The sequence below is a fragment of the Oncorhynchus nerka genome, linkage group LG10 (assembly GCF_034236695.1).
Source record: "Oncorhynchus nerka isolate Pitt River linkage group LG10, Oner_Uvic_2.0, whole genome shotgun sequence".
NCBI classification, from domain to species: Eukaryota; Metazoa; Chordata; class Actinopteri; order Salmoniformes; family Salmonidae; genus Oncorhynchus; species Oncorhynchus nerka.
Genome location: NC_088405.1, coordinates 36366945 through 36439033, shown reverse-complemented (window position 1 = coordinate 36439033; position 72089 = coordinate 36366945). Strand labels below are relative to the sequence as shown.

Here is a 72089-nt window from a genome sequence, read left to right as displayed (position 1 = left end):
GAAAGATTCTGTATGGAGGAATGGTCTCAGATCCCTCCCAATGTGTTCAACTCATAAAACATTTTAGAAACAGGCTCAGTAATGTTATCCTCTCAAGGGGAGGGTATTCAACACAGGTATTGAAAACAGGGGGTGTCAATCATTTTGACAAAAATAGATTACTTCTCTGAGCAATTGTATTTGTATTATTTATCGAGGGTTTCATTCATTTTGGAGGTGAATGAACACTGGAAAGGATTGTACTGGGAAAATGTACACATTTTATATATAAAAAAAAAACATCCTAAATTGAGAGCATGAAGGTGTATCCAATGCATCTCTGGGACACAATAGTATACAAGTACTCAAGTATCGCACGTATTTGCTGAAGACGTTGTGGGCCTTATGAGTCATAACGCTACCTATGTATTAGAACACACAAGGTTTGCTTTTGTGAAAAACAACCACACCCTACCCTTTGATACCGGACTTAGTAATGCTATTCAAAGCAGCTACTTCACAGTCCTGTTGATTTAGCCATTAAAGGCTAGAACGGGTTTAAAATGAAAACCAGGGGGATTATTTGTCTTGGATTGGATGTGCCCTTTAAAGTATACACTTCAATTGGGTTAAACACTTTTCCCTGGGCACGTGAACACCCAGCTACAGGTTATCGGTTGCCTCATGGAGGGTCCATGTGGATGAGAATATACTGAAGCACACATACATACATACACACTTGCAGGTAGAGCGGGGTGTGTGAGCGCGAGCGCCCCAAGCCATGGAGCATGTCGGCGCAGGAGAGCTCGCCTCAGGCCTTTGAGAGCGAGTGCGCACAACAGAGAGAAAAAGAGAGAGAGAGAGAGAGAGAGTGCGGAGCATATATCCCACTGGGCACGGACGTCAATTCAACGTCTATTGTAATTTCATTGAAATGACGTGGAAACAAACACTGGATTCAACCAGTGTGCACAGTGGGATGTGTTTAATTGCATTCACTGATAACTATAAATATGGCAAAGCTTGGGCCTGCCGGGTCCCTTTTCTGTCATGTCATTTCCCCCATGATTTCAACATTCCCTAATCTTCTTCTTTTCTCCAGGTTGTTATTTCAAGCCTGAAGTCTGTTAAGGTATATCATTTGATTTTGGGACAGATCGATACTGCTAAGTGGACACCAGTAGAGGCGTGTGGGTAAAATCACTGAGGAAGCCAAGCCAGAAAACAAGCCACATTACAACCAGGTAATTGTGTTGTTTGCTCTATAACCTGTTAGTTCATATGCCTTAACACCGTGATAATGTATACAGGCCTAAAGGCAGAGACAATAAGGAGACACAGTGGCAGAATAAATTCAACCACACCTTTGTTTCATCACAAAACCGGAGAGCAACCTCTGTCCTGTGAAGTCCACAAAGCATATTGCGTGTAACAAACAGTTACATGACCTACAGCATGGTCAAGCAAGTTAATGTTTCTGACATTTTCAGACCACGCAACAGCTATTGATTTAGAACCACGGAGAGTTACCGCAAGTCAGAAAGAAAACAGGAGCTGCCTCCACTATTCCAGCACCATTTCAACATCATCAAATCACCGATGCTTAGTCTAATAGTGACAACTAAAAGATACCAAAAACGACTATAATTAGTCCAATCAACGTAAGCTAAATATGATGTGGCTGTCCATGGTCCTGATTTGTGGGCGTGTGCGTTCATTCACACAAGTAGAAATGTTGATTCACCCTATGCCAATGCCATCTTCCTCTCTTTCAAATCAAATCAAATCACATTTTATTAGTCACATGCGCCGAATACAACCTTACAGTGAAATGCTTACTTACGAGCCCCTAATCAACAATGCAGTTAAAAAAATACGAATAAGAATAAGAAATAAAAGGAACATGTAATTAAAGAGCAGCAGTAAAATAACAATAGCGAGACTGTACAGGGAGTACTGGTACAAAGTCAATGTGCGGGGGCACCGGTTTCATGTTGGCTAAAGGGTCTATCACTCTGTCATACAGTGCACACTTTTATTTTTTGTTGTCCTAGGCTACCTGGCTAAAAATGCTTGCTCGCTAGGCTAACTTCCTTTCATGGGCAACAATGAGCCAGCTAGTTAACACTGGCCCACTATATCTGCAAAGCTGTAAATTGATCTTCCATCCTTTCAGGCCAGGGGCACAATGCATGAATTATGGTTGGATCAGAATTGGTGTTATAATCATTGGCCAGTACAGAGTATTAAGTAAAAACAGAAGTCTAAATCCATATCTCCATCCATGGCTGATTTAGGAAAGGGACGATTTTAGCCAGCTAGCCACTGGAGGACAATGACACAATGAGATGCAGCAATTCATTTTTTTCTATCAATAACAGTTTGCTTTTGATTTGATGTGATTGGTATGAAGCCAAACCCAAACTGGCTTCCCTTAACACTTTCTTTTGGTGCGCCTGGACAATTCACAGTTGAGCTCACTCAGTTTAGCTCAACGTAGATTGTTTAATAAAAAATTTAAAAAAAATAGCCAAAGGAGGTGAAATGCTCACTGGCTTCCCTTGTGTTCAATGGTAGGGGTGGCAACAATGTCATACTCTTTTTAACCAGACAGCATCAGGTAGATAGGCTACACATACGGAGACAGGGGGGCGCTGTTTCGCTGAATGCTGTCTTCGGTGAGACATTCAGCCTCTTGTGAATTCAAGGAAAATTATGAAACACAGAGAGACAAAGGATGCATTATTTATTTATTTATTATTATTTATTACTTGGCATCCATGAATACACGACACTGGTACAAACACAAACACACACACACACACACACACACACACACAGGCAAACACACAAGCACGCACACATAAAACACACACACACACACACACACACACACACACACTGATTGCTACACCCTATTACATCCAGTCATTTTTTTTCTCAACGGTATAAAGACATCTTGGCAGATTGTTGGAACGGTGTTTAAAGTTCTTCCAGATGGACTGTTGACGTTCCTTGAAAATAACTCCTTGTTTTATTTGAGGACTGCAGACTGCAGTCAGCTCCAGTAAGGGCCTAGTGGCTGAGCTGAGGGAGTCGGTGGAGGAACAGGAAAGTGAACCTATGTCTTTCCCCAACCCCTTTTCCAACATACTGGTTTAAGGCTGTACTGTATATACTGAATGAATTGGCTATGTTGTTGTTATTGTGTTTCCCGGCACTAACGTTCTGAGACACATTTTGAAAGTCGCAATGAAGAGTTGTTCTGTAAAGTGAGCTCAGACCCAAGTAGCCGTCTGTAGTTTTCTGTCATATCATTTGGCGCTGAAGATGGGGAAAGGGGTCTGCCTCTGGTTGCCTAACCAGGGGAGTGGAAACTAATGGAGCAGGATGGTGGACGTTACGGTAACTGGTAGTCTTATCAACCATCTAGTCCTCCAGTCCATCCACATCCAGTTCACCTCTCCTCCTCCACTGCTGGTCTCCGCTATCTTGACAGAGCGATCATTAGCGTTCTCTCCGAGCCTGTTCTCCAGTGGGGCGGGGGGTGATGAATTGTCTATTTACCTGAGCACAAAATGTAAAATAAGTACAGAATGAGTCAGAATGAGATATTCATCCATGTTTCTCAAATGTCAAATTTCTAAGTTGTTCCAGAGTTGTTCCAGACGTCAAATTCCTATGATTTTTAAGGTTAAGTTTGGGCATTAACCCCCCATCCCCTAGTTGCCCCTAGTGGCCGGTTTCCACGTCGTCCTCAGACATGGATGGACGACAAATACTGACTTGTATCACGGGTGACCTGGCTGAGGGTCCCATCGGCCATAACTCAGGGCTGATTTAAACAGCTTGTCCAGGCCGGGCCCCTGTGCCCTCAGACTGGGTCACATTGGACAGAACATGCACATGGAGAGAAACAAGCAATGGAAGGTGTTTTATCTTACAATAGCGTCGTATCCAGGGAGGCATTACAGGATCCTCCTACACACACACACACACACACACACACACACACACACACGCACACGCACACGCACACGCACTCACACACACACACTCACACACACACACACACACACACACAGTCACTCGGAACATAGGCACTCTCATCAGCTATTCACAGGAAGATACATAAACACAGGGAAAACAACGCTTAAACCCTCCAGAGAATAAAGATTCCTCTGCTAATAGTTATGATGTTTACACTGTCTCTCCGAGTGCAGGGTAGTGATCAGAGGCGGATGTAGGATTCTCACACATGGGTAATGTTAGTGTGTGTGCGGAGAGAGGGGAGGAAATGGTAAGGGTCAACCTACTTAATAACGTGTATCTGGTTCACAGCTTTAGTACTACCAAAATAAATCGTTTTCATAAACTTACCTACAAGTCAGCTTCACCTTAACTGTTTATTTTCAACATCATTCACACCCTGATGAATGCTATTTGCTGCTGTCTTTATTATCATTCCAGATGGGGGCAATTTGGGGATTTGAATAGAAATAACAGCACAGCTCACTGAGTTCATAGCTTTAAAAAAAAATGGAGAGACAAACAATCTGAAAAATAATATTTATTTTCAGTATCATGATTGTAGACCATAGCGAAGGTCTCTATTGAGCTTTTAAAACACAACAAAACCACAAATCAAACATAGACAGTAGGACAAGCACACACGCGCACACAGGGACACAGAAAACACACTCACAGAGAATGCGTCAGACTGCAGTAGTTGTTTAAAGCCGCTGGAGTGTAAACAGGAAATGGCTCTACTAAAGAGCCATAGATTCGTCATCAGGTTCTCCAACAGCCTCTAGTACTGCTATGGAGAACAGTATAGCTGGGCACTAAGCCACAACAAATACACACAGCCGTTTGTCAGCATGTCAAGGCTATTACCTGTCCTCTAAGTGCGTGTATGTGTTTGTTCGCACAGCCGCGTGTGTGTGCCGGTGGTGATGGCTCTGCGGGCTGTTGTGTACGTCTGTGGTTTTCCAGTGTCTGTAAGGTGGACGGCAACAAACAAACTTGTGGTTTCTCCCTAAGAATGGAGCAATTTCCTGGTACACAGCAGGACAAACTCCTGAACAAGTTTGGACAGGGGGGAGACCCAGCCTTGTTCCACACAGCAAGGACATCTCCTTTGGCCTTACAGGAAATGACAGACACTGTGGTATTGTGAACTCTGTGACTTCTGGCCCTGGCTGCCACTCCCTGGCACTCTGAACAGTGAAACCACACTTGAAATAGAGAGTGACTAAAAGGCCTTGGCAGTCTTTGAATGGCAAAGCCTGATGGCAACAATATGATTCATATTATTTTGGCGGAGCAAGGGGAAACGAACACAGAATACTGTTTGTGTTTTGACTGGCTGTGAGTCGTGTCTGTTAAAACAGCAGTCAATCTGGATGTTTTAGAACCTTAGGGCATAGGTGACTCAGACAAGGATATGCATACATTCTGGCAAAAACAAACTACAGTACTTAATGTGCCAAATGATTTATTTATTTATTTTAATTTTAAGTACTCTTGACCTTGTACACTTCATTTTCAATGGATTTGTAGTCCGGTTTTTGTTGGTTTAGGAGTAAAGAGTCCTTTTTCCAGTGTATGAACCCTCCTACTATGGTCTATCCTCATTTTCCCCTTGGCGGGGAGTCAGACAACACAGGGATTTGAACTGGAGATCAACTCTTCATGTTCACACACACAGTGCATTGGGAAAGTTTTCAGAGCCCTTGACTTTTTCCACATTTTGTTATGTTACAGCCTTATTCTAAAATGGATTAAATAAAAAACAAAATCCTCATCAATCTACAACAACACCCCATAATGACAAGCGAAAACAGATTTTTTTGCTCGTTTATGAAACAGAAAAACAGAAATACCTTAATTTACATAAGTATTCCCCCCTTTTGCTATGAGACAAAAAAATGAGCATAGGTGCATCCTGTTTCCATTGATCATCAGAGAAAAAAGCAAGCCATGAGGACAAAGGGATTGTCCGTAGAGCTCCGAGACAGGATTTTGTCAAGGCACAGATCTGGCAAAGGGCACCAAAAAATGTCTGCAGCATTGAAGGTTCCCAAGAACACAGTGGCCTTGATCATTCTTAAATGAAAGATGTTTGGAACCACCAGACTCTTCCTAGAGCTGGCCGCACGGCCAAACTGAGCAATCGGGGGAGAAGGTATATAGCCCATCTGTAAATAGCCCATCCAAATACCTCATTCCCATACTGTATTTATTTATTTATCTTGCTCCTTTGCACCACAGCATCTCTACTTGCACATTCATCTTCTGCACATCTTTCCAGTGTTTAATTGCTATATCGTAATTACCTTTCCACTATGGCCTATTTTATTGCCTTGCCTCCCTTATCTTACCTCATTTGCACACACTGTATATATACATTTTTCTACTGTATTATTGACGGTATGTTTGTTTATTCCATGTGTAACTCTATGTTGTTGTATGTGTCCAACTGCTTTGCTTTATCTTGGCCAGGTCGCAGTTGTAAATGAGAACTTGTTCTCAACTAGCCTCCCTGGTTAAATATATGTGAAATATATATATATATTTTTTAAAGGGCCTTGGTCAGGGAGGTGACCAAGAACCTGATGGTCACTCTGACAGAGCTCTAGAGTTCCTGTGTGGAGATGGGAGAACCTTCCAGAAGGACAAACATTTCTGCAGCACTCCACCAATCAGGCCTTTATGGTCGAGTGGCCAGACAGAAGCCACTCCTCAGTAAAAGGCACATGACAGCCCGCTTGGAGTTTGCCAAAAGGCACCTAAAAACTCTCAAACAATGAGAAACAAGATTCTGTGGTCTGACAAAACCAAGATTGAACTCTTTGGCCTGAATGCCAAGCGTCACGTGTGGAGAAACCTGGTGAAGCATGGTGGTGGCAGCATCCTGGTTTGGGTATTTTTCAGTGGCAGGGACTGTGAGACTAGTTAGTATCGAGGCAAAGATGAACAGAGCAAAGTACAGAGAGAACCTAGATGAAATCCTACTCCAGAGCACTCAGGACCTCAGACTGGGGCGAAGGTTCACCTTCCAAAAAAACAACGACTCTAAGCACACAGCCAAGACAACTCAGGAGTGGCTTCGGGACAAGTCTCTGAATGTCCATGAATGGTCCAGTCAGAGCCCAGACTTGAACCTGATCTAACATCTCTGGAGAGACCTGAAAGTAGCTGTGCAGTATCACTCCCCATCCAACCTGACAGCTTGAGAGGATCTGCAGAGAAGAATGGGAGAAACTCCCCAAATACAGGTGTGCCAAGCTTGTAGCGTCATACCCAAGAAGACTCGATGCTGTAATCACTGCCAGAGGTGCTTCAACAAAGTACTGATTAAAGGGTCCGAATACTTATGCATATGCGAAATTTCAGGTTTTATTTTTAATAAATTAGCAAACATTTCTAAAATTCCCTGTTTTTGCTTTGTCATTATGGGGTATTGTTTGTCGATTGATGAGGGGGGAAAAAACAATTTCATCAATTTTACAATAAGGCCGTAACGTAACAAAATCTTAAAACGTTAAGGGGACTGAATACTTTCCGAAGGCACTGTACAGTATAACACACATAAATCACTCATGAACCAAGGCCCCCATCCACACACCACCTTCATATCACCTAATCCATTACAGATCACTTCAGAGTAAACTCTCAGAACATTTCATTTGAAGTGCGGCTAACTCGTTTCAAAACAGCAAATCAAAAATATTTTTTTACAGCTTATTTGACCACAGTCATGATTTAAGTCTTTCTTCTTTTCAAGACTTTATCTGTGAAAAAAATAACTTTTTCTGCCCAGTGAAACAAAGAGCCCCTGTGTGTCTAAGGACTCTGGCAATTAGGATGAACCCTTTTATTGCTGAGTAGTTATCAGGAGAGAGCGTTTGGATAGAAAGCAGAGGAAAGGGAGAAAACATTCCCTTACTTCTAGCTATGTCCTGGTGATGTAAACACAAGGTTTAATAGGTATGGAAACCCTTCTGAACTGTCAACAATACAATAGCTAATACCATGTGTGTGTGGGGCAGTGTTTGTGTTTGTGTGTGTGTGTGTGTGTGTGTGTGTGTGTGTGTGTGTGTGTGTGTGTGTGTGTGTGTGTGTGTGTGTGTGTGTGTGTGTGTGTGTGTAACAAGTAATCTAACAATTCCCCAACAACTACCTAATACACACAAATCTAAAGGGGCGAATAAGAATATGTACATGTAAGTGTATGGATGTGCGACGGCAAAGGTGCAGTAGATGGTATAAAATACAGTATATACATGTGGTATGAGTAATGTAAGATATGTAAACATTATTAAAGTGGCATTATTTAGAGTGCATTGTATAAGGTGACTAGTGATCCATTTATTAAAGTGGCCAGTGATTGGGCCTCAATGTAGGCAGCAGCCTCTCTGAGTTAGTGATGGCTGTTTAATTAACAGTCTGATGGCCTTGAGATAGAAGCTGTTTTTCAGTCTCTTGGTCCCAGCTTTGATGCACCTGTACTGACCTCGCCTTCTGGATCGTAACGGGGTGAACAGGCAGCGGCTCGGGTGGTTATTGTCCTTGATGATCTTTTTGGTGTTCCTGTGAAATCGGGTGCAGTAGGTGTCCTGGAGGGCAGGTAGTTTGTCCCTGGTGATGCGTTGTGCAGACCTCACTACCCTCTGGAGTGCCTTACGGTTGTGGGCGGAGCAGTTGTCGTACCAGGCGGTGATACAGCCCGACAGGATGCTCTCGATTGTGTATCTGTAAAAGTTTGTCAGGGTTTTGGGTGACAAGACAAATTTCTTCAGACTCCTGAGGTTGAAGAGGCGCTGTTGCGCCTTCTTCACCACACTGTCTGTGTGGGTGGACCATTTCAGTTTGTCCGTGATGTGTACGCCGAGGAACTTAAAACTTTCCACCTTATCCACTGCTGTCCCTTCGATGTGCATAGGGGGGTGCTCCCTCTGCTGTTTCCTGAAGTGTGTGTGTGTGTGTGTGTGTGTGTGTGTGTGTGTGTGTGTGTGTGTGTGTGTGTGTGTGCGCGTGCCTGTGCGTTGCACCACTCCATGACTTGGCCTCAAGTTCAGCAGAGAACAGAACACCAATTTCTCCCCCGTTATCTTTGTCTCTACAAGACAGTGTGTGGGTGTTTGTGTGTGGGTGGGTGTGCATGCACTATGTGTACTTATCAAGACTCCTGTAACTCTGTAACCTGACTACTCTGTATCTTGTGTATGTCTGTGTTATGTTTTTTTTGTTTTTTTACCTTTATTTATCCAGGTAGGCTAGTTGAGAACAAGTTCTCATTTTCGACTGCGACCTGACCAAGATAAAGCAAAGCAGTTCGACACATACAACAACACAGAGTTACACATGAAATAAACAGATGTACAGTCAATAATACAGTCAATAATACATAATACAGACATACAGTAAAAAAGGTCTATATACAGTCTGTACAAATCAGGTAGGATAAGGGAGGTAAAGGCAATAAATAGGCCATGGTGGCGAAGTAATTACAATATAGCAATTAAACACTGAGTGACCAGTGAGCTGAGATAAGGCGGGGCTTTACCTTGCAGAGACTTGTAGATGACCTGATGACCTGACCTGTGTTTGGCGATGAGTATGAAGCGAGGGCCAGCCAACGAGAGCGTACAGGTCGCAGAGGTGGGTAGTATATGGGGCTTTGGTGACAAAACAAATGGCACTGTGATAGACTGCATACAATTTGTTGAGTAGAGTTGAGTAGAGTGTTATGTGCTAGTGGCTCTAGGTGCAGGTTGCACACTAAAAAGTCTCGGGAGTGACAAAAAGAAAACACATATCTGTCGTATCCATCCACATACAGTAGAGTTATGCCTTCAATATTGTCCTGGCTGTCAATGCTTTCCATGCCACACTTTACATTGGTTACACTGTGATGAGTAGAAAATGAGTGGAGAACTGGTTCTATCAGAGTTCCTGTAAAACTTTGCCGTGTTCCTGAGGGGGAGACCCAGGTTGATTTATGAGCTCATACTGTGATTGCTCTGCTGGGGTATAAGGGAATTCAGAGCAGCAGTGATGTATGCTCCGAGATGGATTCCAGTCTAATAAATGTACAGATTTGTATGATTCTTTTTTTTGCTTTCCTTTGAACGGACTCGGTTGTAATAAACTCCAAATTCCACTGCAATTTCCTGTCTCTCTGGTTCTGACGCACCCGTAGGAGCAACCAGCCAGGGAAAGGTTCTATGACTGGGAGATGTTATCGGGATGGCTTACACATACACACACACGCACACGCATGTACAGATACACTACTGGTCAAAAGCTTTAGAACACCTACTCATTCAAGTGTTTTCTTTATTTTTTTAAACTATTTATTACATTGTAAAATAATAGTGAAGACACCAAAACAATGAAATAACACATATGGAATCATGTAGTAACCAAAAAAGTGTTACTCAAATCAAAATAAACGTTATATTTGAGATTCTTCAAAATGGCCACCCTTCGCCTTGATGACAGCTTTGCACACTCTTGGCATTCTCTCAAGCAGCTTCATGAGGTAGTCATCTGGAATGCAATTTCAATTAACAGGTGTGCCTTGTTAAAAGTTAATTTGTGGAATTTATTTTCTTCTTAATGCATTCGATCCAATCATTTGTGTTGTGACAAGGTAGGGGTGGTATACAGAAGATATCCCTATTTGGTAGACCCAGAGTTACCTCTGCTCATTAGGGTTACCAGCCTCAGAAAATGCTTCACAGAGTTCAAGTAATAGAAACATCTCAACATCAACTGTTCAGAGGAGACTGTGTGAATCAGGCCTTCATGGTTGAATTGCTGCAAAGAAACCACTACTAAAGGACAACAATAATAAGAAGAGACTTGCTTGGGCCAAGAAACATGAGCGATGGACATTAGACCGATGGAAACTTGTCCTTTAGTCTTGAGTCCAAATTGGAGATTTGCGTTATAATTTTAAATCCAACCGCCGTGTCTTTGTGAGACAAGGTGTGGGTGAACGGATGATCTGAGTATGTGTATTTCCCACCGTAGAACATGGAGGAGGAAGTGTTATGGTGTGGTGGTGCTTTGCTGGTGACACTATCTGTGAATTATTTAGAATTCAAGGCACACTTAACCAGCATGGCTACCACAGCATTCTGCAGCGATACGCCATCCCATCTGGTTTGGGTTTAGTGGGACTATCATTTGTTTTTCAACAGGACAATGACCCAAAACACCTCCAGGCTGTGTAAGGAGAGTGATGGAGTGCTGCATCAGATGACTTGGCCTCCAAAATACCCCGACCTCAACCAAATTGAGATGGTTTGGGATGAGTCGGACCGCAGAGTGAAGGACAAGCCGCCAACAAGTGCTCAGCATATGCGGGAACTCCTTCAAGTCTGTTGGAAAAGCATTCCAGATGAAACTGGTTGAGAGAATGCCAAGAGTGTGCAAAGCTGTCATCAAGGCAAAGGTTGGCTATTTGAAGAGACTCAAATATAACATATATTTTGATTTGTTTAACACTTTTTTGTTTACTAAATGATTCCATGCATGTCATTTCATAGTTTTATTCTACAATGTAGAAAATAGTAAAAAGAAAGAAAAACCCTTCAATGTGTAGGTGTTCTAAAACTTTTAACTGGTAGTGTACAGACACACTATTACTTGAGCATGCCCCACAGAATGGGTTGAGTGCACTTGGCCTGATGTGACCTATTGTTCCAGCCCTGAGGAAATACAGGATAAGGTTGACCAGTGTGGCATTAAGCACCCATGAAGACTATGCCTAAAACCTGCTTCTTTGACAATACTGTTCATAGAGGCCAAGGCCTGCATTTATAAAGCTTCTCAGAGTAGGAACGGTGCTGATCAAGGATCAGTTCCTCTTGTCCATATAATCTTATTCATTGTTGTCTAAAAGGCACAATGCGGTCAGAGTAAATATACATACATCATCCTCATGCAGTAGACGTGATATGATACCACTGTACTGATACTGGCTGTGTTGATGTGCTCCTTTTAATTTAAATAACTCGAAACGACAACGCAATCGAGCAGTCCAAGAATATCCATTTTCATTTGATAAAAGACACTGAAAATGACTGATGTCGCCAAACTTACTTCGCTGGAGTTGCATTTTTTGCACTACCCAGTGTGTGTTTGTGTTTGTCTGTGTGTGTGTGTGGAAAAACCCCAGAGCAGTGTCATAGCGAGGCTGAAGAGCTTTCGAACTCCATCATTAAATCAGCATCGGACAAGAGCCAACAGGTGACTTCAGCCCAGCTGGAGCCTGAGGGACATTCCTTTCAGCTGAGTGTTGAGATCAGGCCTCGCACTGGTGCCTACTAGCTCACACACAGTCTTGGAGAAGAACACACACACAGACAGACACTGTAGAAGACACACACACCATCCCCCCCCTTCTCTGTTCCCCCCATCTCTCTATACGTCAGAGATAATCCCCCCACCCACACACACACACACACACACACACACACACACACACACACACACACACACACACACACACACACACACACACACACACACACCCACACACGCCCACACACACTTGTGCCCTGTCATGAGGATATCTGGACCACCTTTTGAAATGCGCCTTTTGTTAAGTAAATCAGGTATTAAATGAGGTGAAAAGGAGACTGGAGTATGCCTTTAAAGAGTTATCTGTAAGGGCTGGTGTTGGAATTGTTATTGAACCTAGATTAGGTTTCACTTTTGACACCTTTGGTGATGTGGAGGGGTTTTCCAGAAAAAACAGAGTGAACAGCACTGTTAGCGACCATATATATCCAAGGAACAGTATTCATTTCTCTAAAGTCTCAGCTTGCCACACTTCAGTCGCTTTTTCTTTCACCATCTCCACCTTACCTCCCTACCTAGCTCATTCCCTCATTATCATCTGCTCACACACTGTCTAACTCCGTACTGTACCTTTCTCCCACCCCATCTTTCTCTCTCCTCCACTCATCTCTCTCCTAACCCCTGGCCTCTGATAAACAGAGCTGATCCCAGGCTGCTGGGGTGAGTGTGGACTGTTTGAAGGCTTGGCCTCCTCCTTACCCAGCCTTTGTTTACACAGGCCGTTCCCTGCTGCTGATGTTTAATGTCAATGTGTGTGTGCGTGCGCGCGCGCGTGTGTGTGTGTGTGCATGCATTTGTGCATTAGTGTGCATGCCAGTGTGTGTGTGAGATCTAGGGTTGCTGATTACATCTCTGTTAGGGGTGTGAGGAAAACCAGGCACTTCAACATCTTGGCACACACGGTTTGGCATTTCAGTTGAGTTCTGAAAGACCACAACATTCCCGTTCGCCAAAGCCTGAGTGCAAACAGGCCCAGTGTGTGCAGGCAGTGTGTTTGAACAGTGGGTTTTTGTGGTGTCTGAGTAACGTGTGAATAAGGTCTCTCTCTCTCTGTGTTTGTGTGTGTGTGTTAATAAAGTGTGTGCACTTGCGTGCACAGTGTGTGTAGGGTATTAGAAGTATACCAGACTTATAATCTGAGTTCTGACAGTTTAAATCCATAGTGGGAAAAGGGCTTTGTACTCGTGAAAAAGACACATGATCTGAATTTATTTCAATACTGTACATGTCATTAAATTAAAGAATGGATCATTTAATATCATTCATTAGGCCTGAATGGAAAATGTGTAATGGAAAAACATAAGTCATGCCGAAAAAGGGCCTCTGTTACAATAACAAACTGTTATATATTCACTTAAGTCTCAGTGGTTTGGTCTCACGACAGCAATGCTGTCAGCTTGTTTCCCAAGTCGTAGCATTTCTGTAGCTCTGCACATAAAACTGAGTTTGATAAATCTTGGGATGTAGAAGCTAAGAGGTTACACTCTGGGGTTGCAGAGAAGACACACACAGATATGACCATATGCACGCTTACGTGCACGCAAACATGCAAACACGCAAACACACACACACACACACACACACACACACACACACACACACACACACACACACACACACACACACACACACACACACACACACACACACACACACACACACACACACACACACACAGCACAAACAACTCTCTAAGGTCTTCAGCAGGCCCTATCCACCCCCAGCGTCTGCTGACTTCACAAAGAATGTAATAAATAGCCAGGCCACATGTGTTAGCCATTTCAGCTGTTGTTTTGCGCCTGGTTGGGCCAGCAAGCAGGACTGGACACTCTCTCTGGGTCCCCCCACCCTCCCCCACCCCCTCAGGTCAGGATATCGTTAAGGGGGGTGGGGGGCAAGGGGGAAACCCATCCTCAATTTCACGCTCAAAGGACTTTATGGTCAACATGGTGCTAAACCTCTCAAGTGTATTACCATTTTCAACTGCTTCTACGGTCCCCTTCAGTCCCCTGTTAGAAAACAATGCCTCTCTTTTCTGAAGGATTACCGTTCAAATGGGAAACCTTGAAATGAAGCTCAGGAGGCCCTTTAGTGTTCATGTTAATGATGCGACTACATATGCATGTGGAAAACACGCGAGGGACTGAGGTGATAGATCGAGCAGATATTTGCGTGTTTTGTTAATCTCGGGGTCCGTGTCTTTGGGTGGGCTCCGTGTGCGTGCCAGTATGTTTCCACTGTGTCAGGCAGGGCCGAGAGAGATCTCTGTGGATGTGTTGAACGGAGATGGTGCATGTAACCACGGCATTTGAAATAACACTGAAGGACGAAGGAATCCAATTCAAAGGAGGAGATCCAAGATTTAGGTGTGGTGTGGCCCCTACGTAATCAGAAATGTGTGTGCGTGTTTGTGTGCGTACGTGCGTGTGGTTTGTTTATGTGTGTCTGTGACCCTATATTATTTAGAGTAGCATGAAAGTGTGTGTGGTATGTGTTGAGGCCTGAATAGTCTCAAAGCCTTTTTAATGTATACAGTATCTGGCCCCAATTGAAAAAGTGTATGTGTGTGTGGTGTGGTTCCATTATAAACCACACAGCCGGGCAATCAGGGCTGATGGATAGGCCTACCCTTGAGAGCAGGCCTGTTAATGCAGAGGCCTTCTCTCCCCAGTATGTCTGTTAGCCTGGGGATTATACAGCTCAGTCATCTCCGTACTCATCCTTTTACCCCCCCCCCAACCCCCCACTCACACACACACACAGAGAAGGCACTGTACGCTTCATGATGAATGGCGGGATGTATGTGGGTATTTCTATAAATAAAAGAGAGAGAGAGAGAGAGAGAGAGTATAGTTTGGTCTGAATGTGTGTGTCACCCCGACACACACATTCACCCCGTCACACACACACTCCCAGGTGGGAGGAGAGAGACAGAGAGAGAGAGAGATTTATTTTGTCTTTATTTTATCAGGGAGTCATGCTGAGACCGAGGTCTATTTTACAGATGAGCCCTGAATGACAGAAACTACAGAAAAGTCACACATCAAAATATAAATCCAATTCGCAAGCAGAAAGACTAGCACGGTGTAAAAAAAACAAGTACATTCATCGGTAGTAAGGCCCTCAATTAGCTTTCTGAATTGCCCTACAGGCACCAGAACATCCAATGTAAGGGAACACCCCCTGAAATGGACAAAAATGAATGGGAAGTCATTGGCACTGGACAAACCATATACACGGTGTCCAATACCACGTCATTTCGTTCAAAGTTGATTGCAAATGCCATATGGCAAATGCCAGTTGTAACACTTTAAAAATCCAACAGGTGGCGAGCGTGCTCCACCGTGGTTTTTCATATTGCAAATGCAACACAAGTCACAAAAGCAACATTTTGAAAAAGTGACATTTTTTTCAAAAACCTAGCAACCCCTTAAAAAAGTGCTTTCTGACCCGTTTTTCGAAATTCTTTCGAAATTTTTGTCAATTACACATGTGTGAGAACTGTATGAATATACGTTTGTCCAATTTTATTATCATCATTTAAAAAAAAAATCAACTTGTGCATAAGGCATATGTTTTGTCCGTTTGCAAATATGATTTCATAGGAAGTCAAAAGTCAAAAGTCAAAAATACACACCCTTAAAAAAGTGCCAATTTGTGTCAATTACACATGTATAAGAACTGTATCAACATACTTCAGTCATATTTTATTATCATTTTTTTTTACTTGTACATAAGGCATATGTTTTCTCCATTTGCAATATGACTTCATAGGAAGTCAAAAGTTAAAAGTCAAAAATAGCAAAAATTTTGAAAAAACATCACACAAAAGTGCTTTCTGGACCGTTTTCTGAAATTCTTTCGAATTTTGTGTCAATTACACACGTATAAGAACTGTATCAACATACTTTAGTCATATTTTATTATCATCATTTTTATTTTTTATTTTACTTGTGCATAAGGCATATGTTTTGTCCATTTGCAATATGATTTCATAGGAAGTAAAAAGTCAAAGTCAAAAGTAACTTTTTGGGGGGCCAAATGCCATAAGAAATTTGACATGCTCACAAATCCTGCAGAAATGCACGTGCATTTGCAATATGTTTCAATGGGCATTTACCATCACGAATTTGTCGTGCTCGAAAATCCTGCAGGAATGTGAAATTGATTGGCCCGATGAACTCGGGATGGCTGGGCAGTGATTCTGGTTCCTCTCAATCGCTCGTTAGGCTTGATTTCAGAATGTCACTTTGGTGATGGTACCTCACTGTTTAAACATATTGCAAATGGACAAGAGTCACCAGCAAGTCACCGTCCATCAGTCAATTAGATATCATTCTGACACCAAACTGATACAAACTGACACCAAACCCACTTTTTCCAACTCGTTTAGTAGCCAACTATCACATACTTCAGAGCTGGCCCAAAATTCACAACGCCTTCTGTTCAAACCATAATAAAAATGTAAAACACGTAGTTACGTTCTAGCTGCGGGTCCAGTTCTGATGTTATGTGTAGGCCTAGCTGAGGTGACCCCGAATCCCAGGTTTCGGCTCGATAGGTCATTTGGTGCCTGAGCAAGACCCTAATTGGTGCTGAAAATCCACTTTTTTCCATGCCTTGCTACAGGGTCCTTGAATGAGCAATCAGACAGAAACGTTGGGGTCCGTCTATATGGGCCGAGGCGGTCGTAATGCACCTAGTCCTGCGACTCTGGGACATTTCTAAATGTCGTCATTTTCGTGATGCAAAAATGAATTGAAGTTATTGCAAATGTAACTCACCACGCACTATCGACCTGAGGTCTAGAACAGGTTTCTAAAGTTTTGGAACTCTAGGTCTGACGGTTCTTTAATAGTTCCAACAAGGTTAACTAATGCAGGCAGTGTATGTCTCTACGCACCCCAATATGTCCCTCCTTCCAAGCTGTGTGTGTGTGTTATTTAGTCTTTCTTTGAAATTTTATCGGAAAAATGACTGATTTACAGTTCATGGGGGTTGCCTAATCACACATATGAGGTTTTGGAAAGATCTGACTTTTTTAACCCTTCGAAACTACCCCTGAGACACCAATTATGGCACTTCCGGTTGGCACAGGAAGCTATAAGTAAACACATATCCTCATTGGGGTATGCTTTTACAGAATCCTGAGTTTTAAGTCTTTACCATAAAAACTGACTGATTTACACAGGGTTGAATGCACTATTTCTATCAAACTGCAGGCAGGGTATGGATATACACTTTTAGGGTGATTTTAACCACTTCCGGTTGGTCCAGGAAGCTTAGAATCAACACAGGTAGACCTCATAGTGGCCTGATGGACTGTCACCGAAGACAGGTTCATACGGCATTCATAACCCACAGAGGCTTCAGGTTTAATTTTGGGGTGAAGGCTATGTATTCCTATGGGGAGAGAAGTCATTGTAATCTGTGAGATCAAAAAACCCTGTTTTACTGTTAAGGGTTAATGCCACACGGTCAAGGTTAGGCTTGCACGGATCGGGAGGACCTCGTGAACGTTGAATTGTGCTTCTCACCCTAACGGTTCTCTCACTGTCACCCAAAAGCAAATGACGTTGGGGGGCAGGCTTCATTTTGGACCTACTTTTCTCATGGTCGCTGCGCTTAGACCGAGCGAGCTACGGTCAAGCGGGATATCTCGTTGAACTCGGCACGGCCTAGAGATTATGGTAATGCCATTGCCTGCTCTCTGTGTCTTTAAGCACCGCACTTTTTCACTCCATCCTTGCTGTGTGTGTGTGAGAGCTTTTCATTGACATCTGTTGGGAGAAATGACTGATTTACAGTTCATGAGGGTTACCTAGTCACACATATGAAGTTTTAAAAAGATCGGACCTTTTTAACCCTTCGAAACAGCACCTATGACACCCTTTTAAGGCACTTCCGGTTGGCACAGGAAGCTATAATTAAACACATGTCTTGATTGAGGTAGCCTCTTACAGAATCCTGAGTTTTAAGTCTTTAAGTTAAGAATTGACTGATCTACACAAGGTTGAATGCAGTGATTTTCATAATGACAGGTTATGTGTTTCAAAACACTTTTAGGGTGAATTTAATCACTCCCGGTTGCTCCAGGAAGCTTAGAATCAACACAGGTAGACCTCATAGTGGCCTGGTGGACTTTCGTCGAAGACAGGTTCATACGGCATTCATAACCCACATAGGCTTCAGGTTGAATTTAGGACTGCAGGCAATGTATTCCTATGGGGAGAGAAGTCAATGCAAACTGTTTGATGTAAACACCTTCTTTTAACTATTAAGGGTTAATGCCACGCGGTCAAGGTTAGGCTTGCACGGATCGGAAGGACCTCAGGAATGTACCTGTCGAATTGTGCTTCTCACCCTAACGGTTCTCTCACTGTCACCCAAATGCAAATGACATTTAGGGCAGGCTTCATTTTGGGCCTTATTTTTTTCAAGGTCACTGCACTCAGAGCGAGCTACGGTCAAGCTACGGGCGTCTCGTTGAACTCGGCACAGTCTGGAGACTATGGTGATGCCATTTTTTGTGTTGATTTCAGAATGCCATTTTGGTGATGGTCCCTCTCCGTTTAAACATATTGCAAATGTACAAAAGTCAACTAGCAAGTCAGTGTCCATCAGTCAATTAGATGTCATTCTGACACCAAACTGATACCAATTGACAACAAACCCACTTTTTCCATTTCATTTAGAAGCCAACTATCACATATGTCAGAGCAGGCCCATAATTCACAGCGCCTTCAGTTTAAAACATAATAAAAACGTAAAACACATAGTTACGTTCTAGCTGCGGGTCCAGTTCGGACATTATGTGTAGGCCTATGTGAGGCGACCCCGAATCCCGAGTTTCGGCTCGATAGGTCCTTCGGTGTCCGAGCAAACCCTAATTGGTGCTAACAATCCACTTTTTTCCATGCCTTGCTACGGGGTCCTTGAATGAGCTATCGGACAGAAACATTGGGGTCCGTCTCTATGGGCCGAGCCGGTTTCAATGCACCTAGTCTTGCGTCTCTGAGACTTTTCTAAATGTCGTCATTTTCGTAATGGTCAAAATGAATTGAAGTCATTGCAAATGTACAAGGCTGTTTCTCGGTCCGAGAACCTTCTAGAGCCACGTAACTCACCACGCACTATCAACCTGAGGTCTAGAACAGGTTTCTAAAGTTTCAGAACTCTAGGTCTGACGGTTCTTTTTTAGCTCAAACAAAACTAACTATTGCAGGCACTGTCTGTCTCTACACACCCCAATACGTCCCTCCTTCCAAGTTGTGTGTGTGTGTGATTTAGTTTTTCTTTGAAATTTTATGGGAAAAATGACAGAGTTTTAGAAAGATCTGACTTTTTTAACCCTTCGAAACAGCCCCTGTGAAACCAATTATGGCACTTCCGGTTGGCACAGGAAGCTATAAGTAAACACATATCCTGATTGGGGTATGCCTTTACAGAATCCTGAGTTTTAAGTCTTTATGTTAAGAACTGAGTTATTTACGGAGGGTTTAGTGAGTGTGTGTTATTTCAGAAAATCACAGAAATCTCGCAGAGCTCCACAGCACACTTTAAAAAGATTCGTATGAACACCCTGCAACTGGATCTGTAACTGTTTAAAAAAAAAAACTATTTTTGAACATCACCAATTTGACATTGTACGATTTCTCTTAAATGACGATAGATAAATGGCTGGTTCTTTTTTTATTGACACCGGAGGCTCCTTGCCTTTGACGTGAAGCGGAAAAATTATTGCTCTATTTTCATTTTGGACGTCTAGTAAGGGACCGTACATTTGCAATATGGACTTTCTCACTAACCATATGGCGAATGTCAAAATGTTCCCTTAAGGTATGTAAGAACATTTTGACACAGTGTTAAGGAAACTGAAAGGTGATTTACCTAACTCAGTAGATACCAGAAGAATTTCAAGAGTTAGCCATCCCTGAGGCTGTGTGTGGTCGCTCTTATGTCTAACGTTTAGTAAAGATGTAGGTACAGTGGGACTTTTTGTAATAGGGCTTTATAAATGAAAACATAGCAATGTATCAACCAGCTGACAATAAAGAGGGCCAACCAACTCTCTGGTAGAGAATGCAGTGATGACTAAAAACTGTCACCCGTAATAAAGCGCAGCGCGTAATGATAAACTGCATCTAACAGCTTTAATGAAGTGGCAGCTGCGTTCGTATCGATGATGATGCCATAGACTAGGACCGATAGGAACATCGACTGAATAATCTGCTTTCTACTATTTAGTGAGAGGCAGGATCTATTTCTATAGAATAAGCCCATTTATTCTCAGTTTATTAATCCAGATTCCCAGATATTTGTAAGCAGGGACATGATCATTATGGACACCATCAAAAGTACATATGCTTAAATCATTAGAGTTATTTTTATGCGCTCTAGAGAACAACATATACTTAGTTTAACCTACATTCAATACAAATTTTAGGTCAATCTTTTTTTTTTGTAATACCATGAAGGCAGGCTATGGTTCAGATAGAGCCTGGTCATCAGCAATAACATACACAACAGTATCCTCGGCATACAAGTGCAGGTAAAATATTTTTTACAGACAAGTCAATACTGTTAATGTAAATAGTAAAAAGTACAGGACCCAGAATCGGCCCCTGTGGGACACCTTTCGTGATATCCAGGAAACCTGACTTAACACCATCAGTAGATACACATTGAGTTCTATCTGTCAAGTAATTTTAAACCAGTTAAATGCAGCCTAGTCTAGGCCAATTGAGGAAAGCCTCTGAATTAGCAGTGAGTGATCAACAGTATCAAAGGCCTTTGACAGGTCAGTGAAGAGGGCAGCACAATGTTGCCTTTAATCCATACAGTTAACCACTTCATTTATAACCAGGGACGCAGCAGAGATAGTGCTGTGACCTGGTCTAAAACCCGATTGAAGTACATTTAGAATATGTTACATAGATATGAAAGATCTTAGCTGAGAATTAATCAAGGATTCTAATATTTTAGCTAGGCAACCGTTTAGAAATAGGGCGATCATTGTTGAGGTCACCAGCTCTGTGAAGAGGGAGTACATGGTCCATCTTCTATAATCCTCAGTTTAAAATGATGGGTTAATGACTCAACAATCAGAGGGGCAGAGATCTGCAGCGATAATGGCTCAAACATATCAGCCCCAGTGGAATTTGTTTTTACGTCAGTCTTAATTTTAAGCAAGGCATCTAGCACACCACAGATAGTAAATTGTTTAAATAAAAAAAAGTAATCAGGAGAAGTTGACGGGTTAACCGTCCAGTCAGCTAGAGGCTGGAAGAGGGAAGAGCAGTTGATTGACTGACCAGGATCAATTAAACCACAGTTTCTGTCAAATAAAACGCCTGCCGAGATAACATGATGTGTAAAAGCATCACTTATCCCATTCTTCTCAGTTATGACACCAGAGTCAGACAGAACTTGCTTAGGCAGGGAAGAAAAATGTGTACGCTTCAGTGCATTTGCTGTTTTCCAAAATTGGAAGGATCACCAGCAGAGTCACTTTCTTAATGGAGATAGTACATCTGTTTCTCAATTGTCTGAAAGATTGCCAGTCCACTACAGAGTCAATTTTCCTTGCTTTGGCACAATCCTGATTTCTCATCTGAATGAGCTCAGATAGCTCAGAAGAAAGTTATATCTATGAATTGTTTAAAAAGGATGTGTTTATAGATAGAAGGAGAAATAGAGAGAGAGAGGGAGGTAGAAAGAGAGGGAGAGGGATATAGATAGAGAGTGTGAGAGAGAGAGCGAGAGAGAGAAAGAAAGAGAAAGAAAGAAAGAGAGTGAGTGAGTGAGTGAGTGAGTGAGTGAGTGAGTGAGTGAGAAGCGTGAGAGAGGGAGAGAGAGAGAGGGCGAAAGAGAGAAGGAGAGTATGTGACTGTGGTGTTTGTATAGTTCGGTCTGAATGTGTGTGTCGGTCTGCATTTTATGTAATCTCTTTACCACTTTACCTTACAGTATCTTGATGATAAAACCTGTTGATCTTGCTCTGTCCCCAACTCACCCCAACACTTCAGTTCAGTTGAGTTCACTTCAGTTCAGTTGCAGCATCTCTGAGAGGGAGAAAGAGAGAGAGAGGGAGAGACAGAGAGAGAGAGAGAGAGAGAGACGGGAGAGAGAGAGAGTGAGAGAAGGAAAAATAGCGAGAGATGGAAATAGAGAGAGAGAGAGAGAGAGAGAGAGAGAGAGAGAGAGAGAGAGAGAGAGAGAGGGAGGGAGAAATAGCGAGAGATGTAAATAGCCAGAGAGAAAGAGAAGGAGAGAGAGAGCGAGAGAGCGAGCGAGGGAGGGAGAAAAAGATGGCTAGAGGGAGAGTGTGTGACTGTAGGGTTTGTAATAGTTTGGTCTGTGTGTGTGTGTCAGTCTGCTTTCAATGTCATGAAAACCTTTTGATCTTGCTATTGTCTGTCCCCAACTCACCCCGCCACTTCAGTTCAGAAGCAGCATCTCTGAGAGGGAGGGAGGCAGAGAGAGAGAGAGAGAGAGAGAGAGAGAGAGAGAGAGAGAGAGAGAGAGGTATTTGTATAGTTCGGTCTGAGTTTGTGTGTCAGACATGTCAGGAGCAACATCTCAACTTCTCTGTGAGGAAAATAGAGAGTGTGAGAGTATTTGTGTGTGCCATCTATATCTGTATGTGTGTAGTAGTGTAATAGTTATGTAGTATTTGTTTGTGTGTGTGTTTCTAGCAGTAGTACTGTGATAGTAGTGTAGAAGTAGTGTCGTAGGGTAGTAGTAGTGTGGTATTTGTACTAGTATTTGTGTAGTAGTAATGTGATAGTACTGTACTAGCAGTAGTGTGATAGTAGTAATAGTAGTAGTGTAGTAGTAGTTTAATAGTAGTGTGATTGTAGCATAGTACTAGTGTAGTAGTAGCATGATAGCAGTGTAGTAGTAGTGTGATACTAGTGTAGTAGTAGTAGTAGTAGTAGTGTGTTAGTAGCGGTGGTAGTAGTGGTATGATAGTATTGTAGTAGTAGTTTAGTAGTGGTGTAGTAGTGATGTGATATTAGTGTTATAATGTGGTGGTAGTAGTAGTAGTAGTTGTGTGAGAGTAGTGTTGTAGTAGTGTGAGAGTAGTAGTGTGATAGTGGTGTGATAGTGGTTTAGTAGTAGTGTAGTAGTAGCAGCAGTAGTAGTAGTGGTGTGATAGCAGTGTAGTAGTAGTGTGAGAGTAGTAGTGTGATAGTGTTGTGATAGTGGTGTAGTAGTAGTGTAGTAGTAGCAGCAGTAGTAGTAGTGTCATAGCAGTGTAGTAGTAGTGTAGTTGTAGTGTGATAGTAGTAGTGTGATAGTGGTGTAATCGTAGCAATAGTAGTGTGATAGCAGTGTAGTAGTAGTGTAGTAGTAGTGTGATAGTAGTAGTGTGATAGTGGTGTAATCGTAACAGTAGTAGTGTGATAGCAGTGTAGTAGTAGTGTCGTAGTCGTGTGATAGTAGTAGTGTGATAGTGGTGTAGTAGTAGTGTGATAGTAGTGTGATAGGGGTGTGATAGTGGTGTAGTAGTAGTATTGTAGTAGCAGTAGTAGTAGTAGTAGTAGTAGTAGTAGTAGTAGTAGTGTGATAGTAGTGTAGTAGTGGTGTGATAGTGGTGTGATAGTAGTGTAGTAGTAGTGTGATAGTAGTAGTAGTAGTAGTAGTAGTAGTAGTAGTAGTAGTGTGATAGTAGTGTAGTAGTTGTGTGATAGTGGTGTGATAGTAGTGTAGTAGTAGTGGTGGAATAGCAGTGTAGTAGTAGTGTGATAGTAGTAGTGTGATAGTGGCGTGATAGTGGTGTAGTAATAGTGTAGTAGTAGCAGTAGTAGTAGTAGTAGTAGTAGTGTAGTAGTAGTGTGATAGTAGTGTAGTAGTGGTGTGATAGTAGTGTAGTAGTAGTAGTAGTGTGATAGTAGTAGTAGTAGTGGTGTGATAGCAGTGTGATAGTGGTGTGATAGTGGTGTAGTAGTAGTGTAGTAGTCGTGTGATAGTAGTAGTGTGATAGTGGTGTAATCGTAGCAATAGTAGTGTGATAGCAGTGTAGTAGTAGTGTGATAGTAGTAGTGTGATAGTGGCGTGATAGTGGTGTAGTAGTAGTGTAGTAGTAGCAGCAGTAGTAGTAGTAGTAGTAGTAGTAGTAGTAGTGTAGTAGTAGTGTGATAGTAGTGTAGTAGTGGTGTGATAGTAGTGTAGTAGTAGTAGTAGTAGTGTGATAGTAGTAGTAGTAGTGGTGTGATAGTGGTGTGATAGTAGTGGTGGTAGTAGTGGTGTGATAGTAGTGTAGTAGTAGTAGTAGTGTGAAAGTAGTGGTGGTAGTAGTGGTGTGATAGTAGTGATGTGATATTAGTGTTATAATGTGGTGGTAGTAGTAGTAGTAGTTGTGTGAGAGTAGTGTTGTAGTAGTAGTAGTAGTGTGATAGTAGTAGTAGTTGTGTGATATCAGTGTAGTAGTTGTGTAGTAGTACTGTTATAGTTGTGTATTAGTAGTGTGACAGTATACTAGTATTGACTAGTATTTGTGTACTACTAGTAGTAGTAGTAGTAGTAGTTTGATAGTAGTGCAGTGGTAGTGTAGTAGTAGTGTAGTGGTGGTGTAGTAGTGTGATATTAGTGTTATAATGTGGTGGTAGTAGTAGTAGTAGTAGTAGTAGTGTGATAGTAGTGTAGTAGTAGTAGAAGTGTGATAGTAGTGGTGGTAGTAGTGGTGTGATAGTAATGTAGTAGTAGTACTAGTGTGTTAGTAGTGGTGGTAGTAGTGGTGTGATAGTAGTGTAGTAGTAGTAGAAGTGTGATAGTAATAGTAGTAGTAGTAGTAGTAGTGGTGTGATGGTAGTGTAGTAGTAGTAGTAGTAGTAGTAGTTTGATAGCAGTGGTGGTAGTAGTGGTATGATAGTAGTGTAGTAGTAGTGTAGTAGTGGTGTAGTAGTGATGTGATATTAGTGTTATAATGTGGTGGTAGTAGTAGTTGTGTGATAGTAGTGTAGTAGTAGTGTGATAGTAGTAGTAGTGTTGTAGGAGTGTGATAGTAGTGTGATAGTGGTGTGATAGTAGTCTAGTAGTAGTTTAATAGTAGTAGTGATGGTAGTAGTAGCTGTGAAGCTGTGAAGATTTATTGGTATGGAAAACACATGTTTACAATGCCAAACAAATGGAATAGATAATAAATAAATGGGAAATAAACAAGGGAAACATTAGTGGACGTTACATTCGCATATGTTTTAAAAGAATATAGACATTTCAAATGTTTTATTACTGGCTATGTACAGTGTTGTAACAAAGTGCAAGTAGTTCTCTCCCCCTCCTCTCTCTCTTCGCTTCTTAGCATCAACACCAGGACTTTACAGTTTTCTTTATTGCTTTGGTGCTATTTTCACAAGTATGTGGTAAGTTTTCTAAACTCTTAGTACAACACTCCAAACTGGTAACACTTGTTACATAGTCTTATATTGAAAACTTTTTTATTGTACATTCGTTTTGTTTGGAGACATCTTTCACCACACATCCATTGATTCAAAATATACGTTTATTGTGCAATACCATGACAACTCACCAAAACACAACATAATGATATCTTAATTTAGTTGTTTTAACAACCAATTAATCCAATAGCAAAATAAATGCAAGACAGCAGTTTCAAAATTATAATCTGAATGTAGTATGCAATAGTACCATAAATGACAGTACATTACCCTGTTTTCACATTAGGCTATACACTTGCACTACCCATTAAATATCACCCATCAAAAATGTAAAATTCCATCCCATGCGCAAATAAAGGTGTTGTCACGCCCTGGTCTTAGTATTTTGGTCAGGCCAGGGTGTGACATGGGTTATTTATGTGGTGTGTTTTGTCTAGGTTTTTTTTTGTAGGTAATGGGATTGTGGTTAGTGGGGTTGTCTAGAAAAGTCGATGGTTGCCTGGAGTGGTTCTCAATCAGAGGCAGGTGTTTATCGTTGTCTCTGATTGGGAACCATATTTAGGCAGCCATATTCTTTGAGTGTTTCGTGGGTGATTGTTCCTGTCTGTGTTTGTTTGCACCAGAATAGGCTGTTTAGGATTTTCACGTTTATTGTTTTGTTCTGTTCGTGTTTATCTTTTATTAAAGATGTAGCGAAATAACCACGCTGCATTTTGGTCCTCCTCACATTCACCGGAAGAAAACCTTAACAGGTGTGATAATTTAAGACATCTTTCAAAACCATTGAACCAAAAATATATTCTTCAGATATAATTACAACATAGGTGTACTGTAATCAAATGAAACGAACATAACGTTTAGCGGGCACTAGTTGCATCAAGCCTGTCTTGAGCATTTTTGCCCATAGGTTCTCATCATCAGTGCAGCAATGTCCTCAATGTCCTCATTGTTCATGCATCTGTGGAAAAAACAAACTTTTAGCGTGGTGAATCCAAGCCTTGCATACAGCAGGTCAGAAATTGTAATGGTTTTCCTCCTCTTCTTCCGAAGAGGCGAAACGGATCAGAGGACCAATATGCGGCGTGGTAAGTGTCCATGGTTGTTTATTTAAAAACATGAACTGAACACTCAATGAATACAAAACAATAAACGTGAACAAAACCGAAACAGTACCGTGTGGCGAACAGACACGGAAACAATCACCCACAAACACACAGTGAAACCCAGGCTACCTAAGTATGATTCTCAATCAGAGACAACTAATGACACCTGCCTCTGATTGAGAACCATACTAGGCCGAAACATAGAAATTCCCAAAACCTAGAAAAACAAACATAGACAACCCACCCAACTCACGCCCTGACCATACTAAATAAATACAAAACAAAGGAAATTAAGGTCAGAACGTGACAGAAATGATGTCATTGCATGCCTCATCCATGGCCTGGAGGAGGGTGGCACGCTCATAGGGATGAAAATCACACCTTCCACCTGCATAGAATAGAATCAAACTTTATTGTCCATCCAGGATAGACATTTTTCTTTGGCATCACCTTCCATTAAAATAATCACATACATTCTCACATCAGACACATTTAAACCAGTCAGTCCATCATGTTGCATACACTAACAACATAGAGGACATGAATACATTCACTCACAAACGACCACTGACCCAACTGCACTGGATAGATAAGTACATGTACTGATGCAATTTCCGTTGGATTTAGTAGTCCAACAGCACAGGGAACTAATTAATGTTCTGTCACGGTGCTGACTTTTGCCCAATACCTGCAGCAAAAGCCTCTACCCCGTCTTCTGGCTGGGCAGAGTAATTTAAGATTTTAGTTACTTCGGTGTAACAAGGGCCTTGCCGTGTGGCCCTATCAACCTTCCTATGTATTCGTAATGGCACTTCGCGTGAGTTGGGTTTGTTCCTTCTTTCACGTTGTCACTCCCTTATTTTCCGGTCTAGTATGAGGCCTTGGATAGATATACTCCTATTTAAATATTCTTAAGCGTTATGGATTCCTATATTTCCTTACCCTCAAGTTATCTTTACCTATGTATATATCAATACCTAATAACAACTCCTATTAGTTATTATGCTCGTCAGCTAGTAGTCACTCAGAAACTAGTATTGGTATATGTTTTGACTCTCTTAAAAATATATTATTGTCCACACAATGAAATATTCTTTAGTGCAATCACTTTAACCTATAACCAGGGTCACTTTCTGTTCAGTGAGAGTGTCCAAGGCATTTGCTCTCCAGATCGTTAATCTGGCCTAGTTGTCAAAGTTTCAAGCTTTTATTAAGTCACTCTGTTTTTTGTCTTATACACATCATTACAATTCAATGGTTATACAGTTTCTAAATACAACATTAATGCTCAATCAATCCTTAATGCTTTAAGCTATGCCAGATAATATTGCAAAACTTTAAATGCGTTAACACTTCTAACAATATTGACTAAATAGCAAAAATAGTTAAATTACCTTAAATGCTCAGCCCCTTGGTCCCTTTCCCGTAATCGGTATTCTCGCAGCTATGACGTTAGATTCCGAATTCCAGTATCTTAATACCCTTACAACTCTGTGTATGGACTCAATATATTGTAACTGGTACTTTGCTGTTTCCTTGTATTGCCAATCACATCTGTACCTGATGTCTCACTGAGTGACTGCCACTTCGTCTGTATTCAAGAGGCGTTTAGACCTCTGTGTTTCATAGACTCAGTCTCGGGGTCACTAAGTTCAACCAAGTATATTCAGATAGTGATCCAATAAGTACTTAGGCAAAATAATCCAGTTCTCTAATATTGGTATAGTCTAACAAAAAGAGTATAGTGCAAAAGTAAATTTACCTGTGATGATTCTCCATATGAAGTCTGTCTCATATGTTAACGAGGATCATACTGTCTTATGATCTCTGTTCTCTTTATATACCTTTTTACAGGGGAAGTTCCCACTGGTGCTGTAGACCTACATAACCTTAGGCCTGTGTGTTAAACTACTGACTCTCACATTGCTGCTTCCGTGTTACTGTTGGCTGATTCGACTCAATCATACCAGCTGGTTGTTTCTACCACTGGAGGTGGCGTAGGTGGTATGTCAAGCGTCAGCTGGGAGAAGTCTATAATAGGTATCTCCTCTGCTTCTCCCTGTTGTCCAGTTTCCGCAGGTGCGGTCCATGGTTCCATGAGGTCCCGTGAATGCCCTGTGTTGTAGTCCCCATTGCTTGATGGAGTGGGCAGATTATTTTTGTCTCTTGTCACACCCTCTCCAGCATCTGAACACTCCTTTTTCTTAGTTCCTCGCCTCATTATTCCCCCATCATAGCATACCCCTAACATTAGCCCATCTATTCTCTGTATCATGCCATAGCTAACCTCCTGCCCATCTTCCATCTTCAACCAATACCTACTCTTGAGGTACTGTCCTCCGTTACGGATCTAGCAGTTATTCTGCCGTACAATAGAAGGTTTACATATGACCCATCTTTGGGCCAGTCCTCTGTTTCATCTTCTGCATATGTACAGTACTTATACTTATTACTTGTTGCACCACAAAAGCCTTTCAAACGTATGTAAAAGACCTATACCCACGTCTGGTATCTCTAATTATTTTTCCTTTCGTTATGCTAGAACAACCCTCGCACCGATGGTTCCATCCTCCCCTGGTCCTGGCTCCATCCTGTGTAATATATTTCATTGTTTAGCCCTGATAACTCTATCTTCCCGTTTGCCTGCCCCATTCTATTTCTTTACCATTATACACAACCCTCAACTTTGCCTCTTCTCTGTCCTGGGTCATTTCCCAAGCCATCCCTCTTTTTACCATTACCCTCATTTTTGGCCAATCTCTGGCTTCCTCTAAGCAACCTAAACACACACTCTCCAAATCTTTCCCTCGCCTTCCATGTGGAGTCCCCTTTACACTAAATGCACACCCTCCACATATGTCTAGTTCCCTGGTATTTTCCCAACACAACATATGCCCCTCGCAACAGTCATTCAGGTCAGGCCTATCCATTATTTGCCAATGTTCAATGAATGTCTCCATCCTAGCCATACGCCATTCTCCTAGGATCTTTGCTTCCTCATACATCTGTTCTTCCTCTGAAGCTTTCTGATTCCTATAATTCAGGGAAGATTGGTTAGACCATTATGTTATTGTCGCCTGCCTTTCTTGGCCTTCTTCTTGCCCTTCCTACTTCTTCCATACCTATAAGTTCATCCCCAATGTATTTCAGCTCCCTTCTCAGATCTCCTGCTGCTGCCTCACACCTCACTACTGAACTAGTAAGATCTGCAATTTTGGACCAGTTAGGTCCCTCGCCCTTATGACCTGATCCATCTCCTTGTATGGTTTTACATTGTCTTTCCTCTGTTGCCTTTAGTGCCCAGATAGATCGCCAGGCTGGCCCCTGTGCCGTCTGCCTCCTAACTCCTGCGTCTAGCAGCCCGCTAGGGCCATTCTCTTTTGAGCCACGCCCAAACCATCCTTTCACTAACTGCCTACCTCTCTCTTTCTGTCTTTCCTCCTTTTCTTTCCTCGATATCTGATTATCCTGTCTGTGCCTTGGGGTATACCTTCTTAGTCTCCTTATCTTCAAACCTGGTCCCTCTCCATGTTCTTCCTTGCTTTCTTCTATAAGGAAAACCGGTTATTTTCCTTGCCCCTCTACCTTTTTCTGGGCCCGTACCTCTTCCTCAGTTAATCTCCTCCTCACTCCATGTTTACTAGCTCTTGGCCTATAGATATCTCCTAACATCATTTCTCCCCATCATGCAAGCCCCTATGTTGCAATCCAACATCTTCCACTTAAGGCCAAATCTCCTGACGGTGCTCTCGTGCCACTCTGCCCCGTCCTTATCTCGCCTCATAGCACTGATGTTTTTTTCTCCAGGACTTCTAAGTCCTCTTTGGTCCAAAAATTCTCCAAGTCCCCTAACATAACTTGGGGCTCCCTCCTTGTGTCTCTTTCCATTGTTTTTTAAATTTATTTATTGTTTTACATTTTTACCCCCAATTTCGTGGTGTCCAATTGTTGTAGTAGCTACTACCTTGTCTCATCGCTACAACCCGTACGGGCTTGGGAGAGACGAAGGTTGAAAGTCATGTGTCCTCCGATACACAACCCAACCTAGCCGCACTGCTTCTTAACACAGCGCACATCCAACCCGGAAGCCAGCCGCACCAATGTGTCGGAGGAAACACCTTGCACCTGGCAACCTTGGTTAGCCCGCACTGCGCCCGGCCTGCCACAGGAGTCGCTGGTGCGCAATGAGACAAGGACATCCCTACCGACCAAGCCCTCCCTAACCCGGACGACGCTAGGGCCAATTGTGCGTCGCCCCATGGACCTCCCGGTCGCGGCCGGTTACGACAGAGCCTGGGCGCGAACCCAGAGTCTCTGATGGTACAGCTGGCACTGCAGTACAGCGACCTTAACCACTGCGCCACCCGGGAGGCCTCTTTCCATTGTTGTCCTTACATTTTTCATCACCAGAGGTGGTGATCCATATTTCCAATTCGCTGGCCGACATGGGCATTTGTTACTATCTTTGAAGTCTACTATTGTATTTTCTTTCCTTCCTATTGCCACTCTACGCCTTCCTGCTGTGGCTTTCATGTTAACCCCGAATCCCCAGGATGTAACTGCGCCAAATACTCCTCCTCACCTATTCTTTCTATCAGATACGCCTCATGAGGTTCATAACAATCCTCGCATAGCCATGTGGTTCCAGATAGGACTTCCCCATGTATGTCTTCCTGCTCCAATTCTCCAGGGGAATGTCATGTCCCCACACTCCATATTCCATCCGGTGGAATCTATCTAATAGGCCACTAGTAAATCCTGGATACTTATAGGTTCTATTTTTTGCATACGGTAAAATAATACCCTTGCTTCCTCCCAGTATTCTATTATCCCATGAGGAGGAATTTCCAGGGTGTAAGTATAACACTATATCATTCAACCATTTAGCTTCAGGACTTGGTCCTGTAATTCACCTCTGCGTGCTGCGCCTTACTCGATTCCCTTTCAGACATAATATATCTAAGCCCCCTTGATCCATACCCTGTTTTAGGCCCTCTGTGTGTGTTAGGTTCATTTCTGTTTTGTCGCGCACCAGTGTGGTCGGGGGGGCCACTTCCCTTTTAGCTCGCTCTAGGGTGCTAGTATTGTTTTCGCCTGGTTCACGGGGTGTTGTTATTGCTGCACTTGCAGATGCATGATTTGTGGTCATGCTATTTTGGCTCATCCGAGGCCAACGCGTTGTTATCATCCTCCTAGGCCAGGCCGAGGTGTTGAAAGCAGTCGTTAAACTGTGGCTCTCAACACTTTCCCAAGGTGAACTGGTCGTACTTTGATCATAGATACATTTGATCTCTGTTATATTCTCTGCATCACCCAGCTGTCCCCTCCACTGGCCGCCTTTATATGAATTCATATATTGTCCATTTTCACATGTCTGATTAACCAGTACTGGTCCTTTAGTTATATTTACTATATACCCTTGGAGTGTGTTACTGGTCACTAATTTCCACAACACCACTATGGTGTTATTATGATCCCAGGTCAGATTCCATTTCGTAATATTATATTTCTGTTTTAACTTGACTGAAGGGTGTCCTGGACACAGTGAGTCATTTGTTATGGTGCATTGTACAGGTGTGCCCCATCTCGTTGTAAATGCTCTATAGGTTGGTATAGAGTTGGCACATTTTTCTTGGAGTATCTCTAGTCCCTGTACTAATTCTCTCTCTTGTTTTTCATACACTATCCCTTTAGTCCTATTATTATGGCGGTGGGTACTAATATTATGGTGGAAAGGATACTTACCCACCAGCACCATCCCACCTTACATTCCCTATGTCTGGTTCTATATTCTCCCAGCCTCATTTCCCTGTGGAAACAGAGGGAGACATTCTAGTTAGTTTTGTTTTCTTTCTTATTTATTTTTTACAAATGGGGGACCTAGTATGGCCTGTGTCCCTTTGTCTAGATGTGCCCTCTCCAGGGTCTTGTGTGTTTGAGGTTAGTTTTCTTTTTATTAGGTTAATCAGCCTTCTAATTTTTCCTTGTGGATCAGGTAGAGCAGCTTCATTTCTACCCCTTCCCTCTCCAGGAGCTGCTTTCCTGTCCACCAACATGTGGCACGAGTATACACAGTCCAATTTGGTTTTGGGGTCCTGGGCAATGTATATTTGCCAGCCCAATTTCACCATGTGCCTTTCTCTTTTGTCACCCCTTACGGGTTCTGTATCCTCTATGGCCATAAGCTTGGAGACACAGCACATTGTCTTCTCTTTCCTCATTAACCTGCCCCAGTTATGTTCTCTCACTGGCTTGCATGGCTTACATGTTCCCACCAGCATCTTCTCATTACCCCATGGTGGTCGTTTCTCTCATGGTTATTGTCTAATTCATATTCATCATCTTGTTCCCAGTCACGTCTGTTTGTCAACATCTGACTTGGGTAAGTCTTAGGGTTCCATAGGGAAAGTTTCCCTTCTACCATCATCCAACATTCTGGTTCTCCTGGTTGTGTGTCATATCCTGTCACTGGGACTGGGTCACCTTTCCTTTCCTCCAGCCACTGTTCACAATTTTTGTATGTACTTATTCCTCCAGCCAATCTGAAGGGCCCTGCTTCTACAGGCCATAGGCCTTCCTCCCTTCTCACTGGAGTGAGTAGGCTACCTCTTAACAGGTCATTCCCCCCTCTCAGTTTCTGAGGTCTGCACTCCACACAGTTCTTCTGGACCAACACACCTCTGTGCGTCCATACACATGTGCACTGCTTCGGCTCCCATCCTGATGTCACTACCTGTACTCCTACCATGCAGTTTGGAAATACGTCCCTATCACATCTCTTGCACCAGAGAACCCTTCCTACTCTTTGCCTACCACCTCTCTTACCACAGTCACTTCCTGTGGCTATCTGCCTTATGCTCATCTTGGCCGGGCCTTCATACTGCACCTCCCCTGTGGGTTCTCCGCATACCTCACATGGGGCTATGTTCATATAACCTCACCTGCTTTCGTGCCACACAGCCCTGGTATTCCCCCCGAACTACCACTCCTGCTTTCGCCAGTTGTTCGTGTCTTAGATGAGTGGTTATCCATACTGCGTCATCCGAGCGTCTCACCTGTATTCCTGACCTGCAGGTCAACATGTGCAGCCACTCTGGATGAACTACTCTGGTGGACATACCTTTTTAAGTTGTGCAACGTCTACCGTTATATCACCGTCTACTTTGATCGTGTTTGCACTGATCACGGCAATTACCTGGCGTCTTTTTCTGTATTTTTTTGTTTGTTTTTGTTTTTGTTGGGTTTACTCTATTCCCCGTGTCAGCTCCTGGTCTTAATCCTAATCCAGTCTCCCACCTGTAACACACAAGGTAGAGGGGGAGACTGCGCATTAGCTATTTCCACCACTGTGCTGATGTTGGGTAGTCCCATCAATTCTCTTGGGCTAGGCCCTGTGTCTGTTGGAGTTAAGTTCATTTCCACACAGGCCTGTGGCAACTTAGGTCCCCAATCTTTCTCTGCCTTTCATAACCCTAGGGTCGTCTTTAATTTCCCTATGGTCCTTTCGGCACAGCCATTGGCCTGTGGGGTGTAAGGGGGGGAGTATATGTGTGCTAACCCCACACACCACTCCTCCACCTTCTTCTTCTTATACTGTCTTCCATTATCGGTTCTAATGGATGGGAAAGGACCTAGAGCAAGGGTTAGAAGGTTAAGCATTTTCAACACTGGCACCGCATTGGATGAATTTGATGTGAGCACTATTGAGTATCCTGTAGCCATACACACCGCTACTATAGCGTACCTGTGCCCTAAGGAGGTTGCAATCTTCATAGGACCCATAGTATCTAATGCTATTTGCTTCCATGGTGTGTTGCACTTGCTTCCATGGTGTGTTGCACTTGCTTCCATGTTGTGTTGACCTGCTATCCTGCCTAGGTTACTAATCTTTTGTTCTTGGCATATGATGCATTTCTTGCATATTTCTTGTACTTCTTCTCTAGTATAGAAAATGCCCTCGTTTGTTAGCCTTTTCATGAATATGCGGGACCCCAAGTGGCCCCAATCCTCATGGAGTGCTCTCAGTTTGTCTGTTTCTCGTGTATAGAGAACTATTCTTCCCATTTGAACTAGTTCATCTACCTATTTATTGCCTAGTTGGTTAAAGTCTGCTTCTGCACTTACTGACTCGGCAGTATGAGCCTTTTAATGACTTACCACTATGTTCATTTCATCCATTAACTCATGGATTTTCCTCCACTCACCCTCATATTGAATTGGCTTATTTTTGGCACCTCTGTACCCGTTATTCTGCCAAATCTTTTTATCTGAGGCCATAGCTTGCGCACAGTAATAACTGTCGGTCACTATTTCTATCCTTTTCAGATTAGACCCTATACAGTGTAAAAGTGCCTCCAGCACTGCCATTACCTCTGCCTTTTGGGCTGTCCCTGTTATTGATCGACTCTGTTTGGTCAGAGTATCTCCTGTAGCTTTATTTTTCACTATAACGCACCATCTGTTTTTTTTTCTTCTGACTTCTCGCTTCCACCCGTAAACACCACTATATCCCTGCGTTTTTCTTTTGGTGTTTTATGCTTCCTTTGCCTTGTACTCCCTTGGTTCCTACTACATTTCTCCATTTGTCCCAGGTGGTGGTTGTCACCCCTAGCATTTTCTTTGTGTGGTTGTCTGCCCATAGCCTGTTTAGCTGCTGGTGTTTTATTATAATTTGTTGACCCTGAGTCAGTGATACTATCTTGTTCCAATATATTATATGTATATATTTGTAATATATTATATGTATATATTTGTAATAGGGCCATCTTGGCTCCTTCAGACGTATATTTCATCACTGGTCCCTTTAAGTGTTTACTGCAGCACTTCACTGTTCTCTCCGATCCTTCATTGGCCACCCATATGAACCCGTCCCTATCTATGTCCTCCCCTTCTAATTTTACAAATATCCATAGGGTCAGATCGGGGTTTCTTGGCTCATTAGTCTGGGCTACAGCTGCCATCTTTTTAAAAAACTTTATCCATGATTCAGTCATTTTGTCTGTTCAAATGATGGGCTCTTTCCCATATTGCTTATGTGACAGCTCTAGTTGGTCATTTCGTCTAGTAATGCCTTTATAGCAATGCTTAGCTACTCTGCTATAGCTGGGGTATGTGGTTTCTAATATACCCTAGTTTACCTAGGCATTTCTGCATCTCATTAATTGTTTGTGGCTTCTCCATTCTCTGCACTTTTTCTAGGTATCCTTCACTCGCAGTTATTCCGTCGCTGATTGTGAAACCGAGAAAGCTGACTTCCTTCCTGCCTATCTGGCATTTTGTCAGATTCAGTTTCATGCCTGCAGTATTCAACTTGGTTAAGGCCTCTTTTGTGTCTGGCTATTTTGCATTGCTTCCCTGGCTTATATACTCCTCCAATTATTTTATGTGTGTTCTGACTCTCTCTATTTGGTCTGGAACATTTTTTTTTTCATATTTATGACTCCCCTTACTTATAATTATTTAGCGTCCGATAAGCTGAGGAGATTTTCTTCTCCTTGTAGCATATTTATCCCTAAGTGGTTTATTATTTTCATATATTTTTTAAAGTCCATCCTGAAATTTTACCCCGAGGCGTCCACTCTTTGCATTATTTACTTCCATGTAACGTCCCCTTCCCCTACTCCTGTGTCCGTGTCTAACTGACCTAATACATATGCACATGGGTCACTATCTGTCTCAGCTCTTTCAATGTAGTTATGTCTATGTTTAACTTCCTCTTAACTGCTGCTTTAATGACTGTGGTTTAAAACCGGCCTTTTTCGCTTCCTGTTGCCGCAGCTAATACTGTCAGTACCAGATATGGTCTCTGTTTCCAAATATTGACTGACTGTCTCACTGTCTCCCTGTTTACACTAATGAATTTTATAGAACTCAACATTTCTATGTAGTAACCTATAAGATAGTTCAACTTAATTAACCCGATACTCTCAATGACCCTGGGTCACAACAGATGCCATATATTCTTGTCATCTTTCTACTATTTAAAGACAAACCTTCAAATGATTAGATAAGGCCAAAACGCTACTAAACATAGCCTATGTTTTCTGTACTAATGAAATCTCTCTTTCGGGAGTCCACTGTATTTTATCTAACAATAACCTGGGTTAATCTTAACTCAGTCTCATCAATAATTTTATATATGTTTGCGTAGTATGGGATCCATTATCTACAGTACTTTATTATCCCTAAGAACTGCAACATATTTATTTTCCTAATAAAATTGAATGCTTATAAAATCACTCTTTTTCTACCTTCATCTTGGCGCTCAACATTACCCTAGTGTCTCCTAGATTCGTTGGAGTCCCGTCTTGTAGCAGGGCCATTGCCATGGGGTACCAGGGCTGTGCATAGAAGGCCACTTTGCCACAATACACACTTACATCCTCTGGCCCCTCTTCTTTTTCTGGGATGACTTTTTATTAGAACCCAATTTCGTATTACTACGAGGTCTGCCTGCCTTGACGGCGTTGAAAATAATTCACTCCTGTTGCCATCTCTTCACCTTGAGGTTTGTATAAATGTCCTATTTAGTTATAAACTCTTATAATATTTTCTTATTTCTCAGGGACTTTTCCTCAAAGAGTAGACTCTAACCCGCCATTGCTCTTTACCTTGAGATTTGATTTAGATGACCTATTTAGTTATAAACTCTATAGTACTTTCTAATTTCTCAGGGATTTTTTTCTCATGCAACGCCCATAGTGACACTTACGCACTATGTTAGCTTTACTTTCCCAAGGAAATAATACAATTTGAAAGTAGTTATACACTTTGAATAGAGACTGGTGTTTCTTAATCATTTTATAATTAATTTCCACCTGTTCCAACAATTTCTAGTGAAGTTGATCAGTCTTCACAGGAAATTCTTAGGATTCAGGGCTATTTGCCTAATCATGTTATTGGAGGGGCCGTCTGTTCCCTCTTGGTCAGAGGCCCCGGTGTATTCCTGGTACGCACATTGCGAGCCTAGTGCTGGGTAGACCTGCCTTTTGCCTGCGTACCATTTCCTGTTCTGTACCATTATTTTCTACCCATGAGCTGCTGTAGTATCTATGGTAGTTGCCATGGTTTTCTTTCTCTGGGTATATAGGTCCTTAACTTATTTAGTTTTCAGAGTATTATTACTATCGGTGCCCCACGTTGGGCGCCAAGTGTCACGGTGCTGACTTTTGCCCAATACCTGCAGCAAAAGCCTCTACCCCGTCCTCTGGCTGGGCAGAGTACTTTAAGATTTTAGTTACTTCGGTGTAACAAGGGCCTTGCCTTGTGGCCCTATCAACCTTCCTATGTATTCGTAATGGCCCTTCGCGTGAGTTGGGTTTGTTCCTTCTTTCACGTTGTCACTCCCTTATTTTCCGGTCTAGTATGAGGCCTTGGATAGATATACTCCTATTTAAATATTCTTAAGCGTTATGGATTCCTCCTATATTTCCTTACCCTCAAGTTATCTTTACCTATGTATATATCAATACCTAATAACAACTCCTATTAGTTATTATGCTCGTCAGCTAGTAGTCACTCGGAAACTAGTATTGGTATATGTTTTGACTCTCTTAAAAATATATTATTGTCCACACAATGAAATATTCTTTAGTGCAATCACTTTAACCTATAACCAGGGTTACTTTCTGTTCAGTGAGAGTGTCAAAGGCGTTTGCTCTCCAGATCGTTAATCTGGCCTAGTTGTCAAAGTTTCAAGCTTTTATTAAGTCACTCTGTTTTTTGTCTTATACACATCATTACGATTCAATGGTTATACAGATTGTTCAATCAATCCTTAATGCTTTAAGCTATGCCAGATAATATTGCAAAACTTTAAATGCGTTAACACTTCTAACAATATTGACTAAATAGCAAAAATAGTTAAATTACCTTAAATGCTCAGCCCCTTGGTCCCTTTCCCGTAATCGGTATTCTCGCAGCTATGACGTTAGATTCCGAATTCCAGTATCTTAATACCCTTACAACTCTGTGTATGGACTCAATATATTGTAACTGGTACTTTGCTGTTTCCTTGTATTGCCAATCACATCTGTACCTGATGTCTCACTGAGTGACTGCCACTTCGTCTGTATTCAAGAGGCGTTTAGACCTCTGTGTTTCATAGACTCAGTCTCGGGGTCACTAAGTTCAACCAAGTATATTCAGATAGTGATCCAATAAGTACTTAGGCAAAATAATCCAGTTCTCTAATATTGGTATAGTCTAACAAAAAGAGTATAGTGCAAAAGTAAATTTACCTGTGATGATTCTCCATATGAAGTCTGTCTCATATGTTAACGAGGATCATACTGTCTTATGATCTCTGTTCTCTTTATATACCTTTTTACATGGGAAGTTCCCACTGGTGCTGTAGACCTACGTAACCTTAGGCCTGTGTGTTAAACGGAAGCTTCCTATTATTACCATTTAAGGTCATGCACTACTGACTCTCACATTGCTGCTTCCGTGTTACTGTTGGCTGATTCGACTCAATCATACCAGCTGGTTGTTTCTACCACTGGAGGTGGCGCAGGTGGTATGTCAAGCGTCAGCTGGGAGAAGTCTATGATAGGTATCTCCTCTGCTTCTCCCTGTTGTCCAGTTTCCGCAGGTGCGGTCCATGGTTCCATGAGGTCCCGTGAATGCCCTGTGTTGTTGTCCCCATTGCTTGATGGAGTGGGCAGATTCTTTTCATCTCTTGTCACAGTTCTTCTTGGCCATGAGCATTCTGAAGCACTGGCCAGGGGGAAGCCTCTCGAACTGAGGGTGTAGAGGGTGGGGGTGGGGTGGGGGGTCGCCAACGGCAGCCAGTGCCTTCGTTTTGGTTTCCTTGTGGAACAGACTGCTTAACTGTGCCTTTGGTTGACCAATTACTTTGCCGGCTGTGTTTACTGTTTTGGTCAGTTTGCTTTTGCTCCTCATGCTCAGATTACCACACCAGACTGTCATACTGAACGTGAGGATGCTCTCCACCAAGCTGCTGTATATCCTCTCCAGAACATCCTGGCTGACCCCAAACCCCTTTAATTTCCTGATTAAAAACAGTTGCTTGCTTTTTTCAAAACACAGTCTGCATTCTCTGTAAAACTCTTGTCGCAACAGCAGTGAAGCCTGTGTTCAGGGTCAGTTCATCAAAGAGGGCCCCATTTTGTGGGAGGTCAGTTAAAAAGTACTTGATCCAACCTGCGAGGCTGTCACGTACTGACCATAGTTCTGTTATTTTATTCTTTGTTTTAGTATGGTCAGGGCATGAGTTGGGGTGGGCAGTCTATGTTTGTTTTTCTATGTTGGTTTTTGTGTTCGGTCTAGTACGGTTCTCAATCAGAGGCAGGTGTCGTTAGTCGTCTCTGATTGAGAATCATACTTAGGTAGCCTAGGTTTCACTTTTGGTTTGTGGGTGTTTGTTTCCGTGTGTGTGTGTTTGGGCCACACGGTACTGTTTCGTTTTTGTAAATTCACGTCATCGTTTATTGTTTTGATTCAGTGTTCAGTGCCTTCTTTAACTAAAATCCTCATGAACACTTACCACGCTGCGCTTTGGTCCGATCCTTACTCCTCCTCAGACGTAGAGGACGATAGCCGTTAAAGAGGCCTCCGTTGACATTCAGGTCCAGTAGTCATTTCAGCAGTGTGTGTATTTGCATTGTATCGAAAGCTGAACTAAAATCAATAAATAAAACGTTTTCATGTTAAAGGTGACTAGCCACCATGCTCAGCAAGGTCAGGGTAGCATCCTCAGTCCCCCTCTGTGCTTTATAGGCACTATAATGGGTCCAGTTGATCCACAATGGACAGTATTGTATTCATGTATTGTATTTGACAGTATTGTATTGTACTGCTCCTGTGTTGCTCAGATAGCTAAAGCATGGCATTAGCAACACCAGATTTGTGGGTTCGAGTTCCACTGGAGTCACATATGAAAATGTATAAAAGCGTCGGCCTTCTAAATAGCATATAACGGTATTACAGTGCTGCATTGGCCAACGCAATTTTAGTAAAAGCAGTGTGAAACACCCTATCAAAAAGACCCCAGTAACTTCATTTTGGATTCATGTTTACTGTATAGGGGATGCATTACATACAGTACATTTATGATCTAGTTAATAGTATTATTAATATTACGACTATTTCAAAAATGTTTTACAGTGAAGTAAAATGATAATAGCCATAATAGTACATGACAACATATATCATACTTTATGTGTTTCTACTTCACAAACATGCTTTTTCATTATGTAGTCCTCAGAATCTGTGGTAGTCTAACCAGTCAAAAATCTATAGGTTTACCAAATGGATTATCAAATAAGAGCAGTCGGATTAAGTAATCGTATGTGTTTTAACAAATGAGGAGAAAATCATACACAAGTAATGTGAGCATTGCAATGTGAAAGGCAATTACTTTATATGAACATGTATTGCAATGTGAAACATGCATTTCTAGATGAAACATTGATTTTTAAGTTGGGTGAAAAACTGAGTTTTATGTGTTGTACTTAGTCATTTGAAAATGTGCTTAGAGTTTTGAAACAACTGCCATTTTGATGATCTGTTTTGGGTTTTGTTCTAAGAGTTGTGAAAATGGACAACTTAATTGTGAAAATTGCACCAAATCGATTGAAAAAAAAGTGTAATAATGGACGTTAGACAGTTGACGAACTGTCCTCACAGACCCAACATCAGCTAGAGAGAACTCTACAGATGTCTGAAAATTTGATCCAGTCTCTTGCCCACCTCTCTCTCTCTCTCTCTTATTTTCTTCCACTTTCTCCTCCTCCCTCTCTCCCCCTCACTCTCTCTCCCCCCTACCCCTCTCCCTGTCTATCTCCCTCTCTAAAGTATCAACACCAGGACTCTAATAATGGTCGTTAGACAGTTGAAGAACTGCCCTCACAGACCCAACATCACCCAGAGAGAACTGTACAGGTAATGTTTGATCACTGTCTATCTGAGCTTTACAGGTAATCTCTTTCTCTCAGAGCTCTCCTTGTAACGTCTGACTATTGCTCTGTACCTGTTGGCAAGTCCTTTAGTTGTCATTCATTCTCTCGCACCTCTTTGTGAATACCAAAACTTAAACCTAACCATAAAAATGCAGAGTTAATGCCTAAACTTAATCTTAAGCAATTTGACATTTGGAACACCTTCGAAATTTGACGTTTGAGAAACAGGGATGATTCCCCGTCTAATTCTGACGCGGGACTGCGAGTGCTTGTTGGCATTACCGACTCAAGAATTTCAGATAGGAAGATGAAGATGACCAGGTTAATGTTTGATGAATGTTCTCATAAACACAAAGAACATTTGTTTATCTCTTTCACTCTCTCTCTCTTCTCCCTCTCTATTGCTCACAATCCCCGCCCCTCTCCTCTCCCTCTTTCTGTTGGTCTGATAGTGTTATACTTTATGGTCGTGTCTGTGCCTTAAATGCTAAATACATTTAAAATCTATGTATTAGGCGACAGATGTCTTGTTCATTATAGAAAATCTATATCTACGAGGATTAAGCACCTCATTCTGTAGAACACCAACTTGGGAGTGAGGAGGAACTAGATGGTGATTGACTGGTTATTGTGGCAGTTGGCACCATGCGTTATAGTATATATCTGGTTCTATTCATTCTGTTATGCTCTACTTCTCTCCTGTCTGTCACACTCGTAAGGATATACTACCACAAAAGGTACGTTTCTTTATTTTATGTGATTAATAAAATGAACTATGGGGCAAATTTCAGATGTAAGTGGTATTTTTTCAAACACTCTTGAGTAAGGACTTTACCACGGTGTTTTACCAAGAAGGCTCAGGCTTTTGTGCTTCCACCTCCACGGCCCGGTTCTAATGTCACTGAAGCCATGGTCTCAGTGGACCTGCTCTGACTTGGGGCAAAGGCTAGGCCACTGGTACTTTTCAACTGGTACTTTTGGTAGGCCACTGGTACTTTTCAACTGGTACTTTTTGTAGGCCACTGGTACTTTTCAACTGGTACTTTTGGTAGGCCACTGGTACTTTTCAACTGGTACTTTTGGTAGCCCACTGGCACTTTTGGTAGGCCACTGGTACTTTTGGTAGGCCATTGGTACGTTTGGTAGGCCACTTGTACTTTTGGTAGGCCACTGGTACTTTTCAACTGGTACTTTTGGTAGGCCACTGGTACTTTTCAACTGGTACTTTTGGTAGGCCACTGGTACTTTTCAACTGGTACTTTTTTTAGGCCACTGGTACTTTTCAACTGGCATTTACACAACAGTGGCTATTTGTGGAAGTGTTTTGTGAAATACCATATGAACTGTGTGTGTGTGTGTGTGTGTGTGTGTGTGTGTGTGTGTGTGTGTGTGTGTGTGTGTGTGTGTGTGTGTGTGTGTGTGTGTGTGTGTGTCAGGAGTGGTGGGTTTGACCACTATGCAGCTTTTCTCTGTAACAGACTGAGACTCAAGTTCCTCACTCTCACTTCAGCCAAGGCGTAAGTTAACACACAAACACACACCACACACTCAAAGAGGAACATTATCTCTGTCTGATATACACTACTGGTCCACAGTTTAACTTGTTAGAGAAGCTGTTCCGCTTTGGGGATCAAATCAGCGGTAATTTCAAGTGCGCCACGTATAGTTTTTGATAAAACTCAAACTTTAATTAAAATTGACATACAATATACTGAATTAAAGCTACACTCGTTGTGAATCTATTCACCAAGTCAGATTTGTAAAATGCTTTTCGGGGAAAGCATGAGAAGCTATTATCTGATACCATCCACCCTACAAAAATACTGCAACGTCACCCAACGACAGATTTTGCGTTAGCATCGCAAACGAAAAGGCTGAAATAAAATATAAAGCATTCATTACCTTTGACGAGCTTCTTTCTTGGCACTCCTAGATGTCCCCTAAACATCATTTAGGGTCTTTTTTCGATTAAATCGGTCCATATATAGCCTAGATATCGAACTCAGAATACTGCGAGTAAAGAAAGAAAAATTAGCATTTCATAACGTAACGTCGTTTTTTAAAAATCAAAAAGTCGACGATAAACTTTCACAAAACACTTCGAAATACTTTTCTAATGCAACTTTAGGTATTAGTACACGTTAATAAGCGATAAATGGATCAGGAAACGATGTTAAAATCTTTATCTTGTCCGTGTAGAAAAACATGTCTGACCAGAGGTCGACCAAAAATCCGGGCGGAGTCATCAGGGAAGATGTTCCCTTGTTTGGGCTAGACCAAGAATCAATTGCGAATCAAATGACATGACTCTAGACAACCTGTGGCAGCTGGAGGCAGTGTAAACTCGGCTCTATTTAATTCGATTCACTTTGAACAATTGCCTGTAGTGGCGGAAGGATATATTTTTCCATTTTCAGAGAACAGATTTTCATGCACTTTTCGATGAAACGCACGTTCTGTAAATGCCACAGGCGTGATTTAAACATTTTTGGAAACGTCTGAGTGTTTTCTATCCACACACACTAACCATATGAATGTACTATATTCCTGGCATGAATAGCAGGGCGCTGAAATGTTGCGCGATTTTTAACAAAAAGCTGCGAAAATCTGCATGAAACTCATTCAAGTTTTTTTTTGTTTGTTACTATTTTCTACATTGTAGTTCAATAACACATACGGAATAATGTAGTAACCAAAAAAGTGTTAAACAAATCAAAATATATTTTATATTTCAGATTCTTCAAATAGCAACCCTTTGCCTTGAAGACAGCTTTGTACACTCTTGGCATTCTCTCAACCAGCTTCACCTGGAAGGCTTTTCCACCTGTCTTGTTGGCTGCTTTTCCTTCAATCTGCGGTCCGACTCCTCCCAAACCATCTCAATTTGATTGAGGTTAGGGGATTGTGGATGCCAGGTCATCTGATGCAGCACTCAATCATTCTCCTTCTTGGTAAAATAGCCCTTACACAGCCTGGAGGTGTGTTGGGTCATTGTCCTGTTGAAAAACAAATGATAGTCCCACTAAGCCCAAAACAGATTTGATGGCGTATCGTTGCAGAATGCTGTGTTAGAATGCTGTGTTAGCCATGCAACCCCCCGTTCAGCTGAAACGTTGGCGCAGGGAATGCAAAAATATTCTTAGAAATATTTAACCTCCACACATTAACAAGTCCAATACCTCAAATGAAAGATAAACACCTTGTTCATCTACCCAGCGTGTCAGATTTTTTAAATGTTTTATGGCGAAAACACAGCATATATTTATGTTAGACCACCACCAAAACAAAGAAAAAACGTAGCCATTTTGTCCAGCAAAATATAAATTGACAAAAGCAGGATAAAAAAAAAAAAATTCACTAACCTCTTGAAAATCTTCATCAGATGACAGTCATATGACATGTTACACAGTACATTTATGTTTTGTTCGATAATATGGATTTTATATCCATAAATCTCGGTTTACATTGACGCCATGTTCAGAAAATTCTCCAAAATGTCCGGAGGAATTATAGAAAGCTACGCCAGATAACAGAAATACTCATCATAAACTTTGACTAAAGATACATGTTCTACATATAGTTAAAAAGATACACTGGTTCTTAATGCAACCGCTGTGTCACATTTTTTTTTAACGTTACGGAAAAAGCCTAACATTGCAATAATCTGAGACGGCGCTCAGACGTAACAATATTTCTCCGCTATGTTGGAGTCAACAGAAATACAAAATTACAACATAAATATTCCCTTACCTTTGATGATCTTCCATCAGAATGTAGTGCAAGGAGTCCTAGTTCAACAATAAATAGTTTTGTTTCATAATGTTCAATTCTAGTGTCCAAGTAGCAGCATTTGCTACCACTTTCAGCTCAAATGCCCAAAAAATGACTTCTGGTCCAGGATAACTTTGCATCAAAACTTCCAAATTACATATTACAGGTCGACGAAACTGGTCAAACTAAGTGCAGAATCAATCTTCAGGATGTTATGATCATACAGACCGAAAAGCATTCCAACCGGGCCATTCATGTTCATCTGGGGCTGATTGGAACGTATCCTCTGCAGCAGAGGTAACTCTGGGTCTTCCCTTCCTGTGGCGGTCCTCATGAAAGCCAGTTTCATCATAGCACGTGATGGTTTTTGTTGCATTTGAAAAAACTTGAAAAGTTCTTGAAATTTTCCGCATTGACTGACCTTCATGTTTTAAAGTAATGATGGACTGTTGATTCTCTTAGCTTATTTGAGCTGGTCTTGCCATAATATGGACTTTACCCCCCTACCTTGTCAAAACACAAGTGATTGGCTAAAATGCATGAAGAATTAAATAAATTCCACAAATGAACTTTTAAGGCACACCTGTTAATTGATATGCATTCCAGGTGACTACCTCATGAAGCTGGCTGAGAGAATGTCAAGTGTGCAAAGCTGTCATCAAGGCAATGGGTGGCTATTTGAAGAATCTCAAATATAAAATATATTTTGATTTCTTTAACACTTTTTTGGTTTCTACATGATTCGATATGTGTGAGGGTCGACGCTGGCAGACGAGAAGCAGGTACAGGGAGTGAACATTTAATTACCAACAGACATGGAACAGGACAGGACAGCGTTTGGACATGAACACATAACGACATTAATGCTGATACAGGGAACAAACAGTGGAGCAGACAGTTATAGACGGGGAAATCAACAAAGGAGTCCAGGTGAGTCCATTGAGCTCCTGCGCGTAATGATGGTGACAGGTGTGTGTATTGAAGGGCAGCCTGGCGCCCTTGAGTGCCAGGGAGGGAGAACGGGAGCAGGCATGACAGTACCCCCTCCTCTAGGGGCGCCATCCAGTGTCCCACCTGGGCGAGCCTGACAGGCTGGCCGAGGCATAGGCTCTGGACAAGCCGGCTGAGGCATGAAAGCCCGATGATCCCGCTGAAGTGTGGGAGCCTGATAAACCGACTGAGGTGTGGGAGCCTGATGGGCTGCCTGAAGCATGACGTGGGGTGGGTGCCTGCCGAGCCCACCGAGGCAAGACAATCTCTCAAGCCAGCTAAAGCATGGAAGCCCGACAAGCTAGCTGAGGCACCCCTGGTTCCCTCGGCGATGGCACCCGGACCCGACGTCACCAACCAAAACCCCCTGATGCTTCTTTTAGTGGTTGTCAGCATTCTGTAAGTGTTGACGCTGGCAGACGAGAAGCAGGTACAAAGAGTGAACATTTAATTACCAACAGACATGGAACCGGACAGGACAGCGTCTGGACATGAACACATAAGGACATTAATGCTGATACAGGGAACAAACGGGGTATCAGACAGTTATAGATGGGGAAATCAACAAAGGGAAGGAGTCCAGGTGAGTCCAATGAGCGCTGTTGCGTGTAATGATGGTAACAGGTGTGTGTAATGAAGGGCAGCCTGGCACCCTCGAGCGCCAGAGAGGTAGAGGGGAAGCAGTCGTGAAAATATGTGTTATTTCATAGTGTTTATGTCTTCACAATCATTCCACAATGTAGAAAATAGTACAAATAAAGAAAAAACATTGAATGAGTAGGTGTTCTTAAACTTTGGACCGGTAGTGTATTTGAACCGTAAAATATATCAGAAATACAGCACGCTCACACTTTGTTTGTTTCTCTTCTTTCTTTCTTTCTTTTTCTCTTTCTTTCTTTCTTTCTTTCTTTCTTTCTTTTTCTCCCCCTCACTCTCTCTTCCCCCTCCTCACTCTCGCTCCCCACTCCTCACTCTCCCTCTCTAAAGTATCAACACGAGTACTCTGATAATGGACGTTAGACAGTTGATGAACTGCCCTCACAGACCCAACATCACCCAGAGAGAACTCTACAGGTAATGTTTGATCACTGTAGCCTATCTGAGATCTACAGGCAATGCATGATCACGTCTCTCTCTATTTGTGCTCTAAAGATAATGTCTGATCACGTCTCTCTCTGAGCTTTGTCGGTAATGTCTGAGATACATTGTTCAGTACCTGTTTACATATTGTCATCCATCCTCTAGAACAGGGGTGTCAAACTCAAATACCCAGTGGGCCAAAATGTAAAACCTGAACAAAGTCACGGGCCAACATTGAACAAATTAACCTTTTAATATGGACCCAAACAAGTTTTGCTTTAACATTGAATATGGAACAAGCATCGCTTATTACCATACAATATATAATTTAATAGTGGAGACATGCAAAATCGAATTTCAAATGAAAAAACACATCAATGGCATTCATTTATTAAATAAATAAAATTTTAATAAAAATTGTATTCCTCTTTTCTATTTGCAGCCTTCTGATTTAAATACCAAAATAAACTTTTTCCACTGGCTAATAATTTTACAAATAAAATGATAATAAATCAATCAACCATTCAAGCCCATGCCTTGTAGCAAGAAAAAGTGCATAAAGAAAACGTTAATTATTGCACACTGGTCTAATCTGATGTGCCCAAGCCAGATACCTGGCATCTCTTCTTGGATGCTAGTTCATCAATGTCTGGGCTCAAGCTCTGAGCTGAAGAAATCCTCAGTATCGAGCGAAGATGTTCATCAGTCAGACGTCTCCTGTGAGTTGTTTTGGTCATCTTCATCGAGGAGAAAAGTTGCTCGCATAGATAAGTGCTGCCGAACATGGAGAGCATCTGAGCAGCTTGGGTGCGGAGCTGAGGCATTGTGTCAGGGATGAACCGTGGAAACTGTGCGGCGCCCACAGCATCATACTTTGACTTCAGCGTGTCGTTGCACTGGAGTTCAATCAGCTCCATTTGGATGTTGGTTGGTGCATTTTCCACATCAACTGCGAAGGGATTACTAAGCAGTTCAAACTTGCATTTCTGGGCATCGAAGTCGGCAAATCGCCGGCTAAACTCAGCGGCGAGAACACTGAGTTTTTCAGCAAACTGTGCGCATGGGAACACGGCGGTAGAGATCTGCGCTTTTATGGATTGGCAGCAGGGAAAATGGCAAGGGTTTCCTTGCAGCATCTGATTCTCCCACAGGCACAGTTTAGTTTTGAAGGCCCTCACTGCAGCGTACATGTCTGTGATGATGCGCCCCCGCCCCTGAAGCTGCAGGTTCAGCGCATCGAGATGGCTCGAGATGTCACAGAGAAAGGCCAGCTCACACAGGAACTTTTGCTCCCGGAGCTCTGCTGTATCCTTCCCTTTGGTTTCCAGGAATTGACATATTTCCTCACGCAGCTCAAAACATCTGTTCAGTACTTTTCCTCTGCTTAGCCATCTCACCTCTGTGTGATACGGCACGTCTGCGTATTCCGAACCACACTCCTCCAGAAAAGATTTAAACTGGCGGTGATTTAGACCTTTGGCTCTTATAAAGTTAACTACCTGTGTTACTGTGGTCATAACATGTTCCATCTTTAGGGTTTTGGCACACAGTGCTTCCTGATGTATGATGCAGTGGTAAACAGTTAGCTCACCTGCACAGTTCTCTTCCCGCATCTTCTCCCGAACCATGCCCACCAGTCCACTCTTTTTACCGCACATCGCTGGCGCACCATCTGTCGTTAATCCAACGAGTTTATCCCACGGCAGCTTTGTTTCAGTTACACATTTGGAAACCTCCTCAAAGATTTCCTTTCCTGTGGTTGTGCCATGCATTGATTTGAATCCTAATAGCTCCTCCGTAACACACAGATTTGAGTCCACTCCACGGATGAAGACTGACAGCTGAGCAGTATCAGATGCGTCGCAGCTCTCATCCACAGCGAGGGAGAACGCAACAAAATCTTTTCCCTTTTCCATCAGCTTGGTGGCAAGATCACATGTGCGATCAGCTACTGTGTTCCTGCTCAGGCTCACGTTTGAAAATGCTTGTTTTTTCTCTGGGCATACGAGGTCACAAACCTTCATCATGCACTTTTTCATGAACTCTCCCTCATTAAAGGGCCGGGCTGATTTTGCAATCTCTGCTGCCACTATATAACTAGCCTTTACAGCAGCCTCGCTTTGTGATGTGGCTTTTTTAAACATATTCTGTTGTGAAACCAAACTTCTTTTCATCTCCTCTACTTTCTGGCTCCTTTGAGTTATGTCCAGGTCCTTGTATTTGTCATGGTGTTTCGTTTCATAGTGTCGTCTAATGTTGTACTCCTTACTTACAGCCACGTTGACTCCACAAACAAGACAAACAGGTTTGTCTTTTACATATGTAAACAGATATTCTGCCTCCCACTTGTCCAGAAAGCTCCTGTTTTCTGCCTTTCTTTTTGCCATTTTTGGGAAGGGTTAGCTCGCTGACAGTTGTAGCGTCTATGTTGCTATGACTACTGTCACAGAGGAGAGAGCGTTTCTGGGTCCTGTCCTGATTGGCGCGCGAAAACAGCAGAGCATTATGGGATTCATAGTATTAGTGGTGAATGCGCTGTATAATACCGGCGGGCCAGCTCTAGTAGTAATTTGGTATTGTCTCGCGGGCCAAATATAATTACCCCGCGGGCCAAATTTGGCCCACGGGCCAGAGTTTGACACCCATGCTCTAGAACCTATTCATTGAACATATTGCCAAAGCTTACTTTGGACGTTTAAAAATATGAACATAATTAATAATAAAAATCAATATTGTCAACGGGACAACAGTAACAACAATAACCAAAGGTCAAAATAACCATACATTGAACAATAACAATAAGCATAAAGGACATGTGCAGGTTGATTGGTCTTGTCGTTTAGTGAACTCAGTTTGTGAACTCAGTCCCAGGACCAGCTGGATGAGTGGACTCTTTTCTTTGTTCAGCTATTGGTATTGCAGGGCTTGGTAATGATATGGGGGGGTTACTCTATTTTAGAAGTTTCCAAAACTTCATTGCTCTTTTTTGAGTTTTTATTATTAGTGGATAATGGCCTTCTTCCCTGCATGCATTGTTTGTAGTTTTCTTCTGGACATGTAGGAGAATGTACAAGAACTCGGCATGCAGGGTTTTAATGGAGTGTTTGTCCCATTGGGTGAAATCTTGTTTTGCAGGTGAACCCCACACCTCGCTGCCATAAAGTGCAATTGGTTCAATGACACATTCAATTAGTTTTAGCCAAATTTGAATAGGTATTTAAATTTCAGTTTGGCATAGAATGCCCTCCATGCTTTCTCCCTGCATCATTAAGGTGTCCAGTTGAGATTATTTTTAAACATAAGTAATTATAGTGTGTGCAGTACTCTATATATTTTGTAGCAATTGAGAACATTGGTCTAATTCCCAGAGATCTGGATCTTCTCTGAAAAATCATTATTTTTGTATTTTTGGGGTTTACTGCCAGGGCCCAGATCTGGCAGTACTACTCTAGCAGGTCCAGGCTCTGCTGTAGGCCATCTGCCCTGGGTGACAGCAGGCGTAGGTCATTTCTTTTTTAATTTCACCTTTATTTAACCAGGCAGGCCAGTTGAGAACAATTTCTCATTTACAACTGCTACCTGACCAAGATAAAGCAAAGCAGTGCGGCAAAAACAACAACACAGAGTTACACATAAACAAACATACAGTCAATAACACAATAGAAAATATCTATATACAGTGCGTGCAAATGTAGAAGAGTAGGGAGGTAAGGCAAAAAATAAGCCATAGAGGCAAAATAATTACAATTAAACATTACCACTGTAGTGAAAGGAGGAGGAGGTTGTTGGCCAAGATCTCGCGATACATGGTCCCATCCACGCGATACATGGCCCCATCCATCCTCCCCTCAATACGGTGCAGTCGTCCTCTCCCCTTTGCAGAAAAGCATCCCCAAAGAATGATGTTTCCACCTCCATGCTTCACGGTTGGGATGGTGTTCTTGGGGTTGTACTCATCCTGCTTCTTCCTCCAAACACGGCGAGTGGAGTTTAGACCAAAAAGCTCTATTTTTGTCTCATCAGACCACATGACCTTCTACTATTCCACCTCTGGATCATCCAGATGGTCAATGGCAAACTTCAAATGGGCCTGGACATGCGCTGGCTTGAGCAGGGAGACCTTGCGTGCGCTGCAGGATTTTAATCCATGACGGCGTAGTGTGTTACTAATGGTTTTCTTTGAGACTGTGGTCCCAGCTCTCTTCGGGTCATTGACCAGGTCCTAACATGTCGTTCTAGGCTGATCCTTCACCTTGATGATTGATAACCCCACGAGGTGATCATGATCATTGATAACCCCACGAGGTGAGATCTTGCATGGAGCCCCAGACCGCGGGTGATTGACCGTCATCTTGAATTTCTTCCATTTTCTAATAATTGCGCCAACAGTTGTTGCCTTCTCACCAAGCTGCTTGCCTACTGTCCTGTAGCCCATCCCAGCCTTGTGCAGGTCTACCATTTTATCCCTGATGTCCTTAGACAGCTCTCTGGTCTTGGCCATTGTGGAGAGGTTGGAGTCTGTTTGTGTGGACAGGTGTATTTTTTACAGGTAACAAGTTCAAACATGTGCAGTTAATACAGGTAATGAGTGGAGAACAGGAGGGATAACAGATCTGTGAGAGCCGCAATTCTTCCTGGTTGGTAGGTGATCAAATACTTATGTCATGCCATAAAATGCAAATTAATTCCTTAAAAATCATACAATGTGATTGTCTGGATTTTTGTTTTAGATTCCGTCTCTCACAGTTGAAGTGTACCTTTGATAAAAATTACAGACCTCTACATGCTTTGTCATTTGGAAAACCTGCAAAATCGGCAGTGTATCAAATAGTTGTTCTCCCCACTGTAGATACTTTTGTACCTGTTTCCTCCAACATCTTCACAAGGTCCTTTGCTGTTGTTCTGGGATTGATTTGCACTTATCGCACCAAAGTACGTTCATCTCTAGGAGACAGAACGCGTCTCCATCCTGAGCTGTATGACAGCTGCATGGTCCCATTGTGTTTATACTTGCGTACTATTGTTTGTACAGATACATGTGGTACCTTCAGGCATTTGGAAATTGCTCCCAAGGATGAACCAGACTTGTGGAGGTCTACAATTTGTTTTCCGAGGTCTTGGCTGATTTCTTTTGATTTTCTCTTGATGTCAAGCAAAGAGACACTGAGTTTGAAGGTAGACCTTGGAATACATCTACAGGTACATCTCCAATTGACTCAAATGATATCAATTAGCCTATCAGAGGCTTCTAAAGCCATCACATCGTTTTTCTGGAATTTTCCAAGCTGTTTAAAGGCACAGTCATCTTAGTATATGTAAAATTCTGACCCACTGGAATTGTGAATTATAAGTTAAATAATCTGTCTGTAAACAATTGTTGGAAAAATGACTTGTGTCATGCACAAAGTAGATGTCCTAACCGACATGCCAAAACTATAGTTTGTTAACAAGAAATGTGTGTAGTGGTTGAAAAACGAGTTTTAATGACTCCAACCTAAGTGTATGTAAACGTCCGACTTCAACTGTAGGTCTCCAGCTTCAGTGATTTTTGCAATTCGTTCCAGTCATTGGCAGCAGAGAACTGGAAGGAAAGGCAGCCAAAGGAAGTGTTGGCTTTGGGGATGACCATTGAAATATACCTGCTGGAGCAAGTGCTATGGGTGGGTGTTGCTATGGTGACCAGTGAGCTGAGATAAGGCAGGGTTTTACCTAGCAAAAACTTGTAGATGACCTGGAGCCAGTGGGTTTGGCGACGAATGTTTAGCGAGGGCCAGCCAACGAGAGCATACAGGTCACAGCCGTGGGTGTATATGGGTTTTTTTGGTGACAAAATGGATGGCATTGTGATAGAATACATCCAGTTTGCTGAGTAGAGTGTTGGAGGCTATTTTGTAAATTACATTGCCGAAGTCAAGGATCGGTAGGATAGTCAGTTTAACGAGGGTATGTTTGGCAGTATGAGTGAAGGAGGCTTTGTTGCGAAATAGGAAGCCGATTCTAGATTTCATTTCGGATTGGAGATACTTAATGTGAGTCTGGAAGGAAAATTAACAGTCTAACCAGACTCCTAGGTATTTGTAGGTTTCCACATATTCTAAGTCAAAACCGTCCAGACTAGTGATGCTAGTCAGACGGGCGGGTGCGGGCAGCAATCGGTTGAAGAGCATGCATTTAGTTTTACTATCATTAAAAGCAGTTGGAGGCCATGGAAGGAGTGTTGTATGGCATTGAAGCTTGTTTGGAGGTTTTTTAACACAGTGTCCAAAGAAGGGCCAGATGAATATAGAATGGTGTTGTCTGCGTAGAGGTGGATCAAAGAATCACCAGCAGCAAGGGCAACATCATTGATATATACAGAGAAAAGAGTCAGCCCAAGAATTGAACCCTGTAGCACCCCCTTAGAGACTGCCAGAGGTCCGGACATCAGGCACTCTGATTTGACATACTGAACTCTATCAGAGAAGTAGTTGGTGAACCAGGCGCAGCAGTCATTTCAGAAACCAAGGCTATTGAGTCTGCCGATAAGAATGCGATGATTGACAAAGTCGAAAGCCTTGGCCAGGTCGATGAAGATGGCTGCACAGTACTGTCTTTTATCGATGGTGGTTATGATATCATTTAGGACCTTGAGCATGGCAGAGGTGCACCCATGACCAGCTCGGAAACCAGATTGCATAGTGGAGAAGGTACGGTTGAATTCTAAATGGTCGGTGATCTGTTTGTTAACTTGGCTTTCGAAGATTTTAGAAAGGCAGGGCAGGATGTATAGAGGTCTATACCAGTTTGGGTCTAGAGTGTCTCCCCTTTGGTGATCTCAGACGATACAAAAGAGAGGTTGAATAGGCTAGTAATAGGGGTTGCAACAATTCAGACGGAAAATTTTAGAAAGAGATGGTCCAGATTGTCTAGCCCAGCTGATTTGAAGGGATCCAGATTTTGCAGGTCTTTCAGAACATCAGCTGTTTGGATTTGGGTGAAGGAGAAGCGGGGGGGCTTGAGCAAGTTGCTGTAGGTGCTGCAGAGCTGTTACCTGGGGTAGGGGTAGCCAGGTGGAAAGCATGCCCAGCCGTAGAAAAATGCTTATTGAAATGATCGATTATCGTACATTTATCGGTGGTGACAGTGTTTCCTAGCCTCAGTGCAGTGGGCAGCTGGGAGGAGGTGCTCTTATTCTCCACGGACTTTGCAGTGACCCAAAACGTTATTATTTAAGATGGTGAGGAAAGCACTTTTAAAGATGCCTGCTCATCTGCGAAGAGCAGGCATTTACCCCTAGAATTGTGGAGACTAACACCAGGGGCTGAGGATTTTTCTGGAATAGTGGGCAATTCGTTGATGTAAATATTGAAGAGTGCAGGGCTCAGATTGCAACCCTGGCGAAAGCCCCGCCTCTGGTTAAAGAATATTGTTATTTTCTTGCCAATGTTAATGCTGCACGTATTGCCATTGATTTAATTATGACATATGTTTTACCCCCTACACCACTTTCAATAACTTTGTAGAACAGTCCTGTAGGCCAAATAGAATCAAATGCTTTTTGGAAGTCGATGAAGCAAGTGTACATTTTGTTATTATTTTGGTTGACATGTTTCTCTATCCGGGTGTGTAGGGTGCAGATATGATCGGTCATATGATGTTTTGGTATAAATCCAATTTGGTTTTTACTCAAGACATTGTGCCTATTAAGGAAGTTTAGAACTCTTACATTTATAATACTACAGAAAACCTTCCCCAAGTTACTGTTCACACAAATGTCAGTTTTGATGTTAGGGTCAAATTTGTCTCCGTTCTTAAAGATTGGGCTTTTGAGTCCTTGATTCCAGATATCAGGGAAATAACCTACACTCAGGATCAAATTAAACAGTTTTAATATTGCCAATTGAAAATGTGCACTAGTGAGTTTGAGCATCTCATCTCTCTCGCTCTCTATCCCTCACCTGCTCTCCCTCCCTCCTCTCTCCTCTCCTATCCCAGGGTGATCTTACGTTCCTGTTGTAATGCTACAGGTGAGATGATCCTGACCAATCAGAACACTAAGTCTGGCCAAAAGATCCACTATGAGACCAACCAAAAGCTATTTAAAACGGTCGACAAGAAACTACACAGCATGCTGCCAAAGGACTTACCTTGGAGCAATGGTTTGTTGGGTCATTGTGCCGTGGTGGGAAGTGGAGGAATCCTGCAGAACAACAGCTGTGGAGCAGAGATAGACCGTGCTGATTACATCATCAGGTAACCTTCATCATTATCACCATCACCATCATCACCACCCCCATCATCCTCAACAACATCTCTCTCTTTCTCTCTCCTCCCTCACTTCACTTCTCTCTCCCCCTCTCCCCCTTTCTCTCCCTGCCTCCTCTCTCTCTCCTTCCCTCCTCTCCCCTCCCCCTCTCTTTCTCTCTACACTCTCTCTCTCACCTCCCTCCTCTCTCGTTCGCTCTCTCTCTCTCTCACTCTCTCTAGGTTTAACCTGGGTCCGGTCACCAACAGTAAGGATGTAGGGAACAAAACCCACCTGATGACCATCAACCCCAGTCAGATCAGAAGGTGAGAGAGAAAGATAGAGAGGAAGGGGACCAATGACTCACTATATGAATGGACAAAGCCAACAATCACATGGCCCCATTCATTCCTAATTGAAGACTCAATAGCACACTTGAAGCCAAGAGTTTCGCTTTTAGCGTCTAAGATGACGTCTCAGGGGGGAAACGTATGTAGACATAACATGCACAGTTTGAGCTACTCCAGGAAGTGACGTTGCAGGCTAGCTCAGTGCTGCGCCCTCTCATTGAGTATCTCAAGTTCAAGGTCGTCTGGGTACTGTAGGTTGCCAGTAGCCACTGAATTATCCTTATAACTTCTTCTGTGTGCGATTTAAAAAAAATAATCTGTGTAATAGAAGCAATTATTGGTACCACGATTGTCTTGAAAAAAATATTGAAAAAACCATAAAAGTAGCTCCCATGCTAGTAAAAGTTGGAGACCCCTGATATGGTAGTAGTGAGTGTGGTGGTAGACCTAATAGTAGAAGTAGTTGAATATCTGGAATGGTCTTGTGAAGCAAGGCTAAGTAACTATAAGTCAGAAGTCAGTGGAATTCCTAGGGTTTTGGCGAGATGTTACCCCACTGACGTTAAGGGATAACATTTGTGTAGTTACCGATCACTGATCAGGACCATGTAAGAGTTTTATAGGGCATTCTCAGGACGTCACGCGATGGTTATCTGGGGGACCTTTTTGTAGTTCCCTGTAAGTTACCAGGACGTCATTAAGGAACATGTTAGGACGTTTGTAAGACATTCTCCAAACATTTGTTTTTACCAGCCATTAGGACGTCATGTGATGGTCCCAGATGTCCCAAATCATTGTATGTAATGTCATTAAAGGGGTTTTAAGGTAAGCGGGAGGTAGTACAGCTAAAATTGTGTCAAAAATATTTCACCAATTATAATATGACAAAATAAATAAATCAACAACCAAAAAAATGGGCAATATGATAACATTTAACATGAGTACTTTTCAATAAATATGACCCCATCACTGAACTCGCAACTTCTGGATTTGAGTTTCACTTATCTTTCTGCTGCACCACAAAGTCTGTGTCATTCTCAAAAGTCCCCTACACATTCATTACCTATAATGCATCTCTGCATTTAGAAAAAGAGTGCCATCTGCACTGCTATTTTAGTGATCAGTTAATCTGACTCTCATCAATGATTTCATTGACTTATTTCAGCAATTTGATAGTTTTCTCTACAGTTGACTAATGTTGATGGGGCATATTATTATGTTTTAATGTTTCTCCTGAATAGTGGCGGACCGTGACTATACTGTAGAGGTACCAAGAATCTTCCAATAACCTGTGTTGCATCTTCTGTAGTCGGACCATTCTAGTTGTAGTGAAGGAGGAGTAATGCTTTTTGATGACATTATGAATGAATCAAACAGGCTGGACACGCTTCAAGCAGTCGCTCACACAGAGACAAAACCGACACGGACACAAACGTGACACACAGCATAAAATAATGCGAACAGCAAAAAAAAACACACAAAAAAACACTGTTTACACAACCTATGGTAGCCTAACACCACTCTCACTAATAGCGACAACAACAGTGTCACAAAAAAAGTGACAGGCTATTGGTGCTGAAAGGACAGCGACCATAATACCTGTGCACTCCACTGAAAGAGAGTGCAGTTTTGGTCGAGCACATAGACCCGGCAGATAGACGGCAGACACACGCAGCATCCAATAATGTTAAAGAATAAGCAAGCCCATCCATTCACTCCAGTAGGCCCCAATCATAACAGTACAAAAAAACACAACCCTTTCATTTCCAAAATGACAAACCAGCTATTACTTCCAATTGCAAATTGTTAATCACGTTCATCACACGAACCAGTGATATAAAGAAAATGCATCAATGTTTCAGACTCATTTATTTTCAAAGACAGCTACAGCAAGCAAGCTGCAATAAAAAAAACAGTGCCACTCACCAGATGATGACCATTTGAAAACTAAGTCTGTAAGTTCACCTTGAACACGGTCATGCTAACAAATTAGCAACCGCATCCACCTTGAAGATGATGACAACGGCTGCAGCTGCCGTCGCCGTTGTCGCACGACCACAACACAAGCTTGTTACTAGCGTGGGAAAACTGCCACTGTTCCTTTGCTCTTGAGTTCTCATTAGTGAGGTGTGTATGTCTTTGAGAAGGCCATGGACAAATCACTTTTATTTTAAACGGTCCCAGCCATTGCAAATCAAAATGTGATTGGTTCATTACACTGTCACTCCAGAATTCTGCTCTAATACAGTTGAATGTGCTGACCAGTTGCACCCTCTACAACCACTGATTATTATTTGACCCTGCTGGTCATCTATGAACGTTTGAAAATATTGAAGAACGATCTGGCCTTAATGGCTATGTACTCTTATAATCTCCCCCTGGCACAGCCAGAAGAGGACTGGCCACCCCTCAGAGCCTGGTTCCTCTCTAGGTTTATTCCTAGGTTCCTGCCTTTCTAGGGATTTTTTCCTAGCCACTGTGCTCTTTGCGGTTTTATGATGTCTTCTGTAAGAGCACTTTGTGACATCTGCTGATGTAAAAAGGTCTGTACAAATACATTTGATTGGATTTGAATGGCAGAGGCCTTCTGTCCAGCTTCTGAAGGCCTAGCCAATGGCTGGCTGAGCTAGCTACATTTTTCTACCCAGAGACCACCAAAGAATAACCATGATTGGATATGTTTTTCTTGAGTAATAATCTTTCTCTTTCCAACACAAACTGAAGAGATGAAATCTGAAATCCGGATTATTGAAAAGATGAAATAGAAAACTAAGATTACATTTTATTGTACAATATAGAGACATTTTATTTATCCTTAGGTCTCTAAAAGGCCCTCACATTTCCTCACTGCTCTTGAACCACTATGATAAATACAATAGTATTTTTAACAGAGTCGAGAGTTACTTTGAAATGTAGGAATTTAACATGTAGATAGAAATTTGGTTTCCCTGCATTAAAGTCTCCGGTCACTAGGAGCGCCGCCTCTGGACGAGTGGTTTCCTGTTTGCTTATTTCCTTATACAGCTAACTGAGTGCGGTCTTAGTGTCAGCATCTGTCTGTGGTGGAAATTAAACAGCCATGAAAAGTATAGTTGAAAACTCTCTAGGCAAGTAGTGTGTCCTGCAATTTATCACAATATACTCTACCCCAGGCGAGCAAAATCTAAAGACTTCCTTAGATTTTGTGCACCAGCTGTTGTTTACAAATATGCACAGACCGCCCCCCCCCTCGTCTTACCGGAGTGTGCTGTTCTATCTTGCCGGTGCAGCGTATATCCCGCTAGCTGAATATCCATGTCGTCATTCAGCCACGATTCCGTGAAACATAGGATATTACAGTTTTTGATGTCCCGTTGGTAGGATATTCGTGATTGTACCTTGTCTAGTTTATTGTCCAATGATTGCACGTTGGCGAGTAGTATTGACGGTAATGGTAGCTTTCCCAGTCGCCTTCTCCGGGTCCTGACCAGGCATCCGGCTCTTTGTCCTCTGTACCTGCGTCGCTTCCTCTTGCAAATAACGGGAATGTGGGCCCTGTCGGGTGTTCGGAGAATGTCCAGTGCGTCTTGCTTGTTGAAGAAAAAATCTGTCTAATCCGAGGTGAGTGATTTCTGTCCTGATATCCAGAAGCTCTTTTTTGTCGTAAGGTACTGTTGCAGAAACATTATGTACAAAATAAGTTACAAATAACGCGCAAAAAAACACATAATAGCACAATTGGTTGGGCGCCTGTAAAATTGCTGCCATTTCTTCCGCCGCCATTTTATTGCACTTTACTGTTACTAGGCACCCACCCTGCAGTTGCCTTGGCAGACCTGCTCCCTCCATGGCTCTAGCCAGTGAGAGAAACATGCTAACAAATGTTTGTGCTTTGAAACGGAATAAATACTGCCACAAAACTTTTGCTATAATTTTGCACGCCCAATTTTTCAGTTTTTGATTTGTTAAAAAAGTTTGAAGTATCCAATAAATGTCTTTCCACTTCATGATTGTGTCCCACTTGTTGTTGATTCTTCACAAAAAAATACAGTTTTATATCTTTATGTTTGAAGCCTGAAATGTGGCAAAAGGTCGCAAAGTTCAAGGGGGCCAAATACTTTTGCAAGGCACTGTATATGCATAGTCAGGCATCTTTTTGTGACAAAATATCTTGTTTAAAACGGGAACGTTTTTTTATCCAAAAATTAAAAGAGCGCCCCCTATATCGAAGAAGTTAATGAAAGCAGTTGATGGTTTACTAAAACAGCTCTACCTCTTGATTGGTAGAAGCTATTCCTGTTCTGCTTTCAGATTAGAAAATCAGAGAAGTAGACTTTTTTGTCTAACTTTTTGGGAAAGTGGTACAATTGTCAGTTGTTTATGAAAAAGTTACTGAAAATGGTGTTAATATGGTTACAAAAAAGATTTCACACACTAACTTTTTGTCCAAGTTGATGCAAAGTGATCAAAGTAGCTGACTTGTGTGAAAAGTTGCATTGTTGCATTTATAGTGAATGGAATGTAGGAAGTGATGATGTCACAATGGATGCTTTAGAATGTTGAAGAAATCCCATGAAAGTGGATGAAGTTGAATAAGTTGAATAAGTTTAATCATAAATAGTATCAAAAAGTTGTATGCAAGCACACTATTCCAGACCAGTCTGCACTTTTTAAAATTTGATATGGCGTTTCTAGCTTTAACGGTGTAAGAGGAGTAGCGTACTAAAGAAAAGAAGAACACAAAAAACTATAAAAAGTCAAAAGTAAAATATTGTGTGAGGCTGCTTTCGCAAGTCACATTAATAAGAAGTATGAAGAAGTATGAAGAAGATTTAAAGTCGGGACTTTTCTTCACAAGTCCCGCCTAACTATAAGTAAGAAATCATTTGTACAATATCAAGAGTGTGGCTGCTGTTGTGGTTGAATATAGATTAAAACAAATAAAAAACAAAGCTTCTGTTCATCAGTAGAAGTAAAGTTAGCTAGCTAACCATTGCATGTTTCCATAGTTACCACAACCTGATGAAGGCCCCTCTACCGTTGGCCAATCGTGTCGCAGCTTATGGGAACGCCTCCCTGCTCCTGCCGGCATTCACCTACACAATCTGTACTAAACCGTCATTGGATGTTTACCACGCCCTTCGACCGCTGAGGCCCAATCAGAAGGTGGTATTCTTCAACCCCAATTTCATGCGTAATCTGGGCAGGAAGTGGAAAGGGCAGGGTTTAAAAGAGCGACGCCTCAGCACCGGGCTGATGCTGGCTAGTGTGGCCATGGAACTCTGCAAAGAGGTAAGGGTGTGAGTGAGTGAGTGAGTGAGTGAGTGAGTGAGTGGGTGAGTGAGTGAGTGAGTGAGTGAGTGAGTGAGTGAGTGAGTGAGTGTGTATGTGCATATTTGTGTTGTGTGTCTCTAAGTTTCTACCTGTCTCTCTGTCAGGTTCATATGTACGGTTTCTGGCCCTTCTCTCTGGATCTAAACCACAATCCTTTGCCCCATCATTACTATGACAACGTTGGCCCTAATAAAGGCGTCCACTCCATGCCTGATGAGTTCCTACTGCTACTGAAGCTACACACACAGGGAGTGCTGCAACTACACCTGGGACGCTGCTGAACACACACACACTCAAACACTAATGCACGCATACACACACCGCTCCATCTTTATTGTTGAATGTTTTATGTTGATTTTAAAAAAATAAACATTTTCATAATATCAGCATGTCTCTAACTCTCTCTTGTTCCCTGGCTGGCTTTATCTGTCTACTGATGGTAAATGGCATGAATATATTGTATTTTGGCCATATGCCAAAACACATTTATATGTTGCAGGGATTCACCACCCACCCACTGCACAGGCGCATGTGTTTGGTACTATTTAAACGTTTTTAAAACCTTTTCTGTCATCTGAATAAGTAGTTTTAGGGGATTTTAACTTAATTCGGCTTACCCCGGCCTCAGACCATTTTAATAAAATGTGTCTTGACTTTAACCTGACCCTGCTAGATTCCTTCAATTTCCACCGAGTTTTTAGTTTGAGTTTTTTTGCGCCTCATGTGGAACGATCTCCAAAACTTCTTAAAGTTGGTTGAGTTGGTCCCTATAGGGCAATCCAGTGTAATTGATGTGCTCAAAAAAATAAAGGGAACACTTAAACAACACAATGTAACTCCAAGTCAATCACACTTCTGTGAAATCAAACTGTCCACTTAGGAAGCAACACTGATTGACAATAAATGTCACATGCTGTTGTGCAAATGGAATAGACAACAGGTGGAAATTATAGGCAATTAGCAAGACACCCCCAATAAAGGAGTGGTTCTGCAGGTGGTGACCACAGACCACTTCTCAGTTCCTATGCTTCCTGGCTGATGTTTTGGTCACTTTTGAATGCTGGCGGTGCTTTCACTCTAGTGGTAGCATGAGACGGAGTCTACAACCCACACAAGTGGTTCAGGTAGTGCAGCTCATCCAGGATGGCACATCAATGCGAGCTGTGGCAAGAAGGTTTGCTGTGTCTGTCAGCGTAGTGTCCAGAGCATGGAGGTGCTACCATGAGACAGGCCAGTACATCAGGAGACGTGGAGGAGGCCGTAGGAGGGCAACAACCCAGCAGCAGGACCGCTACCTCCGCCCTACAAAATGACCTCCAGCAGGCCACAAATGTGCATGTGTCTGCACAAACGGTCAGAAACAGACTCCATGAGGGTGGTATGAAGGCCCGACGTCCACAGGTGGGGGTTGTGCTTACAGCCCAACACTGTGCAGGACGTTTGGCATTTGCCAGAGAACACCAAGATTGGCAAATTCGCCACTGGCGCCCTGTGCTCTTCACAGATGAAAGCAGGTTCACACTGAGCACATGTGACAGACGTGACAGAGTCTGGAGACGCCGTGGAGAACGTTCTGCTGCCTGCAAAATCCTCCAGCATGACCGGTTTGGCGGTGGGTCAGTCATGGTGTGGGGTGGCATTTCTTTGGGGGGCCGCACAGCCCTCCATGTGCTCGCCAGAGGTAGCCTGACTGCCATTAGGTACCGAGATGAGATCCTCAGACCCCTTGTGAGCCCATATGCTGGTGCAGTTGCCCCTGGGTTCCTCCTAATGCAAGACAATGCTATACCTCATGTGGCTGGAGTGTGTCAGCAGTTCCTGCAAGAGGAAGGCATTGATGCTATGGACTGGCCCGCCCGTTCCCCAGACCTGAATCCAATTGAGCACATCTGGGACATCATGTCTCGCTCCATCCACCAACGCCACGTTGCACCACAGACTGTCCAGGAGTTGGCGGATGCTTTAGTCCAGGTCTGGGAGGAGATCCCTCAGGAGACCATCCGCCACCTCATCAGGAGCATGCCCAGGCATTGTAGGGAGGTCATACAGGCACGTGGAGGCCACACACACTACTGAGCCTCATTTTGACTTGTTTTAAGGACATTACATCAAAGTTGGATCAGCCTGTAGTGTGGTTTCCACTTTAATTTTGAGAGTGACTCCAAATCCAGACCTCCATGGGTTGATAAATTTGATTTCCATTGATAATTTTTGTGTGATTTTGTTGTCAGCACATTCAACTATGTAAAGAAGAAAGTATTTAATAAGAGTATTTCATTCATTCAGATCTAGGATGTGTTATTTTAGTGTTCCCTTTATTTTTTGAGCAGTGTATATACACAGAACAAAAATATAAACACAACGTGTAAAGTGTTGGTCCCATCTGCCCACTGCACTGAGGCTAGGAAACTGTCACCACCGATAAATCCACGATAATTGAGAATTTCAATAAGCATTTTTCTACGGCTGGCCATGCTTTCCACCTGGTTACCCCTACCCTGGTCAACAGCCCTGCACCCCCCACAGCAACTTGCCCAAGCCTCCCCCATTTCTCCTTCACCCAAATCCGTTCAGCTGATGATCTGAAAGTGTTGCAAAATCTGGACCCCTACAAATCAGCTGGACTAGACAATCTGGACCCTCTCTTTCTAAAATGATCTGCCGCAAATGTTGCAACCCCTATTACTAGACTGTTCAACCTCTCTTTCGTATCGTCTGAGATTCACAAAGATTGGAAAGCTGCCGCGGTCATCCCCCCCTTCAAAGGGGAGACACTCTAGACCCAAACTGCTACAGACCTATATCTATCCTACCCTGCCTTTCTAAGGTCTTCGAAAGCCAAGTTAACAAACAGATCACCGACCATTTCGAATCCCATCGTACCTTCTCCGCTATGCAATCTGGTTTCAGAGCTGGTCATGGGTGCACCTCAGCCACACTCAGGGTCCTAAACGATATCATAACCGCCATCGATAAAAGATAATACTGTGCAGCCGTATTCATGGACCTGGCCAAGGCTTTTGACTCTGTCATTCACCACATTCTTATCGGCAGACTCAATATCATTGGTTTCTCAAATGACTTCCTCGCCTGGTTTACCAACTACTTCTTTGACAGAGTTCAGTGTGTCAAATCAGAGGGCCTGTTGTCCGGACCTCTGGCAGTCTCTCTAGGTCGGTGCCACATGGTTCAATTCTCGGGCCGACTCTTTTCTCTGTATACATCAATGATGTCGCTCTTGCTGCTGGTGATTCTCTGATCCACCTCTACGCAGACGATATCATTCTGTATACATCTGGCCCTTCTTTGGACACTATGTTAACTAACCTCCAGACAAGCTTCAATGCCATTCAACTCTCCTTCCTTGGCCTCCAACTGCTCTTAAATGCAGGTAAAACTAAATGCATGCTCTTCAACCGATTGCTGCCTGCACCTGCCCGCCCGTCAAGCATCACTACTCTGGACGGTTCTGGCTTAGAATATGTGGACAACTACAAATACCTAGGAGTCTGGTTAGACTGTAAACTCTCCTTCCAGACTCACATTAAGCATCTCCAATCCCAAATTAAATCTAATCGGCTTTCTATTTCGCAAAACAAACATCCTTCACTCATGCTGCCAAACATACCCTCGTAAAACTGACTATCCTACCGATTCTTGACTTTGGCGATGTAATTTACAAAATAGCCTCCAACACTTTACTCAGCAAACTGGATGCAGTCTATCACAGTGCCATCCATTCTGTCACCAAAGCCCCATATACACCCACCACTGCGATCTGTATGCTCTCGTTGGCTGGCCCTCGCTTCATATTCGTAGCCAAACCCAATGACTCCAGGTCATTTAAGTCTTTGCCTTATCTCAGCTCACTGAGCAGGTATATTTCACTGGTCACCCCCAAAGCCAATTCCTCCTTTGGCCGCCTTTTCTTCCAGTTCTCTGCTGCCAATGACTGGAACAAATTGCAAAAATCACTGAAGCTGGAGACTCATGTCTCCCTCACTAACTTCAATCATCAACTGTCAGAGCAGCTCACCTGACAGGTCTGGCATATCAAGAAGCATGATCATTACACAGGTGCACCTTGTGCCTTGGACAATAAAAAGCTTCTCTAAAATGTGCAGTATTTTCACACAACACAATGCCACAGATATCTCAAGTTTTGAGGGAGCATGCAATTGGCACGCAGACTGCAGAAATGTCCACCATTTTCTCTACCATAAGCCACCTCCAATGTCGGTTTAGAGAATTTGGCAGTACGTACAACCGGCCTCACAACCGCAGACCACATGTAACCAAGCCAGCTCAGGATCTCCACACCTGGCTTCTTCACCTGCGGTAGTGTCCGAGACCAGCCACCTGGACAGCTGATGAATCTGAGGAGTATTTCTGTCTGTAATTAAGCCGTTTAGGGGGGAAACACTCATTCTGATTGGCTGGGCCTGGGCCTGGCTCCCCAGTGGGTGGCTCCACCCCTGCCCAATCATGTGAAATCCATAGATTAGGGCCTAGTGAATTTATTTCAATTGACTGATTTCCTTACATGAACTGTAACTCAGTAAAATAGTTGAAATAGTTGCATGTTGCGTTCATATTTTTGTTCAGTAGATGTGTATAGTGTAATTGCTCTTTATTGATGTGTTTATGCAGGGCTCATCTGCGAAAGAGACCTTGGGCTCATCATGACTCCTTGCATAAGTAAAAGTTAAATAAAATATAAAATAACGTCATTATATTAATCAAATGTTTTATTTTCTTTATTAACAACAGTTTTGTATTCCTTTACCCGTACATAGTATCTGTGTCTTTACACAGTCTTCCCAGGATTAGAGAGGCTATGTCGGGAAAGACAGAAAAAACAGGTGAGATTCTGGGGTGAGACCTGTTTCCGTTAAGTCTCCCTGGGAACAGAGGTTAGTCACAGTCACAGTCACAGTCACACACACACACACACACACACACACACAAACACACACACACACACACACACACACACACACACACACACACACACACCACACCTCTTACATGATATCCAGGGTAGCAGTAGTTATCCTCGCAACCTCCCAAGGAAATCACTGTCAAAACAAGATACACCATGGACCAGAGGGACACATTTACATATCTTCCCAGCATTTATCATCGTCCCAAAGTTCCCACAGACAATCCTTTTCCAACCCTGTGTTTCCAGGTCTACAGGTGATGCAGTCAACATTGGCCTGTATCTCTCTTTGTTATTTTAAAATCACAGGAAGACCTGGCACTTCATTATAACTTGCACATGTTTTTCCTTGGTTACATCACCATTCATGTCATTCAGTTCAACACAGTTTCAATACAGGTTAAGAGTCTAACAATGTGTGCACTGCACCTTTAAGACCATTCAGGTCTCTGTGTCAGTTGAGCTGATGTCTCTGCCAGGAGGCCTGAAGTGAGTGCGTGTCTCTCTCCCTGTGTGTGTGTCTGTGTGTGTGTGTGTGTGAAGGGGGGGGCAGGAGTTAGGTGGACAAACACAGAACAGTGGTAGAACAGCGGAGGGAGGCAAGCGAGAGAAAAGAAGAGAAAGGAAGGGAGATGATAGCCGAGAAAGGAAAGGAGAGAGATTATTATTCCACAGGCAGTTATATAACTGGCCCAGACACTGAGTCACCTCAGACAACAGAGTAAACCGAGTACAGACACACAGACAGGGAGGGTACTGGGACAGCCTATTCAGTATAGTGAATAAGGAATTAGGGCATAGCCAACACTAGGGCGTTATATGGCTTTGCCAAGAATAGTAAACAGACTAGACAAAGACATGACATAGGCAGGGGAATCTAAAGTACAACGTAATCAAACAACCATACCACCATTTCCTGTGGTGTCCAATGCTAGATGGAGATGGATAAGGATTAAAGTAGAAACGTGTAGTATTTAGTCTTTGAAACAAGTTTGGTCAGGGGGATGGAGGGAAGCATGGAGGGAGGGTACACCTTAGTGACGCCACAGAGGGGCCTGTCTCTAATGGGGAAGCTGAGTTTGTTTGAGCAGCCACCCAGGGCCCAGCTCCAAATTCAATCACAGAGGATGTGGTTCAACTTCTAATTTTACCAAAACATTTTGTCTGGAGCGGCTATGTATACGCTGGGCTGAAGGGGGGGTGAAGGTAGGGGGGTGAAGGGTGAGGGGAGGTAGAGGGAAAGGGACCAGACCCCCTGACCCTCTACTGTCACTGGACAGAAATGATAGTTTTTAAAGTCTGAGGCTATATTTAAACCAGCTCGCAGCAGTCTGCCATATTACTGAGAGAGGAATTGGACTTGTTTAGCTGGTATTCCCAGCATACTGTACTGTACAGTATGTGTAGGTACGCGTGACATGGCTTAATGGGGTGTGTGTGTGTCTGTGAGTGCGGGGTTCGCGTGTGCATTTGTGTGTTGGGTGAGAGAGTGTGGCTTTTCAAGGAGTAGGAAAAACACTTCTCAATCTGAACTATTTGTTTTCCAAACATAAATCTGCACATACTTCTTGTTTTTACCATTCTACGTCTCTTCCTCTTCTAGAGTACATTCATTGTCTGAGATATTGGACGCCCCTGGTGAGGTAGACTTACTGCTGTGACGGCAGTAATTGAGTAAAAAGGTGGGTAAACACAAAGGCCAGCATTCTTAAGCAAATATTGAACCACTGACTTGAAGACGGTAAGACAGATAAGCTCAGTACTCGGGGAGTTAAGGAAGGAGATGAGAATGAGACGCTACTCATGGAGAAGTTAGTCGGTAGAGTAGCTTATGGATAAACTGTCATGAATATTCATCCAAACACACTGTATAATCGAACATGGGGGCTGATCTTTATATGCCTTGACTAATTTTTTTCAACTTCAACCACCCTTCCCTCTTATTTAGACAAAACTCTCTAAAGAGTTTTCCTAACCGTTCTTTAGTTATCTTAACTTGTTGCCCTTGAAGACTAAATAAAGGTGCTCATGCAGAATAACGTCTTAAATGGATAGAATGAATGCATTTGTTTCTTTGCTACCATTACGGTCCACCAGTAAACTCATGTTTAGGGGCATGTCTACAAATGTAATAACTCCAAAGCAATGGAAAGATTGTTCACATGCAAAATATCCAAGTGTCATCAATTTGACTTTAGTGAGAAATGGAAAATCATGTTTTACATAAGACTTCAAAATTTGTCTTGTTATGTGAAACATTAGGTGGTTGAAAATACTGATCTTAGACTTTTTAACAGTGGCATGGAAACATCTTACACATGCATTTGCATTTTTATCAAGAAATGCTCAAAATAAATAAATGATGTTTTCATCTGTTCCTGAGACAAATGACTTCAAAATTTGGCTACCTGTTTTCCATCCAAGAAATGTAATTCTATGGCATTAATATTTTTAGCTGATGCTCCGTCAGACTATTATAGCCTACTCAGTGTCTTAGACTTCAGTTATTAGATACATTTAACCCATATAAACTTCCAAATTAGGAATATTATCTTTTTGACATTTGATAGCTCATTTGTTTGAGCCAATCCAGAATAAGACCTACATGCGGGATCAAATCAAATCAAATTTATTTATGATGCCCAAGGGCGGGGGATTGAGGGGAATCTCAAGGGGAGACTCAGGGGATGGATGGGTAAAACCCCAAACAGCAAACAATGCAGGTGGGAAAGGAAGGTGGGAGGCAAACTTTATTCAGAAAGGAACAAAACCTAGGTGAAACCTAGAGAGGAACCAGGCTATGTGGATGGGGGCTGATCTTTATATGCCTTGACTAATTTTTTGGTTCCTGCAACCACCCTTTATTTAGACAAAACGAAATAAAAAGTTGGTCACAATTTTCTTTGTATTACTTGTTGCCCTAGAAGACTAAATAAAGCAGTGCTCACCAGAATAACGGCTTAAATGGATAGAATGAATGCATTAGTAATCTGGTTAACACGGTCACCAGTAAAGGATGTTTAGGGGCCGTGTCGGGGAGGAAATGTAATAACTCCAAAGCAATGGAAAGATTGTTCCCGTGCAAAATGTCCAAGTGTCATCAATTTGACTGGTGAGAAATGGATGAAACATGTTTCTGATAAGACTTCAGTTTGTCTTGGGTGCATAACTTAGGTGGTTGAAAATACTGTCTGCTTGTTTAACAGTGTCAAATATAACAAGTTACACATGCATTTGCATTTTTATCAAGAAATGCTCAAAATAAATAAATATTTCTCCTGTTCAGGCAAGTTACAGTTGAAACTGAGCAGCAAAATTAACATTTGGTGGACTTGTTTTACTGCAAGAAATGTCAGGTAATCCTGGGGCATGGTCCTATTAGGCTCAGGTCCTCAGAGGTTATAGGCCTACAGTCAGTGTCTAGATTTCAGTTATTATTACATTTAACCCATATAAACTTAAATTAGGAATATTCTGAGCAGATATCAAACTGTGCACCCTAGCCCCCAATCCATAAATAATGACCATAAATACTGGAGGCTGGATATGAGCTACTACCCAGAATACCGTGCACATGTAAATGTAGTCAGTATGTTGAAGAGATTTCTGGTGCCTACTCATTTGGAGCAGGAACCCAGGGGTCATTGAGAGGCATCACTAACCCCTGCACCACTCATCTGAGGAATACCCAGCATCATATTGAGGAATACCCAGACCATTCCTCCTAAAAGCCCTGCGACCAAGATTCTCTATGAGATCATGTTTCTGCTTTCTCTCCATAGAAATGTCTCTATAGACACAAAGGCCATAATAGAGGGGGAGGATAAGTGTGTGGGCAGCCCTGCGTGAATGTGTGTTTGGGGTAAGTGGGTATGCATGGATTTTTGTATGGAGCAGTCATTGTGTGTGTGTGTGTGTGTGTGTGTGTGTGTGTGTGTGTGTGTGTGTGTGTGTGTGTGTGTAACACAGGAGGCTGAGTGTGCCCCTCCTGTAATGAATGGTTACCTGATCCTCGCGTCAGTCAGCCCCCTCACCCATGTGCCTTCAGACCACAACGTGTCAATTACACACACCACGCACACACACACACACACACACACACACACACACACACACACACACACACACACACACACACACCCTACAAATGGAGTGGCCAACGACACACATAGTGATATGTGCTGGATTCAGAGTGATCAAGTAGCCTAACTCTCAATTCACACACACATCATACACACACTCATTCGCTCCGTATATCAGCACCCATGCTCTCATATACATGTGCCATTATTTCCAAATGAAATACATTTTTATTTGTCCCACACGCCGAATCCAATATGTGAAGACCTTACCGTGAAATGCTCACTTACAAGCCCTTAACCAACAATGCACTTTTAAGAAAAATAAGTGTCAAGAAAAAATATTTACTAAATAAACTTTAAGTTAAAAATAAAAGAGTAACAAAATAACAATAACGAGGCTATATACAGGGGGTACCGGTACCGAGTCAATGTACGGGGTTACAGGTTAGTCGAGGTAATATGTACATGTAGGTAGGGGTAGACTATAGATAATAAACAGTGAGTAGCAGAACCGTCAAAAAAGATGAGGGAGGTAAATGCAAATAGCCCAGGTAGCCATTTGGTTAGCTGTTCAGCAGTCTTATGGCTTGGGGGTAGAAGCTGTTAAAAAGCCTTTCGGACCTAGACGTGGCGCTCCGGTACCGCTTGCAGAGAGAACAGTCTATGACTAGGGTGGCTGGAACACCTTGTATTATTTTTCTAATGCTGGAACGTAATCACTGCAATTCTGAATGTATGATCAAACCAACACATTCACTCAGTAGTTTTCTGTAATTATTCAAAAAGTTTTCACTTAATACTGTAGATTATTTAATAAAGTACAACAAAGATTTAATAGTGGAAGTTGGCGCCTTCAAACAAGAACCTTAACTTGTAGAGAATCCACGGTTTGAATCTACAGCGCCTTCAGAAAAGTCAAACCCGTTGACTTTTTCCACGTTTTGTTACAGCCTTATTCTAAAATTGATAAGTGTTTTTTTTCTCATCAATCTAAACACAATACCCCATAATGACAAAGCAAAAACAGTTTTTTTGAAATGTTAGCTAATTTACAATTGAAGTCAGAAGTTTACATGCACCTTAGCCAAATACATTTAAACTCAGTTTTTCACAATTCCTGACATTTAATCCTAGTAAAAATTCCCTGCCTTAGGTCAGTTCGGATCACAACTTAATTTTAAGAATGTGAAATGTCAGAACAATAGTAGAGAATTATTTATTTCAGCTTTTATTTCTTTCATCACATTCCCAGTGGGTCAGAAGTTTACATACACTAAATTAGTATTTGGTAGCATTGCCTTTAAATGGTTTAACTTGGGTCAAACGTTTCCGGCAGCCTTCCTAAAGGTTCCCACAATAAGTTGGGTGAATTTTGGCCCACACCTCCTGACAGAGCTGGTGTAACTGAGTCAGGTTTGTAGGCCTCCTTGCTCGCACACACCTTTTCAGTTCTGCCCACACATTGTCTATAGGATTGAGGTCAGCGCTTTGTGATGGCCACTCCAATACCTTGACTTTGCTGTCCTTAAGCCATCTTGCCACAAATATGGAAG

At 42.4% G+C, this 72089-nt stretch overlaps 1 protein-coding gene and 1 long non-coding RNA gene across 7 annotated transcripts; one reads left to right on the top strand and one right to left on the bottom strand.

Annotated features, from left to right (window-relative positions):
- The first annotated feature begins 22928 nt into the window (after positions 1-22928).
- LOC115135244 (alpha-2,8-sialyltransferase 8F-like) lies at positions 22929-61898 on the top strand. 6 transcript variants are annotated; one of them, XM_029669726.2, is made up of 8 exons: positions 22929-22967; positions 41681-41767; positions 43221-43301; positions 47533-47619; positions 55600-55857; positions 56092-56175; positions 61188-61470; positions 61617-61898. In XM_029669726.2, the coding sequence occupies exons 2-8, from the start codon at positions 41703-41705 to the stop codon at positions 61791-61793; spliced, it is 1035 nt and encodes a 344-aa protein (XP_029525586.1). In that variant the 5' UTR covers positions 22929-22967; positions 41681-41702; the 3' UTR covers positions 61794-61898. The 6 variants fall into 6 exon arrangements, with proteins under 6 accessions (XP_029525586.1, XP_029525585.1, XP_029525589.1 ...); XM_029669725.2 differs by lacking the exon at positions 22929-22967 and adding an exon at positions 25620-25724; XM_029669724.2 differs by lacking the exons at positions 22929-22967; positions 41681-41767 and adding an exon at positions 41778-42521.
- On the bottom strand, positions 25434-37828 carry LOC135573686 (uncharacterized). The gene is made up of 2 exons (XR_010464853.1): positions 28258-37828; positions 25434-27251 (listed from the first exon to the last, which is right to left on the bottom strand). It is a non-coding gene; the product is annotated as an uncharacterized LOC135573686 (long non-coding RNA).
- Positions 61899-72089: the final 10191 nt, after the last annotated feature.

Excerpts from the sequence above, each read along its gene's own strand:
- LOC115135244 (XM_029669725.2), top strand. Across the intron at positions 47,620-55,599 it reads ACCCAGAGAGAACTCTACAG|GGTGATCTTACGTTCCTGTT; the intron begins GTAATGTTTGAT and ends CTCCTATCCCAG. Across the intron at positions 61,471-61,616 it reads CCATGGAACTCTGCAAAGAG|GTTCATATGTACGGTTTCTG; the intron begins GTAAGGGTGTGA and ends TCTCTCTGTCAG.